We start from the raw sequence: 63941 nt of genomic DNA on the forward strand, positions 1-63941 counted from the left end.
CCAGAAGCAAAATGAGCAACAACATCCCAGGCAGATACACCTTCGGGGCTAGCCCGGAGCAGGCAGGAGAGGTCAAGGCCATGACCAGCTCACCCTTGAGGGCTCTGCCCCCGGGAGCCCTGAGCTGCGGAGCTCGGGGTCCAGGCCTTGCACTGGGCATCCAGACCAGCCAGGGAGCAAAGACCTACTGTGATCAGAGGGAGCCGTGATGGCACTTTAAAAATGATCTATACTGCTTTCTACTGCCTCAGTAACATGAGCGCATTTAACAAACAGAAAACTTAGAAAACCTAAAAAAGACACACACAAAAGAAAAAAATTATTAAGCTCACTTGTGACCCCCCCCATCCCTGGGACAACTGCTGGAAACACGGCAGTGTTTACCCTGTTGTTTTTCCCATGTCCACTTTTTTTTTTTTTAACAGAAATTGGATTACATTGTTAATACTATAACGTTTTAATTTACTAATGTAGCATGAACTCTTTCCATGGCAAAATATATAGATCCACCTTGTTAATTCTAAGGCTGCCAGAGTGGACCACTTCATTAATGGAATCTTAGGTTGGCTGCACCAGAAATAATAATAATAGCAAACAATAATAGCCATGTACTGAACATCCACCATGTGTGTGTCATGCTGGTCACTAGACAGCCACGTGAGGTGCATACGGTTACCCCTAGTTTACAAATGAGAGAAGAGAGGGTGACAGCGGTGCAATGACTTGCCTGAGGCCACATGGCTCTCGAGGCCTGATTCAAAGCCGGGTCTCCATAGGGCTCTTAACCATGGCATTTGGCCAGCTGGTGGGTCCCCTGTTTGTCCCCCCATGTTTGTTTCCACTCAGAAATTCTGATGAACCGAAGCCCTGTGTATGCAGTTTACCGTTTCCACTTGGAGCGAAGCTTTATGCTGGGGCCGGCAGGGTGGGGTGGGGCCATCGTCACCGTCCCTCCTCCCATTCCCTGAAGTCTCCCTGGATGTGTGATTGAACCTCTTCCCTCAGCAGCTATGGAGACAATGCTGGCCAGAGACGGGTAGGGACTTGCCCAAGGCCACACTGTGTAGATGCTGTACCAGGGGCCTGGCTTCCGATTCCCCACCCAGGGCGTGGACAGAGCATGCAGGATGCACAGGACATAGGAGTTGGAGACCCAAGCTCCAAAGGATGGAGGATGTGCCGGTCTTGGTCACTGCGGCATCTGTCCCCAACCGCAGCACAGGGTCTGCCGTGCAGGAGGTTCGCATGGATGGGCCAGCAGAGGGAGAGGTCTCTGTGGAAGCTTCCAGGAGGGGCCTGGGACGGGCTGAGGAGGGTGAGTGGGGTTTGGACCAGCAGAGAGAGAGGAGACAGCGGGCGGGACTGTGAGGGCAGATGTGTGGAGGCAGGAAGGAGAAAAGCTATGTTGGAGGGCAGGAATGGACAATGAGAAGACCGACAAGACAAAGGGTGTGGGAGTCTGGGTGTCCAGACTAGACCCACAGAGGCTCCTGGCCCAGCCTTTGGGCAGTCCCCCAACCACCACAGGCCCTCCCTGGGTAATTCCTGAACAGGAACAGAAGGAGGAAGTTGTATAAGTGACACTGAGCCTGTGAGTGGGCGGCAGGGCCTGGTTTCATTTCCAGGCGAGTCCTGGAGCTGTTCTGCTCCGGCGCCTGCCCCCACCCTTGCCCATCCCTGCCGTCTCGGCCCTTGGGTCAGGCAAGGGTGAACCCCGAAGCCTGGGGAGGCCAGGAGGGAGGCATCAAGGCCAGGAGATGGGGAAGTCCCATCACGTGTGGATGCCCTGGGAGAGGGGCCTGACGCATCTCCTTCTCTACCAGGCTAGATCGTGAATTCTGGAGGCTGGGGCTGCAGCTTCCACATCCTACCTGCCTGGCAAACTCCTTCCCATCCTTCAAGACCCAATCTAAATGTTCCTCATCTGGGAAGCCAAGAAATCCCTACCAGGGCAAACTAACAAATCGCTCCCTCTCTGAGCTTCTCCAGACTCAGACCACACTTAAAAGTGAAAAAAGAGAATCTCTGTTCATTGGGTGCTCACAGGGCGCCCGCCACTCGGCAGGTGCCTCTGGCCTCAACACCTCAGTGGATCCTCTCAGCGTCACTGAGAGTTGTACTCTCACCAGCTCCATTTCAGCCGGCAGCACATCCAGGCTTAGCAAGGGCACATGGGGTGCAGACGGTGGAGCTGGGGCTTCTGGACCGGAAGCTCATGGCTCTCTGCCTCTCTTGCTCAGGGTGTTTCAGCATCTGTGTCCCCTCTGGCTTGAGAACCCCCAACAGGCAGGGTGTGTGTCCCTGGACACCTGACCCCGAGGAGGTGCTGACCCATGGACAAATCTTTAAACCTCTCCACCTGCCTTCACCGTGATGCAGACCTAAACTGGTGCCTTGTATACAGTAGGGATTTAATAAATGCCTGTGAAATGAAGAAACCTTGATCCCAGTCCAAGCTGTCATAAACCTGCAGTATGACCTTGCACAAGTCGCTTCTGTTCTCCGGTCCTCAGTTTCCCCAGCTTTAGAAGGAAATATTTAGAGATAGCTCTCTTGGCTGCCTGCCTGTCCCCAAATTCTGTCCTTTGCTCTAGAACATAACATGGCACATACCCAGCACCAGGTTCCCCTTTATTAACATCTTACATTCGTCCAGGACATTTGTTAGCACTAATGAACCAGTATTGACGTCTCATCATTAACTTCAGCCTGTACTTTATTCGGACTTTCGTTTTTTCCCTGAATGTCCCTTTTCACATCCAGGATCCCATCCCAGGCACTATATTATATTTTGTCCTCGTGTCTCCTTAGGCTCCTCTTGGGTGTGACAATTTCTCAGATTTTCCTTGTTTTTGGTGCCCTTTACATTTTTGAGGAGCACTGTCAGCTGTTCTGTAGAATGTCTATTGGAATTTGTCTGATGATTTCCTCATTGTTACACTGGGATCAGGGCTCTGGGGGGAAGACCACGAGGTGAGGTACCGTTCTCATTGCATCATACTAAGGGGACGTGTCGCCACCAGGACCTGTCCTTGTTGATGTCGACCTTGGTGGCCTGGCTGAGGCAGGGTTTGTCACGCGTCCCCCCCATGCTGTCCTCTTGGAAGGAAGTCACTCGGAGCGGCCCTCACCGAGGAGTGGGGAGTTCTGCTCCCTCCTTGAGGGCGGGTAGAGCATTAGCATTTTTCCTTCTCTAGGATCTACTTCACCAAGTCCTCCCACAAAGCGTGGCTACATTCCATCTTCCTGACAGGCCTGGGAAACGAGGCTGGGGAGGGGGTGGGGCTCAGGGCCTGGGGCGGGCTCTGCGGGTCTCGCCTGTCCCCCTCGGACGTGAAGTACGGGCCTCCACGGCTCCCAGGGGGTCAGGGCAGGACAGAACCACAGCTCCTGAGTTCCAGGCTCCGGAGGCCTGAATTCTGCCTCGGTTTGCATTCGAGGTCCTGCCCTCCTCCCGGTGTCCTGTTGCCTCGCCTCGCCTCAGTTTCCACATCTGTCCACTGGAGACAAATACCCCGACCTCGTGGTGCTGTGAAGAATGAACGAGACGCCACACACAGAGCCCCAAGGACGACGGGGTGCTGCCTGGAGCTCAGCCCGCGGTGCTGAGAGCTGCGGCTGCGACGCTTGTTTTCACAGTTATTCTTTGAAGGTCTCCCGTTGCAGACTGTCTCCTCTCTGCTCAGCGGGTTTGTAACCCCCTCTGATCTGGGGGTCACAGCTCTGGCTGCAGATTTCCGCCCTGCCCTTTGCCCTCCTGCCAGGCCAGGCAGATCAAGGGCCCTGGGCCCTTTTATCTTTTCTCATAAACATTCTGAGACATGGCGGAAGGAGGCCTGGGCTGGAGCAGGGCTGGCTCTGTCTGCCAGTGACTCTCTGTGTGACCTTGGGAGAGTGTCTTTCCCTCTCTGGCCTCTACTGTGGTCTGAGGGGAGTGCTGTGATGAATGACTGAGTTTCGTGGCACTCGACCTTCACACGAGGCTGGTGTGGCCAGGAGTCTCCCATTTTCACGCAAGCAGGTCTTTTCTGCCTGTGACAGCCCCTGTTTTGTCTCTAGATTCTGAGCTGGGTGGAGAAGCACTGCAGCCTCGGCCTTCCCACCTGTGCACTGGCCGTTCAACCCCTGCAGGTGCGGCCTCGAGGATGTCGACCATGCAGGGCGGCGCTCGTGGTTAATGCCGTCATTGGGATGTTGGACTTGGGCTCCGCCCGCTCAGGTGCCCACTGTCTCTATCCCTTCCCCGGAGGGTGGGGGAATGCTGGAGGAACCAGCCTCGAGGGCAAACATGCTCCCCTGCTCCCAGCTCCTTCTGACTCATGGGGCCGGGGGACGCATCTCTAGTGCCCTGTGTCTTAGGCCTTCAGGCCAGCCTGGCCTCAGTCCCCGGAACACGCGTGCATGCGCACGCATGCACACCAGGCGGGCTAGGCTCTGTCTCAGCTGCTCCTTGGCCGCGGCTGCCGTCAGCGCAGAGGCCTCCAGACTGCTCCTTGCGGCCCCACATCTGTCTCCCACTCAGTGACAGCACCTCTCCCCAGGCCCTTCTCTGGTCACAGTGCTCCAGGGCTCCCCACTGCCTCCAGGACAGAGCCACGCCCAGCCCTCAAGGATGTTCAGGGCTCACCCCGGCCACCCTGCCCACCTCACTCCCCCACTCCAGCCCGCACACCATGTTGTGCTCCATTAGCACTGCCCTCCATCAGCGGGGCCGAGTTCCAGACCCAGCGGTGTTTTCCGCCTATGTCTTTGCTTATGCTATTCCCTCTGGCTGGAACACCCCCTCTGTCCCATCTCCGCAGGTGTCTACACTCTCCATGGACGACCTCCCTCCTTCACCAGCCCCCCTACTCCAACACACATCCTGGGTTAGGGGACCCTCCAGCTCCCAGTGCTGGCCCCATCTCTGTGCCTAGTGCACTGGTCACACTTCTCTTCTCCTCCAGGCTGTGAGCAACTCGAGGGCAGAGACCAGATTTGGTTTGCTCACTGCTGTATCCCCAGCACCTAGCACACAGTAGATGCTCAGTAAATATTGACTGACTGGAGGAAGGAAGAGCGAGGCTTAGCCAGGGGCTGGGGGTGGACAGCACTCCACGCAGAGGGACGAGCAAGTGCAGAGGCCTCTAGGCGGGAATGTGCTGCTGTGATGGAGGGACAGCAAGGAGGTAGGCCTGACAAGGAGGGAAGGGGACCAGGGCCTGCAAGCGAGGCCTGAGCAGTTGGCAAGAGCCTGATGCACTGATGCACTGGACATCTCTGTGTAAACCGTAGAGTGCAGTGCCATGGGAGGTGCCAAGCCCATTCCACAGTCTCAGGCTGGAGCCTGCCCACTCTCCCACCCTGTCCTGTAGCCCTGAGCCTGGTGGCTTTGAATAGACAACTCACAGCAAACCATCTGGGGAAGAGCAGGGCTGGTCTGGAACTTCCCACTGGGTGCCTGTGACGGGTCCAGCTCCCCACTTGCTGCTCCAGGGATGAGCTGGGCTCAGGGTGGGTGCGGCAAATAGGCCACCATTGAGCCAGAGTCACCAGGGCCCTGGATGAGGTGGGGGGCACCCTTGATCCCACTTCACGGGAAAGCTCTCACCCATGGGCCTGCTGCCAGTCTTGTGGGACCAGGCCTCTCCCCACGCTCTCCATCCTGCCCTCAGCTGTGGCTCTGACCCAGGGATGGGGAAGAAGGGAAGAGGAGGTTTCTGGAAATAGATGATTGAGTACAACCGGTGCTCACCATCTCGACACTGTTGACACCAATAACATCTGTCATCTGCCGGGTGCTTTGAGTTGGGAAATTGTCCTTCTTGATGTTCCAGACCTGGGCCAGGGCTGTGTATACCGTCGGTGGCCAATAAGTTGCTGCCCATTAACAATGATGGATGATTTGCAGGTATGAAGCAATGAGCTGCTATTTTACTAACAAATAATGTTTTAAGCAAAATAATGCACCGAGTCACTTACTTACCCACCAGGCCAGACCAGCAACTCTTACGTCGGCATAATCCTGGAGGTTGGTGGGGTTGTTACCCCACTTTATGGATAAGTAAATTGAGGCTCAGAGCGGGCAGGGTCACATAGTCAATGAATGGAAGAGTTGGAACTTGAGCCTTTGTATGTGGATCCCTAATCCGTGTGTTCTCTCCAGCCAACTGGGCAGTGTCTGCTTTGTGCTGGGCACGGGCCAGGCCACAGTCCCTGCCCTCAGGGTGAGGACAGACACACTCCAAATGGACTTGGGGTGTGCCCCCATCAGGGCTTTGTTAGGGAGCGTGTCCTGGAGGAGGTGGTGTTTACTCAGGACCTTGACGGACACGGAGGGTTGGGAAGCTAGAGATGTGGGGGGTTACAGTCTGAACAAAGGCCCAGAGGGCTGGTGGAAAATAACAAATGCTCCCAACCACTGGGCCGGCCTCGTCTTCCTCACGTGCCCACTGAAACCTCTGCCATCGAGCCAAGCCCTTGAAGCCAGTGGTGGCTCCAGGTGGAAGGCTGCCTCTGTCCTTGCAGAGCCAAAACTTGTCTCCATTGTCCCTGCTCTTCCAAGCAAGTATGTAGGGTGTGAGTAATGAGATCTCACACGCAGGGAGCTTACAGCTCCTCATGTCATCCTCACGGGAGGCTTCTGAGGGAAGCGTTCTCTTCAGCCCATTTTGCAGGTTGGCATACCGAGGCTCAGAGAAACGGCATGCTCAAGGTCACATATCCAGGAAGTGACAGAGATGGGACTTGAACCCCGGACTGTGGAGTCCAAAGTCTATGCTTTTAAGCCTTCTGTCATCCCAGCTCTAGGAGTAGCCCAGAACTTTCAGCTGAACTTCTGTGGATGAATCTAGTGATGTGCTGGCAAATATTTAAAAACCAGCTCTCTGGGAGGAAAAAAAGCCTTGATTTGTAGCCTTTGCTGATTTCCAAGGTGTAAATACTCCCACGGTGGCTCATATCAAGCCATCAAGCTACCAGCGTGACATCACGGACCGTGGCGTTGGGAGGAGATGGGCACAGTCCGCCCTTGCCAGTGGTGAGAGACACCTCCAGCACACCCTGGCCACGCAGCCCACCCCTGGCCCAGGGTGGCAGGCAAAGGCCTCCAGACCCGCCTGAGGAGTGAACGGCGACTGAGAAGCCTGCTCCTCCAGCCTGGGAAGCTGTGGTTAATCTTTAAGCCAGCCTTGCAAACAAGCACGGCCGTTTCCCCAGCCCAGGCTGGCTTCTGGCGCTGCCTCTGCTGCTGACTTGCTGTGGGGCTTCAAGCTGCCCCTTCTCCCTCTGGCCTCAGTTTACCAGCTGTAAGAGCTACCACTCATTGAGCATAACCTCAGCCACCCTCACACTCCTCAGTTTTAACTTTCCCGGGAGTCCTCTCTGGCCATGCTCACTGTTTCACGGGCGAGGGGCCTGGGCTGGGGAAATCAATGGACCGGTACAAGGCGCGGCCGTGGGCAGCCAGCCTAGATTTGAACCAGATCGGTCCTGCTCGAGGCCTCGCTCATTCCTGGACTCCTGGATGCTATTTTGTACCCCGAGGCCTTTGCCTCCCATGTCCTAGGGTTCCCATCCCAGCTCCTCTCAGGAGGAGAAGCCCGGCCTGGTGCCATTTGACCTGGCTGGGCCTCAGTTTCCCATCTGTGAAATGGGAAAACGTTCAGAGAAGGAAGCTGGATTCGGGCCCACCTTCCCCTGTGGGCTGTAACTACAGGAGGACAGGAGAAGAGCCAGGGGCAGGGGACGCATCCCGACAGGGCAGCCCTGGAGCCCGGGCCGGGAGGTGGTGTGGCGAGGTGCCCTCAGACAGGGGTGGGGGAGGCTGTGTGGCCCTAGAGCAGCATTTCCTCAGTGTCCCCTTTCTCTGCTGTATGCCCTGCCCCCTGCGTCCAGATTACTTTGCCTCTTTATTCACATTTGCATTTGCCACCAAACACTTCCTAGGCAGAAATGTCCAGAGCTCCACGACTTCTGATGGGCTGCCTTAGTTCCGCGTTTGTTTTTGTTTTATGCACATTAAAATGAACACATCCATTAAAATAAACGTTGCTTTTCTCCCCACTGCCCCTCCGGCCCCAGTCCCCTCTTTGGGAAACTCAGATCAAGGCCACAGTCCAAAGCTTGTTTCTTGTAGGTGACCTCCTTCTCTGTGCCTCAGTTTCCTAATCTGTAAAATGGAGACGACCATCCCACCAGCTCAGCTGCTTGTTGGGAATAGATCTTAAAGTCGACCTGAGCCACTTAGCATGGCGCCTGGCAAGGAGTGAGCGCCCTATTAGTGCTGCTGTTATTATTATTATTATTACTAATAATTGCAGGAGAGGTGGGTTTGGGGTAAACGGGGTGGGTGGGTTGGGGGTAATCTGGGAGGGCGTTTTGGTTTGAGGGAGGATGGGGGTCCCGCAGGGTGGGGCGCTCTCAGGGGGCGGGTGGGGGGCGGGGCTTCTGCGCCCCAAGCCTCCGCACCCCCGACGCGCGCCCCGCCTGGACCCCTGGCTCGAGTGTGGGGGGCCTGCGCCCCGGTCTCCCCCAGGTCACGGGCGGGGAATTCGTCCCCGCGCGCTTCCTCCTTCTTCCTCCTCCCGGCGGCCTGCGGGGCCCCTCCTCCCGGCTCGCGCGCTCCCTCCCATCTCTTCCCCTCCCCGGGCCGTCGCCTCCTCCTCCTCCTCCTCCCTTTCTCTCCCGATCTGTCTCTCCCGGCCCGGAATCCATTCCGGCCTGGGAGCCGGAGCGGCCAGGCCGCCGTCGCTGGACCCCCGGCCGTCCGGCGGGCCGCCCTCCCGTGCGTCTGGCTACCGGTGTGCCCGCCCGCCCGCCGGCCCAGGTGAGCGCCCTCCGCCCCTCCGCGGCCCCGAGTCCCTGCCGGCGGCGGGGAGCCCCCGCTCGGGACCACCCTGGCGTCGGATCGCCGGGCCGCGGGGCCCCGTGCACCCCTCCAACCCCTACCCCGGGGCCGAGCCGCGATCCCAGAGCGCAGGGCGGGCGCACGGGGACGTGCCGGCGCGGCCTTTTGTTGTGATGCCGCGGGAGGAGGGGGCTGGGCGGGGGGCGCAGGGGTCCTGCCCGCGCGGGGACCCCCTCCGGCTCACCCGCCCTCTACGAGCCCCCTGAGAAGCAGCGAGCCGGGCCCGAGCCCCCCGGCCAGGTCTAGGCCAAATCTGAAATCTGAGCCAGTCGGCGCCGCCTCTGGCCGCGGCTGCCCGGCCTGGCGCCCCCGGCCCGGGATGGGGGGTGGAGAGGGGGCGGCAGGGTGAGCCTGGGGGTCCCTGGCTGGAACTCGCGGCTAGGGCACCGGGACCGACCACTGTGTCCTCGTGGGGCTTCGAGTAGGGCCTGGTGCCGCTGGCCTGGAAAGGACTGGGCCACACTGTGCCTGGTCCCGGCTGCCCCTAGCCCCCAGCCTCGCTTCTGGGCAGGCCCAGCCGCCTGCCTGCTCAGAAGTTGGCAAAAGTTTTGGGCCTCGCCACCAGACCGGGTCCGTCTGCTTGCCTAGGCTGGGGTTGGGGGTGGGTTCGAATCTCAACAGGGCCACCACTTGCCCTGCTGTGTGTCCTCAGACAGCTGCCTGCTCTCTCTGAGCTGGAGGTCCTCATGGGGTGGGCCTGGCTGGGATCACCCGGCTGGTGGAAAGATGGGGGTGAACCGGAGGCGCTCACCTGTGGGGTATCACTTCAGTCTCTGGGGTTTTCAGGGGACTTGAGGGTGGACAGACCATGTGCGTGTGGGCCCGGGTGAGGCTTTCCAAGCTTCAGGGACTCTGCACAGTTGGGGCCGTGGTCCCTGCGTCTCCTGGGGTGAGTCCAGGCCCGGCCACAGTGCAGCTGAGGTCAGACTTGGTTTCAGTGGGCCAAGCTGGTCCTGTTGCTGACCATCTTCTTGGCCTCCTGGCTGGGGAGAGGGGACACCTCGGCTTCTCCTCTCCCTGGGCGGCCTGGACTGAAGGGCTGCCCCTCTGAGTCTGCGGGTGTGGAAAGGGGACCCGCAGGGGAGAATCCGTGTGTCTGCGTGCAGGCCTTTGGTATGTAGTGGGTGCTCAATAAGTGCGCGCTTCACTGGATGAATTGCCCACAACGGGTGGGGCTGAGCTTGCTGGCCTCGTGGGGTTCCTCTCCAGAAGAGGATGGGTCGGTGCCTGAAAAGCCACCACGTAACCCCTTGGGAGAGACAGGTGCCGTGTAGTCCTGCCGCCCCACCGCTGTGTGGCCTCAGGAACTCGCGGCTCCCTCTGGCCTTAGTTTTGTTGAGTATAGAACGGGCCAGTGAGAGTGACAGCTGCCGATGTCTCCTGAGCACCTCCTGTGAGGTAGGGACTCTTGTTTATCCTCCATTTGCTGATGGAGAAACTGAGGCACAGAGAGGTGAAGTGGCTTGACCGAGGCCACACAGTTTGAAGCTGGAATGAGAACCCAGACCTCAGAGAACCCCGTCCAGCTGCCCTTGAACCCTTCCAGGGGTGATGGAGGAGCAGGGGTTTCCCGGGACGGGACCAGAGGCACGGCAGTGTCGGAGGGGACTGTGCTGCTGCGTGGTCGCAGGGGCCACGAGGCCCGTTGGTGGTGGGGTGATGTGGTCTTTCCACCCAGGGATGTGATTTACAGTGTGTCACCTCTCTCAGCTGACTGCCTGCCAGGCCCTCCTGTGTGGCCCCTGGGCCTTGGCTCCCGAAGGTGTCCCTACGGGGAGGGCTCCCAAATAAGGAGCTGCTTATTTGCTCTTGCTTTTCAAGGTTTAGCTGAAGGCCCACCTCTTCCAGGAAGGCCCCCCAGCTCTCTCCTCCTCTCCCCTAGCCTCTTCCTGGAGCATGAATTATCCCCGGCTCACAGCCAGTTTCTGCTTGTGCTTCTTCCCTGATTGTGACCTGGGGGGCGGGGCTGTCTGGCTTCCCCAAGCCCCAGGATCCAGGGTGGAGAAGATCAGTGACCTGCCGACAGGCCCCCTGACCCCTCGGTCCTCAGTTGATCCCCTTTCCCCAAACCTGCTTAAATCCAAGCGTGTGTGACCCTGTCTTGAGCACCTGCTATGTCCTAGGGGCTGTGAACTCAGGCGAGTGGGGTGGGGGTGGGCGAGCAGTGGGAGCTGGAGGAGGCATCCGGAGGCTTCCAGGAGGTGGTGCTGAGCGGGCAGCAGCTCTTCCTTTCTGCTCACACGCTTCCCAGAGCCTCTGGGGTTGTGGGGAGCGGTCAGCCTGGGTGGGGCCTTGCTGGGGAGTTGTGAACAGGTCCCTGGCCTTCCAGAAATTTGAGTCTAGAGGGTGAGCCAAGTAGCAAACTAGTTGCCAAATAAATGAATCTGTAATTGCAGCTGTGATCAGGGCTCCGAGGGAGAGGCGTGGGGTGCAGCGGAATCCTGAAGGAAGCATGTAGGAGTTGGCCAGACATGGAGCTAGGGGCAGGGCTTACCAGGCAGCGGGAAGGGCATGTGCAAAGGCCCTGAGGTGAGGAGTGTGTGCTGTTGTGGAGGAACAATGGGAAAGCCTGTGAGTCTGGAGCACAGAGATTTAGGGGGAGTGGATGAGAGGTGAAGTGAGGGGTGTTTGCAGCAGGGCTGGACCATGTGGGGCCAGTTGGGCCTTGGGGAGGAGTTTGGCCTTTGTCTTCCCACTGGGCCGATTGGTGTCCCCTGTGTGAACAGCCCCATGCTGGAGGCCAGGGGTACAGAGCTGGCCAATGCACCTGGCAGAAATCGATCTATGGGCTGGACTCCAAGTATTCTGTGGGGGCCTAGATCAGGTGTCAAGAGGAAGGGCATTTAAGGCTGGGCTTTGAATGTGGAATAGGAGTTCACTGGCAGGAAGGCAGGAGAGAGTGAGAGCCAGGGGTTGGGGAAGTGCACTGCAGGGTGGCTGGAGGCTGGGAGCGAGTTAGGGAGCAGGGAGGGCTCAGCTGGAGACCAAAGTGTGGTCAGGGCTCACCAGTCAGACTGGTCTGGGTTCAAGTTCTGACCATCTCCACTTGTGTGTCTTTGGGTCATTCACTGTATCTTTCTGAGACTTAGTTTCCTTGTCTTGAGAATGGGGACGATATCTCCCTATCAGGTGAGGGTCGAAGGAGGGCTGTATGCCCAGTGCCTGGGGCCAGTAGGTCCTCCGGAAGTGGGACCTGCCTTGTGTGGTGCGACCCAGGCAGGTCGGTTTGTCCCCTGTGGCCAGCTGTGTGGCAAAGGCTGTGAGTGGGTGATCTCACTGAGTCTGAAGGGGCTGCTCTGGCCAGAACTAGCCTAGGAAAGGGTGTTGGCAGCAAAGCTGTCTATGTGCTGGGTGATCTGAGTCCTGCCCTGCCCTCTCTGTGCAAGGAGGCTGCCCTGGAGAGAGCCCTGTCAGTCTAGCTTAGGCCAGCTTTTGAAAGCCTGCCTTAGGTGAGCTTGGTCCATTTTCTGGATGTAAATACTAAGACCCAGAGGGGAGAAGCTGCTTGCCTAGGGTCTCCCAGATGCCAAGTGACAAGGTGAACTGAGGCTGGAGGACTCTGGAGGGCTCGTGTCCCTACCCGCCTTGGAGCCACTTCAAAGGGCCTCCCCTGCCCTGGGCCTGTTGACCAGAGCCTCATTTCCTGCCTTGGTCCAGCAAGTGGCCCCGCTCCTCTATCTTCCGTTGGGTTCCCACAGCCCTTTACTTCCCCTCCGCTGCTCCCTCCCCCTTATCTCCATGGTAAATAGCTCTGGTTTCCACTTGAGCCCCTGGGGGAGCACTTCCTCTGGGGTGCCTCAGTTTCCTCATCTGTGAAGGGGGACAAGATGAGTCATGACTCCCAGGATGTCCCAAGAGGACTGAAATAAAGTGTTTAGCCCACATTAACTCGATCAATAGGGGTCGGGAGGAGCCAGACGTGGACTCGAGTCCTTCCTTCTCTGGCAGCTGACACCCCCTTCCTGTGACTCAGTTTCTGAAGCTGTAAAATGGGCATAGGGCGTGCACCTAGTAGGGCCAAGGGGAGGACGGGGTGCGGCTGTACCGTAGGCCTCACATGCTGGCTGGCTCTGTGTCCCTGTTTCTGGGGAGGTGACCCGATAGATGCCTCCGCTGTGTTCAAGGCCCCGCTCCCAGCTGTGTGTCCAAAGGCAGGTCACTTAGCCCCTCTGGACTTCAGCCTCTGCACACCTCCCTGTGGGGATTAAATCAGCCAACGGCTTCCAGTGGCTTGATCTACTGGATGCTCAGTAAAAGTGATGTTTTTCTCCCTTCTCCTCCCTCATGAGGGCTCAGACATTACCCGGTCTTGGAATGGCCCAGGGCTCAAGCTCCCCAGACCTGGGTTGCTGTGCGGAGGAACGTTCTGAGGCCCAGTCTTGGCTTCATGGGAAAGAGTGCTGTGATAGACTAGTAATGTCTGCACAGAGGGTTAGAGGGCCTTGTACACGTGCCGGGAGTTCGTCATTCCTCATGTATTCTGACCTTCTCTTTTCACAGATGGGAAATTGAGGCCAGAAAGACCCAGGACGTATTATCCAAGCTGGCAGAAAAATGCACATCTCTTGTCTTTTGATCCAGGGCTGTCCCCAGCCAGCCAGCCTACCCCTTCCCCCAGTACAGCCTCCAGGGAGTGGAGTCAAGGGGTGGATGATCGGGGAAGATCCCCGAGCTGGGAGCCAGAACCCCCATTTCCCCACTCCTTGCTGTGGGATCTTGAGCAAGTGACGTCCCCCCACCTTGGACCCCAGTCCCTCGCCTCCCCTTGGAACTACCCGGAGAATTCTACAGTGAGAAGCCAGAGGGGAGGAGAAGCTACATGGTCTTGGCTGAGCGTCTTCCTTCTCTGATCCTCAGTTTCCTCCTCTGTATGGTGAGGGCTCCTCCCTCCTGGCGGCTGTGTGACCAGGATCCTCGCTGGGAAGATCTCTGGGGCCGGCCTGGCTGAGTCCTCTCTGATGCCCGTGTGGGGATGGAGAGGTCGGAGGGGCTGAGGAGCTGCTGAGAGACCGTGGGAATGGTTCCTTCCAACCCTCTGACTCGCGGAGCTGCGAGGCCCGAGCAGGCAGACTCCCAGTGCTGGGGGAGGGAAGTCGGAGTGGGGTGGGGAAACTTGGCCTCCTCCGTCAAGGTCTGATTATCGTCTCTTGGGCTGCTTGGTCCCAATCTGTGGCCTTGACTTTTACCCTGCCTGATGTTGATGTCCTCACATTGTGCCCTCCCCAGCCCGGTCATAGCAAGCTGACCCATTTCATCCCTTGCCCCATCACGGGGTGGGCAGACCTTTTGTTCCCATGACACAGAAGAGGAAACTGAAGCTCAGAGAGGTCAAGGGCTGGGGCCACAATCACACAGCCCAGTGAAGTGTGAGCCCAGCCTTCTGGCTGCTCTGTGATTTGTGGCAGCTGGTTACCACTGAGTGTGCCCCTGGCCTGGCTGAAGTCGTTCCCCAGCTTTGTGGTGGGTGGGGTGCTGGGGGACCTGACTCTGGGCTTCCAGCTCTGACTGATGGAGCTCCCCTGGGCTCTGGAGTACAGGCAGCCTCCAGGGAACCCCCAGCTCCTAGGACGGGCACGTCAGGGCTGCTCAGTGGATGGTCATGGCATACGGGGTGTGGAAACGGCAAGGCCTTTGGAGCCAATTGGTTCTGGGTTCAGATCCTGGCTCTGCCACTTGTTTACTGTGTGTGATTGTGGGAAAATGATTACTCTGAGCCTCAGTTTCCCCGTTAGTGAAATGGAGATGACAGTGCCAGTACCAGCTTTGACAAGGTCATGTGAGGCTCCGATGAACTACTGTGTGTCTGCTCTGGCGCGGGGCCTGCACACAGTAGGTGCTTAATATTTCTGAGTGCCTGCGATGAGGAAGGGACTTCCCTGATGAGGCGGGAATTCTGAGCCTCTGCAGCCCAGTTGGTCTGGGAATCCCTGGGGCTGCGACTGGACACCTGTGTCCGTGGCGGGCGTGTCCCGTGGGGCGGGGCTGAAGGCGAGGTTAACTAGAGACAGACGAGTTTGGTGGCCGGATCGATTGCAAGCCGCCAACTCTGTCCAGCCTCCCTGAGCCCAGCGCCCGCCTCAGCCTTGCCCACCGGACTTGTCCCGGCCTCCCGGGGCCCTAATCCCTGGCGTCCAAGGCCCCCTCGCTGAGTGCGTCCATCTCTCCAAGGGTGGCCACCGACCGAGCGCTGGGTTCTTGGCCTCTTTGCCCGCTTGGCCTGAGACGCGGGAGCTGTTACTGCCTTCGGGTTTTTGACAGGCAGCCGAGGCTCAGAGAGAGGCAGGGGTGGGCCCGGGCTCCGCAGCAGGGCTCCTGGAGGTGCTGTAGGTCGGGGCCAGAGCTCTTCCCTCTGCCCACCCTGGTCACCGCCCACATTTCCCTTCGCCTCAGGTGGTCCCTTGGCCTTCCTGAATCGTCGGCTGTCTTCCTGCTGTGCCGGGTGGTCCAGCCGCCGTGCCTTTGCCTCTGCAGGTCCCACTGCCTAGCAGGCCCTCCCTCTCAGTGCCCTTCGAGTGGCTGAGATGCCGGTGCCTCCAGAAAGCTTTTCCTGCCCACCCTCTCTGCTGCAGTCTGGGTCCATCCTTCCTCCTCTGCAGCCCCGTGGTTCTTTTTCTGCCCTCCCTCATGGCTCTGACACATTCTGCCTTGGATGGCAAGTCGTAGGATTCCTTTTGCCTCTAAGGGAGTACAGTGTTAATCATTACTCCCAAGGGCGCCGCACTTTACAGTTTACAAAGCACTTTCTTCGATCGCCTCTGAGCATCCCCAGGCAGGGCCGGGAGGGAGACAGACCGTCACATCTTCATGTGGTGGATAAGGAAACAGGCCTCAAGTCGGGGTCGTTCTGGACGCTCTCAGTGCCTGAGCAGGTGGAACTGAACCTCCCCCCATGAGCCCCCAGTCTCCCCAGGGAGGATCCTCTCTCTCAGAGGCCCATGAAAGCCTTGACTTATTGTCAAAAGGGAGATCTGGAGGTTCAGAGAGGTGAAGTGACTTGCCTGAGGCCACACAGCCGGGAAGGCTGGCAGAGCTGGGAGGGCTCCTTCTAGGAATCAGAGAGGAGGCAGTTCATGCCCACCTTCCTATCCTTTCTGAGTGGAGAATCAGAGACAACCAAGATCTGGAAGGAAGGATGAGCCACAGTGGACCAGCCTCGGAGCCCGTCAGTGGTCATCCGTTCCTCTAGCCCGTGCTTGAGTCCTTGCTCAGTGCCAGGTGAGCAGTTGTGTCCGATGTCACAGCCTCCCTGTGGGGTGGCACTTCTGGCTCCACTTCACCAAAGACGAAACCGAGGCTCAGAGAAGCAAAGGGACTTGCCCAAGGCCACCCAGTGCGTGGGTTTGGACCCAGAGCCTCCTGGACACCGTAGGCTGACCCGCCTCATCCAGGCTGGGCCCTTCTCTGCCTCCCGTCTGACCCCTGACCCTCATCCAGCCCCTCCCAGCATTCTTTTCAGGGCAGTGTGAGGCCCAGAGACTGCTCTGGGAAGCCGTCCCGGCCCCCGGGGTGCTTCTCCTCTGTCTCCAGCTGCTGTCGCCCCCCAGCTGTGTGACTTTGGTGAGTCAGTTTAACCTTTCTGTGCCTCAGTTTCCCCATCTGAAAAATGGGCCTAGTGGCAGTATCCACATCATGGGCTTGCTCCAAGGATCAGGTGGGGTGTTGTGCGCTACTCTGTCAGCAGTGCCAACACGCAGTAAGCACACGGTAAATGTTTGCTGTTATTTTATTATGATTTCTGTCAACCCAAAGAGGAAAGGGATGTTCTCCAGATAGGAAAACTGAGACTCAGAGAAAGGAAATGGCGTCCAGCAGGCCACAGGGGAGCTCACAGCCAGAGGTTCCTGGGGCACATCCCATTTTGCAGATGGGGAAGCTGTCCCCTTCAAGGACTCAGTTTTCTCATCTGTGCATATTGTGAGGGAGACAGTTCCATCGCATTGTACAATGCGGCTCCTCAGCCAGCAGCCACCCTAGGGTGGGGGCCGGGGGAGGCAGGGGCTCCTGTCCCGCCTGGGTGGGTGGGGCCATACCCTGTGTACTTTATCCTAGAGTAATGCCCCGTCCCCGAGGCTGGGCCTGGTTAGGACGCTGAACCAGGCCCCGCCAGGCTTCTGGGTGCCCTGTGGCTGCTGGCACCCAGAACCCACCACATCGCCTGGTCCCCTGCCTTCTTTGCTGTGTGCCCTGGGCAGATGGCTTCTCTATTTGAGCCTCAGTTTCCTCATCTGTGAGATGGGAGCAGGAGTCTTTTCCTCATAGGGCTGTTGGGAAGACTTGATAAACTCTCTCCCCACGAATGCCCACCCGTGCCAGGCTTGTGGAAGCGTCCAGCCACTGGTCACGGTTACAGGATGGGCAGGGTTCTGACCGACAGCAAGAGGGAAGAGCATTGCAGGCAGAGGACCCACGTGAGCAAAGGCTTGGAGCTGGGAGCACCCCACAGCTGGGTGGGGTAAGTGGAAGGGACTCTGCACCTCCAGGGTTGGGACGGACCCTCGGGAGGGGCAGGGTGTCAGCGCTGGGTGCCGTGCTGGTGACCGCTTTGCCCTCCAGACTTGAAGTTTCCTTTTGAAGCCTTGGGAGCAGCCACCTGCCCCCTGTACCCGCCTCCCTCCCCCCGGCAGGTGTTCCCGAAGGCCCTGGAACCAGATGAGCCGCAGTTCTATTTGGGGACGATTCCGCTGTTCCCGTTTCTCTCCTGTGCCCTAGTTTTAGAAACGACGTGGGTTTGGTTACCAGTTGGCCATTTCAGAGAGCACCCCCCACCCGTACCTTAGCTCTGTGGGCAGCACGGGCAGAGCAGGGCTCTGTGCTGCCGCTGGGAGGGCTCCTGGCCTCCGCCCCGGCCTCTCTGGGCCGGGAGTTGGCAGCTAGATGCTTGATTTCCTGCTGGCGATGTCTGGGCCTTGTGCTGGGAGCCGGGGACCCCAAAGATGCACTCTGGGAGCAGCCTGTACCCTGGGGGAGCCAGACACAGACCCTGGTCATTGCCCTGCCACAGGGTGGGTGCCATGTGGACTGTGGCAGCCCATTACAGTGCCAGAGAGCTTCCCAGAGGAGGGGCTAGCTGGCCTGAATCTTAAAGGGTGACAGGTGCTCACGAGGGAAGAAGGGCGAGGGCATGCCAGGAGGAAGGGACAGCAGAGCAAAGATCTGGAGGCAGGAAGTGGCCTGGTGAGTGTGGGCGTGGCCTGGGGAGGTGGGGGCTGCAGGCCATGTGCAAGGTAGTTGGGAATGGACTAGGTGGGTTAGGGGAGGCCTCAAATCCTCATCAGGGTGCTCAGCCTCTTACCTGGGGCTCGGGGGGCAGGGCAGGCCTGCTGAAGGTGTGACAAAGAGAAGGGTCAGACCTGGCTCAGGCGCTCAATTGCTCTTGCTGAGCGAAGGCAGCCCACAGAGGCTGGGGTTCCAGAGAGGGACCAAGGACAGAAGGGAGGAGCTGTTCTGGGGCCTTGGAGGGCGTGGGTGAGGGAACACTTCCTGGAGGAAGTGGTGTGTGTGACATACCTGGAAGGATGGAATAGTTCTCTTGGGGGCAGGTGGGCCTTGAGCAAGGGCCTGAAGATGCGTGTGAGCAGCTCCTCTTGTTGGAGCTCGGAGGGCGGTCGAATTTTGACCTGAAAGGTGGCTGGTGCCCCGAGTGGAGGACCCCCAGTGCCTGCTCAGGGAGTCTTCGTGCTGTCCTCGGGCAGTGAGGAGAGACCGCGGGGCGCCGACTGTGGGTAGCGCCCGGCTCAGGGTAGGTGCCCCCTGGCAGTGTGCCTTTGAGGAGATGGCCCTGGTGGCTGCACCGAGAGCAGATGGGCCTGGAGAGAAGGGGGGCGCCGGCCAGGCAAACGGCGGGGCTGGGATGGATGGGAATGGCCCCCTGGTCTGCCTGCCATCCATCCTTTCCCTGCAGATGCCGCCTGGCAGGAAGTGGTGGAGACGTGTTGGGGCCTGGCCGGCGGATCCCGAAGGCCCTGGGGCATGGGCTGGGCGTGGTCCCTGTTCAGGGCCAGCCTCCATCCCTTGTTGGGGAACCCTCGGGGAAGGACCAGGCGTGGTTGCCCACCCTGGCCTCCAGAAAGGCCCCTCCACCCTCCTGAACCCAGAGGGTCTGTTCTCCAGACAGGGTGAGTGCCGGCTGGGCCTGGGTTTCAATCCTCGCTTTGTTCCTTGCTGGCTGGGAGACCTTGGCTGAGTAACTTTGCCTTCTGAGCCTATTTCCCCATCTGCAAAAATGGGGTCACCCTAGAGCCCCCTCGCAGGACTCCCAGGGAGGATTAATGAGATTTTAGGGGGCCGTGCCCCACACTGCGCCAGCCCCGGGATCTGGCTTTGGAGCTGTTGGCCTGGCCTGACCGGGGGTGCTGGGACCTGCTGGGCGGCTGGGGGGCGGCTTCCGATCTGCCCCAGGCTCTCAGCGCTGAGGACAAAGCTCCTTTGTGGTGGGACAGATGGAGCCTGGGAGCCCCCCTGTTCCGGGACCAGAGGGTGGCCTGCCCACTCCCCCGTCCCCAGATCTCCCAGGGAAAGGAGCTTTCTTGGACTGAGGATGGGGACTGAAAGTCGGGTTGTGCAGGCAGAGAGGCTGGGCTGCCTGCAGCTGCTCAGGCCAGAGCCTGGCTGGTGAGCTCTGGCGGACCCTTCCCTTCTCTGGGCCACCTTCTCTGGGCTCCGGGCATCCCTGGCAAGTCCCAGGCCCACTGTGTGTGCCCTGATCACCCATCCATCCATCCATCCATCCATCCCTTTGTTAACTCATTCAGTAGTTACCAGGTCCCCACTCCAGGCTCGGCCCTGTGCTGTTGGCCAGTGTCCATTCTGACCGGATGGATGCCCAAGCATGCCGTCTTTTAACTGTTTTGAATGTGACACTCTCTGCAGAGCATTCAGCTGAGAGTGAGACAGAAGCGGCCCCTGTCTTCATCAGACATGTACTCACACAGTGAGCTATGTCATCAGAGCTGTGGTCGATGCTCAGAGAAGTTGAAGGTCCTCACCTGGGCCGGGGGAGATCAGAGAGGCCCTCTGTGAGCAGGGGGCTTTTGAGATGAGACTCAGACAGAGAGCAGAGTTGGCTGGGTGTGTTGCCATTTGAACAAGTGGACGGGAAAGGCCTCTCTGAACAGGTGACATTGGAGTAAAGCCCCTGAAGGAAGGGAGCGAGTGAGGCTACAGATGTCTAGAGGAAGTACGCTCTGGGTGGAGGGAACAGCAAGGGCAAAGGCCCTGAGGCAGGGCTGTACTGGGTTCTCAGGGAAAGGAGAGGTGGCCAGTGTGGGCAGAGCAGAATGAGTGAAGGGGGTGGGGCTGTAGAGTCCATCATAGGCACTTGGAGGCCCTGTGAGGACTTGGTCCTTTGGCTTGAAGTGTAGCGGCTGTGAGAGCTGTTGACCAGGGGTGATGGGTTCAGAAAGGTTCTCTGCCCTAGTCGGCCAGCCTGGAGGAGGTGGCTGGGCCTGCAGGAGGGGGTGGCCATGGTGGGAGGGAAGAAAGTGGATTCAGGCTGTGTCTGGAGAGGGGACTGAGAGGGCTCGGAACTGGAGTAGGTGGGGCCGGAAGGAGTCATCCTTCCTCCGTCGGGCGGCTGGGGATGCGGGGCTGAGTGCCCCCCAGAAACCGCTGTGGGCTTCCGGTTCCTGCTCCCTTCCCATCCCCAGTCCATCTGGAGGTATACCGGCCCCCGGCTTCTTCGCCTTGTCCTGAGGGCCAGACCAAGTCCTCTGTTCCTGCGGCCTTCAACGATGGCACACCTCAGGCCAGACTGGCAGGATGCCACCCATTTCACAGAGGAGGAAACTGAGGCTCAGAGCAGGACACCCGCTGCCCGGGTTGCACGATGGGGCAGGGGTGGGGCTTGGCCTCTCAGGACTCGGGGGTTATGGATTTAGGGAATATGGACCCCGCCCCCAAATTCCAGCTAAGGATCCCAGGGTGTAGCTGAGGTTGCTTCCTGCCCTGAACGGAGGCTGCCCAGTGTGACCTCAGCGGTGGGACCGGGGGCTAGGACTCCAACTTGTCCCCAGAGCTGGGCTTTGGGACAGGGCCGCATTCTGAGTGGCCTCTTCTCGATCGCTCAGCACCTTGGATTGAAGCATGCCCAGTGCCACTTTCCACCTGGGGAAACTGAGTCCAGAAGGGCACAGGACTGGCGCACGGCTGAGCAGCAGCTTGGGACAGGGCAGGTTTACACCAGGTCACCCGCTGGCTTGCCCTGCTCCAGCGCCACCCACCTGGTGGCCTTGCCCGTCCCTCTGGGCTTCCAGGCTGTGGACATGTCCTGGTGGGAAGGGGTCCTGCCCCCACAGTGCAGGTTGGGGCCTGGGGTCTGGAAAGGGGTCCCCTTCCTGCCCAGGAAGAAACCCGAGAGCCGCAGGGGCTGGGATTGGTGGGGGCGCCGTGGTCCATTTGCGTAGCCTTTGCCCCTCTCCCGCCCGGGCTGCAGGTCCTGTCCCCACCTCTCTGCCGGTGCCAGCCTGAGCCTGCAGCGCCCGCCCCGCCCCGGCCACACTGGCAGAGCTGGTTTGAGGCCTGCCAGCCCCGAGCCTCTTCGCACCATGAACACGGGACCAGACATGTCCTGGCTGCCCTGGCCCCCGGATGGCCCCTGGCTCACTCTTCGCTCACTCCTTGCTCACTCAGCAAGCATCCCTGGCACCTGGTCCGTGCCTGAGCCCGCGCCGGGTGGGGCTCGGGTCCTTGAGTTGTCTCAGACTCACATGCTGCCCTGTGTCAGTCAGGGTGGAACGTGCCAGGTGGTGGTAGGAGAGCACAGTGGTTGGGGCATGGGCTATGGGGCTGGACAGACCCAGGACTGAGGCCCGTACCTCTTCTTCTTGTGGGGCCCCGGGTGGGACCCATTCATCTGTCCCTCTGTTCCTCCCTCTGTCCATCCTTCCCTTCCTCCCCCTTCTCTCCCTCTGCCCACCCCTCCGCCCCTCCCTCCACAAATATTTACTGAGCACTGCTGCATGCCAAGCAATGTTCTAGAGGCTGGAGATACGGCAGAGCACCGGCCAGACGGAGTCCCTGCTCCTCCAGGGCTGACGTTCTAGGAGGGAGACACAAACACCACAAACAGGGAAGCCACGCATGGGTCTGCGAGAATGTGATGAGGGCCCGGCTCAGATGTCAAGGGGAGGGGTTGGGTGCTGGCTGGGCCCTGGAGGGTGGGCTGCCGTTAGAGAGGGTGGCCCGGGAAGGCCTCCCCCAGAAGCTTGCCTCCAAGGACGGGAGGAGTCTCGTTGCTCCTCTGGGGAAGGGAATCCAGGTGGAGGGAACGGCCAGCGCAAAGACCCTAACGTAAGGGCAGGTTGGCATGTTGGAGGAACAGCACGGAGGCCAGGGGAACAGAGTGAGCGAGGGGGAGAGTGGAGGGAGAGAAGGGCAGAAGGACTGAGGGGCAGAACAGGGAGGGCCTGGACCATTCCAATGTCACCTTTGACCTCCGCATGAGGTGGGGGCCGGCAGAGGGTTCCGTGCATGTGGCTGCTGTGGGGAGAACAGACCGAGGGGGTGAGGGTGGAGGCAGAGGACCAGCAAGGGGAGGGAGCCGTAATGGTTTGCCCAGGCTGGGGGTCGTTGGTGGGAGGGGGAAGGGGTCACACATTAATTTTGCATTATTTCACTTAATCTTCCTTTTTAAACTCTTCGTTATGGAGGCCTGTGGGTATAGTGACCCCCACGAACCCATGACTGAGCCCAAAGCACCGCCAACACGCGGCCTGTCCTGCCCGCTCCCCACCTGTCCGTGTCACCCCCATCCCGGCCATGTGAGAGCACATCCTGCACGTCCTACTTTATGTGTAAATCTTTCAGGGTGCATCTCCGAAAGATAAGGACTCGTGTTGGGAAAGCAGCCACAGAAACACGATCCACCAATAATTCCTCAATATCAGCAGTCCCCTCCTCCCTCAGGTATATTTTGGGGTGGAGCTGATGTCTGGGCCTCCCTCTCTTTGCCGTAAAGGGAGGCTCACAATGGCCCCTCCTCCCAGGCTGTTGTGAGATGACCCAGGTAAGACGCTGAGCCTGGGGCCTGGCACACAGTAGGTGCTCAACAAATAACAGCTGCTACTCTTACTGATTGATGGCCAGCACATCTGGCACATTTGCTATGGTCTGGGCTCTGTTCTAAGCATTGCACACATGTGATTCATTTGATCCTCACAACAATCCTTGGAGGTAGGTTATTATTTTTATCCCTATTTTATAGGTAAGGAAACAGAGGCACAGAGAAGTGGAGTAACTTTCCCGAGGCCACACAGCCAGGAAGGGTCAGAGCTGGGTTTTGAACCCAGGCAGTCCAGCTCTTGATCCGAATGTGATGGGAGCTATGTGGACCCAGATAAAGAGGGGTACCTCTCACAGCTGGGGACAGGCAAGGTCAGGTACTGCCTGTGGTCAGGCCCAAAGGGCACGCTGGAGTTCACGGGGGCGCAGGGGCAGGGGACGCGGGTGGCAAAGCTTCAGGGGAGGGAACAGCACATGCAAGGGACCGGAGGCTAGGGGCTAATTCCAAGTTGAAGGGAGGGTCAAGGGGTGGGGAGAGGGCAGCGTGCGGCAGGCCCCCCTCCACCCTGGGCCTTGATTCTGTGAACAGTGGCAGGGGCGGCCATCTTGCTGACCGCTGTCCCCACCCTCGGGCCCCGATGCCCTCTCCTGTTTCGTGGAGGAGGAAAGGCAGGGCTGGGCCTTCCCGAGGCCACGCATCCAGGGGAGGTGCCCTGTGGGCTTCGAGAGTGGGGTGCAGGGGTCAAGCTCAGGGCTGACTTTCTGGGGGGTCCAGGCCACTGGGCACAGCTGCCCACTGTGTCCCGGGAGGGAGTCACCTCACGGGCGTGGGCGGGAGGAGGTGGCACTGTGTGTTCCCGGAGCAGAGCGGCAGCTGGAGCTGCTGGCAGGAAGCAGCGGGCGCCGTGGGCAGGGGCCGGCTGGCGGCTGTCCCCCCAAGGCCCACCAGCCATCAGCTGCGGGGGGGCGCAGCCAGGGGCCCAGGAGAGAGGACCTTGGAGAGGCTGGAGGGAGCAGAGTGTGTCACCTCAGTGTCCCCGTGGCCACCCCCTGGTACTGGGGGTCTGCTGAGGAGTCCTTGGCATGCCAGGACTGTGCAGGTGCAGACACCGAGGCCGAGAGGGGGTGTGACTTGCCTGAGGTCACACAGGGCCTGCCACTCAGCCCCGGGGTGGCCAGCCCTCAGCAGGCAGGGCCAGGTGGAACCTGGCGGGGTCCCTGAGGCCTGCCTGGTCTGTAGGTCATTTGGGGCCAGCATCCGCTCTTCTGCCTCCTCCGCGGCCCAGTGTTCTTGGGCCGGGTGTCCCGGGAATCTCATCCTCGATCCCAGCACCCACACCCTCATTCGGGGGCCGCCCTTCGCCTTGGTGTGTGACCTGGGGTGGGGCAGCCCCTCTCTGAGCCTCAGCTTCCTCGCCTGTGAAGAGGGATGGCTCACAAGGCTCCCTGGGATGGGGCTGTGGCCTCCTGGCCTGTGAGCCGCCTGGCCTGGCCTCTGGGTGGAAGCCAGAGCGGGGTCGGGGGTCAGTGAAGACTGCCAGCCCTGCCGACCTCCCTGGCCCGAGGTGCTCCCATGGGCAGGAGGACCCAGCAGCCCCCTTCCAGTGACTCCCTCTTGGGCTCGGGCCTTGGTGGAGGGCGATGGTGGGAGGTGGGCGTGGGGAAGACCAGGCCGCCCACTGTGTGCCTGTCTTCTCCCCATTTGCTGCTGGGGAAACTGAGGCTGCAGGACTTAAACTGACCTGGCTCCCTGGCCTTTCTCTGATCTACCTCTGGGCCTTTGCCCCAGCTGTCCCTTCTTTCTGGATCACACTTCCCTTCCCTCTTCTCAAACTGCCCAGACTTTGGACCTCAGCTGAGATGTCTCCTCCTCTGGGAAGCCCACCATGGTTTTGTGTCCCCTTTGGGTTCCAGCCCTCTGGAACTGGCCATCACTGTGCTCTGAAAGGATGGCTGTGGGATGAAGGCTCAGTAACCTGACACCACCCCGCCCAGCACGCTCACGGGCCTAGGGAAACCTTCATGGCCCTCCCTGTCAGTTTTTCAGGCCTTTCTGACCTAAATTGTTGGACAGATCCCTCTCAGGGCCTCTGTCTAACCTCCTCACATCTGGGCCAAAGGCCAGCAGTGACCCAGTTAAGCTGGAACCCACGCAGTCCAGACCTCTCATTCGATAACCCCCTGCACATCTGACTTTCCTGCCTCAGGGCCTTTGCACGTGCTGGGTCCACCTCCTGGGCTGCCCTCCCCATGCTTCCTTGCAGGTGCAGTGGGGAGAGGACGGGCTTTGTTATCTCTTGGATCTGGGTTGGCATCCCGGCTCTCAACTTCCCGGCTGGAGGAGTTTCCTGGAGCCCCCATGTCCTCATGTGTGAAATGAGTGTGGCACAGCTCACTGCAGGGCTTGTTGGGAGCATTGAAAGGGTAGCGTGAACCTCAGGTAGGGGGACGTGGGGGGAAGTGTGGGGCTCCACAGCCCATCAGCATGCTCCCATTCCACCCCCCGGCCTGCACTGGAGCAGCTGGCGCAGTTGAGTTCTGAGGAGGGGCTGAGTTGGCTCTGGACACTGCCAGGGACAGCCCAGCCACAACCTCCTTCCTTGGGCCTTCCTGGCGGCCCCGGGGGGCAGCCCCCCTTTAGGGAGAAGCTCAGAGGGAGAGGGACTTGCCACTCAGCTAAGAGATCTTAGTCCCATCATTTAACCTGTTCAGGCCTCAGTTTCCTCATCTGTGAAATGGGCTAATGAGAATGGCACATAGTAGGTGCTAAGTAAACCTTGGCTGTCGCTGCTGTCCTCATGCATGTCACCGTCTTTGTTCCTGTCCCGACTCTGCAGCATGAGTCCCTTCTCTGTTCCGAAACCACTCGTGGAAAAGCACCCAGGTGCCCAACTGATTCTTTGGAGTCTGAAGGCAAAAGGGGAGTCGGGCAGCCCCCTGCCGCCCGCCCGTGGGGAGCTGCCTTCTCGTGGGAGGCGGAGGGGAAGCGGGGAGGGTGCGGCCCGTCTGTGACGTGGCCGTGGGGGGCCGGCCCCTCCGCGCTCCCAGCCTCAGCTTCGCCCTCTGGGAACGGCGTGCTGGTGTTGGTGCTGCCCGCAGGGCTGCTGTGGGGATGAGGCGTCAGCTGGGGACCCAGCCTGGAGGTTCATGGGGTCACCTGATCCTTTTTCGGCTGCGGGGCCTCGGGCCGGCCGCTTGCCCTGCCCTGGCCTCCGTCCCCTTATGGACCCGGGCCTGGCCGGGGTGGCGGAGTCCCTGGTGGAAGGACGCCCTCCAGAGTGCAGCTGGGCCCGGGGCTGCGGGGAGAGGGGCTGGCCGTGGCCCGGGGTCGGGAGAGCCAGGACCCCCAGGACCCCCAGCCTCTCTCTTGGGTGGGGGCCTGGGCACCTGACTTGGCTTCTCCGAGCCTCTCCCGTCCCCTCCCCTGAGAGACGGCCGATGGTCGCCGTGTCGCAGGTCCCGGTGAGAACAGAGGTGCACAGTGACAGCAGAGAGAGGAGCGTCAGCAGCCATCGTGAAGGCCCGCGTGCTTGCCTCTGCGCCTGCCTGGGCTGACTGGCGTCTCCACGCGCCCCAAGGACACTTTGGTCACTTGCCCGGAGTCTCCCATGGGCTGCAGCGGGGCGTCCGGCCACGGCGCTCTGCCTGCCTGCTGGAGCAGGGGCCTGCCGGGGTGGCTGGCTGCCACTGGGCCCGTCCCTCCTGCTGCCACCTCCCTCCTCCGCCCCACACAACCTCCACCGCCCGCTCTGTCCGTCCCCAGTTGGGCCGCTGTTATCAGGAGACATTCCTGGACTGGCTGAGAACAGCTCCCACCTTGGGCCCTTCTGAGAGGGGGTGTGTTTGCTGATATAGCCGGTGACTCCCTTGGGGGATGGGCCCTGGGGCCTGGGGCTGCAGAGCCCAGACCCTCCGAGTCTGCCTCTGATGTTGTCTCTTATGAGCTGTGTGACCTCAGGCAAGCATCTTGACATCTCTGTGCCTCACTGTTCTCATCTATGGGGCTGACCACATAGGGCTGCAGTGGGTTCGCCTGGGCTCACGCATATAGTGTACTTTTTAGCGTGATGCCTGGCACACCGGAGTCTCTCTCCCTGTCAAGTAGCTGTTGTTATCATCTGAGAACCAACTGTCCCTCCTCTTTGTGGGGCCCCCAGTTTAGATGGCATCTCTGTCCACCTTCTGATGAGCACACATCAGGAGGGCCCCTGTGGGACCAGGAGAGGGTGGAGCCGAGAGAGGCTGTTTTCAGAAGTTGAGACCCTGCTGTGTGACCTTAGGCACCCCCTCTCCCTCTCTGAGCCTCTTTTTCCTGGTCTGCTCTGTGAGCACTTGGACCTGGGTGAGGCTCTGCCCCAGTCTCTCGTTGTCTCCATCACTACCCTTTCTGTAATTCCTGCCTTGGCTGGTCAGCCCCTTGGCTTCTGTCTCTTTCTCCCTCTCAGTGCCTGGCGCGCAATGGGTGCTCAGTGACGCTTTGTTGAAGGGGCCGAATGCACGGCAATCAAGGGAATGCCCAGGGCTGCCCTACTGCCAGGCCTTCACTGGCACGGCTCCCTTGGCCTGGAGTGCTGGCCCCGGTCATCCCTACTTGTGGAACTCCTTCTCGTCCTTGAAGCCCTTCTCTGGTGCCGCTTCTCCCAGGAAGCCTCCCCAGCCTCTCGCAGTGGGAGGGGACTGCTGGTGCGTGGACCACTGGGTCCAAGGCTCTCTGGCGGCACCTGTTCCATCTGCCTTGGTGTACAGAGTGACACATTAATACCCGACAAGGACCGTGCACTTACCAGGAGCCAGGCACAGGGGGAGCCTGGGTGTGTGCTGTCTTATTTAATCCTCTGCAACAACCTTGCGAGGTAGATTTTATTTTCCTTCCCTTTGCAGAACACGGACGCTCAGAGAAGGGAAGCGACTTGCCCAGCTATGAGAGAGCGAGCCAGGAGGTGAAACCAGGTAAGCTGGCTGTTTTTCTTAAAAGAGAAAGAAAACCATTAACACACACGCAGAGTGAAAAGTAATTCAAACGGTGCAAAAGAGGACAGGGAGAAGTCAGTCTCTCTTGCGTCCAGGTCCCCTTGCCAGAGGCAGCCCCTGGGAGAAGTTTCGGTGTGCCCTCCCAGGGAGATCCAGGCGTATATAAGCGTGTATGTTGACACATTTTTTTAAAAAGTGAATGGTAGCATGTAGTACATCCTGGTCTACACCTGGCTGCTTTCTCTTGACAGAGTCCCTTGGAGACCCTTTTATGCTGCTCCTTTCTTTTTCACGGGTGCGTAGTATTCCACTGTGTGGACAAAGACCAAGCTTTATTTAATTAGCAAAGAATACTTTGGTTGTTTCCAGTCTTTCTCTTATAATAGACAGTTCTATGATGAATAGCCTCATTCATATGCTGACTGTTCACGTGTGAGGATACCTCTAGGATCAGCCCCAAATTGCAGGGTCAGAGGGCACATGCAGGTGTAATTTTGGTTGTAAGGTGGAGGCTGGGCTGATGTACCCGCATGCCACACCCTCTGGTTCCCCCCACTCTCACCAGCACAGGTTGCTGTAGAATTTTGAGATCTTTGCTAATCTGAGAGATGGACAGTGGCCTCTGGTGTAGTTTTCTTTTTTAATATCACAGCTTTACTGAGATATAAAATTTATTTATCTATATAATTTGAAAAAATTTATCTATACGATTCATCTACCATATAATTCACCCACTTAAAATGTACAGTTGAATGGTTTTTAGTGTTTAGTGTATTCCCAGACTTGTGCAACCATCCCCACAGTCGATTTTAGAGCATTTGCGTTACCCGAAAAGAAACCGCGTGCCCATTAGTCACTCCCATTTACCCTTGGGCCTCCCTCCCGCAGCCCCAGGCAACAACTAACCTACTTTCTGTCTCTACAGATTTGCCTATTCTGGACCTTTCCTATAAATGGACTCACACAGTATGTGGTCTTTTGCATCTGGCTTCTTTCACTTAATGTAATGTCTTCAAGCTTCATCCATGTTGTGACATGTGTCAGTCCTTCACTCCTTTTTCTTGCCAAATAATATTCCATTATATGGCTGTACCACATTTTATTTATCCATTCATTAATTGGTGGATGTGTGGTTGTTTCCACTTTTTGGCTATTATGAATAATGCTGCTATAAACATTCATGTATAACTTTTTTGGGGTTTTTTTAAAGATTGGCACCTGAGCTAAGAACTGTTGCCAATCTTCTTTTTTTTTCTGCTTTTTCTCCCCAAATCCCCCCAGTATATAGTTGTATTGTTTTTTCGTTGTGTGTCCTTCTAGTTGTGGCATGTGGGATGCCGCCTCAGCGTGGCCTGATGAGCGGTGCCATGTCGGCGCCCAGGATCTGAACCAGTGAAACCCTGGGCCGCCGAAGCAGAGCGCGCGAACTTAACCACTCGGCCACGGGGCGGGCTCCTCATGTATAAGTCTTTGTGTGGACATACTTCTTATCTCTTGGGTAGATACCTAGGAGCAGAACTGGATCAGATGGTAACTCTATGTTTAACCTTCTGAGGAAGTGTCCAATCCTTTTCCAGACCAGCTATACCATTTTACATTCCCACTGGCAATGTATGAAGTTTGCAGTTTCTCTACATCCTTGCCAGCAACTTGTTGTTATCTGTCTTTTTAATTACAGCCCTCCTAATGGGCGTGAAGTGGTTTCTCATTGTGGTTTTGATTTGCATTTCCCTGATGGCTAATGATGTTGAGCATCTTTTCATGCAGTTATTGGCCGTTTCTGTATCTTCTTTGGAGAAATATCTATTCAAACCCTTTGCCCATCTTTTAATTGGGTTGATTGTCTTTTTGTTGTTGGGTTGTAAGAGTTCATTATCTGTTCCAGATAGAAGTCCCTTATCAGATATATGGTTTGCAAATATTTTCTCCCATTCTGTGGATTCTTTTTACTGTCTTGATGGTGTCTTTTGGAGCACAAAAGTTTTTCATTTTGATGAAGTTCAGTTTATCCATTTTCTCTTTTGTTGCTTGTGCTCTAGGTGTCATATCTAAGAAACGTTGTGATCCAAGCTTGCAAAATTTGTGCCTAGATTTTCTTAAAAGAATTTCTTGGTTTTCCTTGTATATTTAGGTTTGTGATCCATTTTGAGTTAATTTTTGTGTGGGGTTAGGAAGGCTTCTAGTTTCCTTCTTTTGCATGTCTGTATCCAGTTGTCCCCGCACTGTTTGTTGAAAAGGCTGTTCTTTCTCCGTTGAATTGTATTGGCACCCTTGTCAAAAATCAGTTGTTCATAAAGGTGTGGGTTTATTTATGGACTCTCAGTTCTGTCCCACTGATTTACAAGTCTGTCCTCATACCAGGACCACACTGTCTTGATTACCAGAGCGTTGCAGCAAGTTTTGAAATTGAGAAGTGTGCACCTTCAAACTTTGTTTTCTTTTTCAAGATGGTTTTGGCTACTCTGGGCCCCTTGACTTTTCATATGAATTTTAGGGTCAGTTTGTCAGTTTTTGCAAAGAAGCTAGCTTGGATTTTGATAGGGATTGTGTTAAATCTGTAGATCAATTTGGGGAGTATTGCCATCTTAGCAGTTTTCAGTCTTCCGGTCCATGAACATGGGATGTCTTTCCATTTATTTAAATCTTTTATTTCTTTCAACAACTTTTGTGGTTTTCAGAGTGTAATTTTTGCATTTCTTTTGTTAATCATATTCTTTTTTTTTTTATGAGGATGATTAGCCCTGAGCTAACTGCTGCCAATCCTCCTCTTTTTGCTGAGGAAGACTGGCCCTGAGCTAACATCCATGCCCATCTTCCTCTACTTTATACGTGGGACGCCTACCACAGCATGGCTTTTGCCAAGGATCATGTCATCTGCAAATAGAGAGTTTTACTCCTTCATTTCCAATCTGGATGCCATTTGTTTTATCTTCTTCCTGTATTTCCCAGGCTGGAACCTCCAGTACAATGTTGATTAGAAGGGGTGAGTGTTGCATCTTTGGCTTGTTCCTGTTCTTAGGAGGAAAGTGTTCAGTCTTGCACCATTAAATATGATGTTACTATGGGTTTTTCATAGATGCCCTTTATGAGGCTGAGGAAATTCCCTTCTATTCCTGTTTTGTTGAGTGTTTTCTTTTTTATCATGAAAGGGTGTTGGATTTTGTCAAATACTTCTTCTGCATCTATTGAGATTATTACGTGGTTTTTGTCCTTTGCTCTCTTGGTATGGTGTATTACATTAGTTGACTTTCGGAGGTTAAGCCAACCTTGTATTCTTGGCATAAATCTCACTTGGTCATGATGTGAAATTCTTTTTATATGTTGCTGGATCCAGTTGGCTAGCATTCTGTTGAAGATTTTTACATCTTATGTTCATAACAGATAGCGGTGTGTAGTTTTCTTAAGGTGTCGTTGGTTCTGGTGTTAGGGTAATATTGGCTTCATAGAACGAGTTGCGAAGAGTTTCCCAATGAAGAATTGTTCTTGATTCTTCTTTAAATGTTCAGTAGAATTCACCAGCGAAGCCATCTAGACCTGGGTTTTTCTTTGTGAGAAGTTTTAAAATTACTACTTCAATCTCTTTACTTGTTTCAGCTTTATTCAGATTTTCTATTTCTTCCTAGTTTCAGTAGTTTGTGTTTGTTTTGGAATTTGTCCGTTTCATCCAAATTATCTAATTTGTTGGCCTCGCACTGTTCACAGCATCCCTTATAATCTTCTCTGTTTCTGTAAGGTTTGTAGTATTGTTTTCTTTTTAATTCCTGATTTTAGTAATTTGAGTCTTCTCGCTTTTTTCTTGTTCAGCCTAGCTAAAGGTTTGTCAATTTTGTTGATCTTTTCAAGGAACCAGCTTTTGGTTTTGTTGACTTTTCTCTATTGTTTTTTTATTTTCTATTTCCTTAATTTCTGCTCTAATCTTGATTCCTTTCCTTTTATGTGCTTTAGAGTTCGTTTTCTCTTCTCTTGCTAATGTCTTAAGGTGCAAGGCTAGGCTGTTGACATCTTCTTTTTAAATCTAGGCACTTTCCCCTTCAAGTTCTACTTCACTGTGTCCCATACATTTTGGTACGTTGTCTCCTCGTTTTCATTCATCTCAAAGTATTGTCTACATTTTTTTGGTGATTTCTTCCTTGACTCCTTGGTTTTAGAGGAGTTATTAATTTTCGCATATTTGTGATTTCCTAAATTTCTTTCTGTTATTGATTTCTGAATTCATTCCTTTTTGGTCAGAAACATACTTCGTATAATTTCACTCCTTTTACATTTATTGAGGCTTGTTTTGTGGCTTAGCATACGGTCTGTTCTGGAAGATGCTCCATGTGCACTTGTGAAGACCGTGTGTTCTGCTGTGGTTGGTAGCGTGTGTAGTTTTAATCTGCATTCATCTTACAAGCGAGGCTGAGCATCTTGTCATGCGTTCAAGAGCCATTTGGTTTGCTGTAAACTATCTGGGGTTATTTTTCTTTTGTGAGAGCTCATTCTATATATTAAGGGAAAAAAAAACCCTTGTCTATCATATGCGTTACAAATATTTTTCATAGTTTGTTTGCCCTTTGAATTTGTTTGTCATGTTTGTTGAGCCATGCGGACACTTCAGATTTTTATGTAGGTTGATTTATCATTTTAAGAATGATTTTTAGGTTCTGTGCCATGTTTAGAAATACTTTTCTCACTCTGTGATTAGAGAATTTATTCTCCCCTCCCCTTTTTAGATCTTGATTGTTTTATTTTTGTGTGGTTTACATCTGATTGATCTGGAATTTATCGGAATATGGATTGACTTTGAGATCCAACTTTGTTTCCTGATGGCGGAGCATTCATCCCAACTCGATCTTATAAATAGTCTACCTTTTCTTCACTCATCTGAAACGCCATTTTCATTATATAGAAAATTCCCATACATTTGGGGACAATTTTTGAACCCTCTATTCTGTACCATTGATTTGTCTATTTTTGTGCTGGTACCACACAGATTTTTTTTTTTTTTTTTGAGGAAGATTAGCCCTGAGCTAACTGCTGCCAATCCTCCTCTTTTTGCTGAGGAAGACTGGCCCTGAGCTAACATCCATGTCCATCTTCCTCTACTTTATACGTGGGACGCCTGCCACAGCATGGCGTTTGCCAAGTGGTGCCCTGTCTGCACCCGGGATCTGAACCAGCAAACCCCGGGTCACCAAGAAGCAGAACGTGTGAACTTAACCGCTGTGCCACCAGGCCGGCCCCAGTACAACACAGTTTTAAGTGCTGTGACTTTCTAGTAATTCTTACTATCTAGTTGAGCTATTTCCCCTCATTATTCTTCTTTGTAGAATTTTCCTGGCTACTTGTGTAAATTTACTTTTACTTATAAACTTTAAATGTGACTTGCCCATTTAAAAAAAAAAACTCGTGTTTTTGTTTGTTTTTTAAAAATATTTTTTAATTGAAATATATAACCCTAGATATAAAACAGGATTAAAATAAATCTTTTATAAATGGATGATGTAAAATTTAGGGCAGAATTAAAGACATAAATTTAGACACCTTGTTTATTTATCAATCTAACAGTTATCAGTTACAATAAATGTAACATTGTTTGCGCTACTGTATCAGGAGAGAAATACCTTATTGTTAGTTTTGTTGTTAATAGAGCTCCAGTGGCTCAGGGAGGGGGCACAGTCCTGCTCGGAACAGGTTTCAGCTGGTCTGGAAAGGCCTCTAGCCTCTCCCCCCCAGCCTTTGATCTTCTCTCTGGCAGCGGCTCTGTGTTAAAACTTATCTAAAGGCTCCGTTTACTTTCAGATTCCTCCCCTTCGTGTCCTACTTCCTCTCAGGTTTTCCGCTGTGATGCTGACGTCACACCTGTTGGGCTTTTTATGAGGATCCCAGTCAATTATTAGATTAATTTAGGAAGAATTGGTATTTTTCTAACGTTAAGCTTTCTTTGATTTTATTTTCTGATTCCTGTTGCTATCTAGATACATCGTTGATTTTTGGATTTTAACTGTTAATTCCTTTCCACTTTACTTAATTTGCTTTCTGTTTAATAGTTTTGCAGCAGATTCTCTTAGATTTCCCAGATCTGCACTGATCACATCTGCAAGTAATGATGCCCGTCTTCTCTTGTCTAATTCCGTTTTATCCCTTCTGCTTCTTTTTCTTAGCTCATTGCATTGGCGAGTATCTCAGAGCAAGGGTAACTAGTGGATGCGCTCTGCCCTTTCTGGCCTCTTTCCTGTGAGGTGGCGTTTATGGGGCTGGGTTCTCATCAGCTCCACCAGGCGTCCCTCCAGGCCTCCCTGTGTGCCAGGCACGTTATAGGTGTCACCTCCTGTTTCCCGCACGAGCCCAGCTACACAAGGAGTTGCACTGCTTCCCGTTTTTGACAGGGATAGACTGAGGTCCCCTGAGGTGCTGTGGCTCGGAAGTGGCAAGCAGGCATCTGAACCCAGCCTTCTGGCCCCAGGCCTATATTTTGGTGCCTCTGTGATGCTGTTTCTTCCCTGGAGGGTCCAGAGATATGGATGGTGATTTTATTAGTTGGCCTCTGACCCCTGTGTGGCCTCTGTGTCCGGGAGGCGGAGATGGTGGAGATGGTAGAGGCACCTGGGGCGGGGTGGGGGTGTCAGCACAGCGGGTGGGGTGCCAGAGGTGCATTCTGACGGCCCTCTTCTGAACTGTGAGCTTCTGACTCTGCTGCACTCCTTGCTGTGTGGCCTCAGGCAAGGTTCTGGCTTCTCTGAACTTTGGTCCCATCTGTAAAGTGAGTGCAGTTATAGTCCCCACTTCACTGTGCTGTCTGGACCATTGAGTGTCAACCGTATGCAAAGTGCTCAGCTCTGTGCTCGGCATTCAAGGCCCTGCCACCTTGTTCCTCTCATCCCCTGTAATGATAACAACAACAGCAAACCGACCTGATGTGCTGTTTATCGAGCACTTTTTCTGTGCCTGGCACATGGACTCTCTCATTTAATTCTCAGATGTTAGGCTCATTATTAGACCCATTTTAAAGATACGGGGACTGAGAGGTGAAGGGGCTTGCCCCAGGAGATTTAGCTGGCAGGCGGTAGAGCCGGGATTTGAACCAGGCCCGAGTGGAGTCCTCACTCTCAGCTCCCGAGCTCCCGTCCTGCCCTCCACCCTCAGGAGAGGTGGAGGTGCTGTTCCTCAGAGCAGGGAAGGAAGGAGCTGTGACTGAACAACAGGCTCTTCTGGATGCTGTGAGCATCCGAGTCCCCGCGAGGGCGCTGCCTCTGCACAGGCCGGGAGGCCAGAGGGTCTGGTGGCCTCAGTATGGGGGCTGTGGGAGGGGGCGACACCCCAGCTCTGCAGCGCCCCGCGGACCCCACGTGGGCTTCCAGCCTCATCCAGAGGGCATGCTGGGAAACTCTTCCATGTTTCTTTTAAAAGTCTCATTAAAAAAAAATCATGACAAAGTAATTTCTAAATGTCAAGTGATACAGTATATAAAGTAAAAAAGGGCTTCCATTCCACACCTTTGGGATGAAACATTGTGAAGAATTTGGAATCTTTCCAGAACTTTCTCTAAACCTCTGCAGCACATGTGTGCACGCACACACACACTAGTTTACTTTACAGAAATAACTGTAGTTTGCGTGTGCTACGGGCCGGGCACCACACTCAGTCCCTCGCACACCCTGCCACGTTTAACCCTCCCACCAACCCCCTGACGTCGGTAGCATTATTGCCCCATTTTCCAGATGAGGAAACTGAGGCCCTGAGTGGCCCAGAGGATGTTCTGCGCTGCCGTCTTCCTCTTTTTATGTAACAGCGTGCCTCGAGCATCTTCTCAGGCTGCACGGAGTCCCCTTCTGTCCGCTGGACGAGCGGACGGCTGCTGATGGTGCAGCCTGTCTGATGAGCGCTGAGCTCGCCTCCGCTTGTCGGTAGGGTGTGTGCAGCAGAGGAGGCCCCAGTGTCTGCGGGGTTTACAGAGGTGCCTCTGCTGGAGGAGGGTGCATGGAGGGGCCACCCCTGCTGGGCCAGGATGACAGGGGCCTGCGGAGGGAATGGGGATGGGGGGAGGGATGCGTTTGGGGAAGATCGGGGCCAGGGGGGAACCAGTCCTGAGTGACACGAGGCCGGGCAGTTCAGGGGAGATGCCAGGTGGGTTTGGCACCTGCTGGGCATGCAGTGCGGGGCACAGGCGGGGAGGTGCAGGGGCGGCCGCAGCGCAGGCCTCTGTCTGGAGCCTGCGGTCGGGAGCCTGTGGTCGGGGCCCCCTTCCTCTGGGAAGCCAGGCAGCCCCAGGACGGAGCCCCCACCACTTCCCCTCGGACCCCGAGGGTCTATCTCTGCCTCAGAGTGTGCAAGTGGCGGAAAAGATGTGGGGGGTTGGCACTCCTCCAATGGGCGACTCATGGTGACTTGGCGTTCAGGCCCCGAGGCAGAGTCCCAGCTCCAGAAAGGGGACCCGGGTCTGGGAGGGCACCTCTCCCGAGGCCACACAGCACGCCTGCAGCCCTGCAGGGACTGGACTCCACCCTGAATGTGCCCGTCCTGCCTCCAGCACCCTCTGCTTTGTCGAAGCCTGAAGTCTTGGGCTTTCTCCAGGAGCGGGGCAGGCTGCCTTACCCACTCACGCCCCATCTGCCAAGGGCATCTGGCTGTTCCGTGTGAGAGAGAGGCTCCAAGGGCGGGAGGTGGGGCCCATGAGCTCCTCCCCTGGACCCCCTGAGCAGCCTCTGATTCCTGCCTGCCCAAGGTGGTTGCCGGTCCCCACTTGTTTTCATTCTCACCCTTGCTGTGTGACCTCAGACAAGGTCCTCAACCTCTCTGTGCCTCAGTTCCCTCATCAGTAAAATAGAAACACAATTAGTGTTCACTGCCTAGACTATCATGGGGATTCCATGAGTCAATATTTGCGAAGTGCTTAGAGCAGAGCCCAGTACAAGGTCCGGGCTCTAGGAATGTTTGAATAGGGCAGAACGATACTCGGTCTCTGCAGTGTGATATGGGAGGAAGAAAGCAGGGTGCGAACCACACGTCTGTGCTCACTGAGTCTTTCGTCTATTCTGCAAACATGTCCAGAGCAGCCGGTAAGTGCCAGGGCTGTCCTGTCCCGGGGGATATGCAGTGATCCGACCTGGTCCTGCCTGCAGGGAGCTCCTGGTCAGGGGCCCCAGGTGGCTCCCAGGTCACAGCCCTCTGTTCAGGGGACAGGGAAGGAGAGGCACCGCCTCGCCCAGGTGCTTGTCTTCCGGAGGCCGGACTGGTCCTGAGCACGTCCCGTGCTCTCCCCTCGCTGATCCTCCCAGAGCCCTACGACCTGGGTACTGTTATCCTCAGCTGACAGAGGAGGAAACTGAGGCACGGGGTCCCGTACTGAGGGATTCAAACACAGGTCATCCGCCCCAGTGCTCCAGCTCTTCCACCCCCTGCCTCTCCACAGACACGTGTGCCTTGTAGAATCAGAATCAACCACAAGGACCAAAAAAGGGCAGCAACCCCCTAAATTCCACAGACCAGCCAACATTGCAGCCAGAGGCCCCGGGCCCCCGTAGCCTGGTCTTGAGGCTCTCATGCTTTTTCTGAGAGCCCCAGGGGGAGTGGTCTCCCTGCTAGCGTAAAAGTGTGGGGGCCAGGAGCTGTGCTTTTCCTCCCCCCGCCCCAGAGGGCGCATGCACTGTCTGGGTGCCAGAAGGGCCTGCAAGGTTCAGGCCAGGCCCTCCCTCTCCCTCCACGGCACGTCAGCCACGAACCTTTTCTCCTGTCCTTGATTACCTCCAGTGACAGGGGGCTTACTCTTCACTATTTAGTTCATTCTAAAGAAAGTTTGGGCTCCTAGAAAGTTCTTCATTTAAAACATGTATTTTTATCATTTTTATTTCCTTTCAAAGTTCCACAAACAATTCCCTGTCAGAGCATGTGCCCTCTGAGGCGGGACCTGGCCCGTTCATCTCTGTGTCCCCCGGTAGTGATGAGCAGAGGGCCTGTGGTGGGCTGGTGCCGTGAATGCTGAAGCAGGCAGCGAGTGGGAGGGCGGGGTTGGGGTGGGGCCTCTGTCAAGCCTGGGGCTGCAGGGAGCTGGGTCAGGAGGTCCCCCGGGACGCTGGCTGTGAGTGCTGATGGCACTGGGACCCCAGTGGATCAGGTTGCCGTAGAAACCGGCCTTCCCTGTCGCCAGGCCCGGTGGCCTGTCCCTCGGGATGCTCTGGTGACCCTTTGGGCTATTGAGCAGGTCTCCCCAGCCCCACATTCTTTGAGCTGGTTGGTCCCCAGGGAGCATGCAGGCCACGCCCCCATTGCGCAGCGGGGCAGCCCGGAGGGGACAGGGACTGGCTGAGGTTCACGGTTCATGTGGGAGGGGGGTCACAGAGCTGGGCTTGCTTAGGGCAAACAGTCTCGCCTGAGGCCCCAGCCAGTCAGGGGACTTTGCCCCATCCACGGATGCCCAGAGAAGGTTCTAGATGGATTCCAGGGTCTGCTGCCTCTCCTGGAGGGTAATCTGAGCCCACCCTGCCGGTGTGTCCAGAATCGCAATATCAGTAATGAGTGATGGGGCAGAGTGACCTGCTATGTTCCGGCACTCGACCTTGCCTCCAGCAGTTATCACAATGACGCCATCATTTCCAGATGGAGAAGTGGGGCACAGAGAGGTTAGGTCTCTTGCCTGAGGTCACACAGCTGATTAGGGGCAGGGCTGGAATCTGAGCCTGGGGAGTCTGGCTTCAGAGCCCACCCTTAACTGTGTGCCATTTCAGGCCTTGCTCTTGCTCACAAAGTGCTTTGGGAGGGTTGATATTTATTTCTTTATTTCAAGTCTGGGAAGCTCTTAGCATCGGGCTTGCCAGAGTCTGAGCCTTAGAAATTGTGACCTGAGAGTCATGGCCGCGGGGGTTTCTTTTTCTAAGAAAGTGGTGTCTTCACAACAGCCCTGAGAAGTCTGCTTTATCCCTGCTTTGCAGATGACGATGCTGAGGCCCAGAGAGGGGAAGTGACTTGCCTAGGGTCACACAGTGGGGCGAGGTGGAGCAGGGCCTCTAGACCAAGACCCCTGACTCCACACCTGGTGTCTGTGCGGAGACCGCAGGCTGCTTCCCAGGCCCTCTGGGACAGCCCTGCCTCCCACCAGGTGAGCTGCCGGCCCTCAGGGCTCGGAGAGGAGGGAGCTGGGTGGGCTGGCCATGATGCGTGGGGAGACCCTGGCCAGGCCCTGACCATGCGGAAGTCGGGGGCAGGCGGGGGGCGTGGCACGGGCACCGCTGGGGAGTTTCCAACTCAGTTTTCTCTGTTCCCTGATGTCTAGACCTCCCAGACTTCTGGCTCAGAAATCTCTTAATTCTTGAATAATCACCCATTCACTCACTCACTGATTCAGCTGTTTATTGAGTACCTACTGTGTGCCACGCCCTGCACGAGGTACTGGGAGCACAGCAGTGAGCTGGACAGACAAAAGCCCGTGATTATACAATAACTGCATAATCACACTCACAAAAATAACAACTGGGCCACGTGTTATCAAGGAGAGGCACAAATGTTGGGGGTGGGGGACAAACCAGTGAAAGGATTTGGGGAACTGAAAGAGGCATGAATTCCCCGGGGAGAAGTGGTCAGAGAAGAGCATTCAGGCAGCGGGAACAGCATGTGCAAAGGCCCTGTGGCTGGGGTGAGCTCCCAGTCATCTCTCCTTCTTCCAGCCTCCTGCTGTATCCCTGCCTTGGTTGCAGCTTTTTGCACCTTTCCTCGGCTGTTAGACAATTTCAGTCAGTCATGTGTCACTCAACAAATCCTCAGGGAACCCTCTCCTGTGTGCTGTGTGCCTGAGACAGACACATGACTCAGATACTGTCCCTGCCCGCGAGGGTCAGAAACAGTGACTCAGGGCAGTGGAGGAAGTTGGGGCTTCCGATGATGAGGCGTTTCTGCTGCGCCTCGCCCTGTACGAAGGCAGCCCTTTACGGGCGCCGTCATCATTCCCATTTTCCAGATGAAGAAACTGAGGCTCTGAAAGGCTAACTCACCCACAGAGGCTCATGCCCCTCTTTGGGCCTCAGTTTCCCCGTCTGTAGGACGGGTGGGGGTGGAGGCTGTCTAGGGCGCGCAGGGTGGCGCCCTCAGCCCGGGGTCCTCTCGTCCGCAGCCGGGACCATGGGCAGCAACAAGAGCAAGCCCAAGGACGCCAGCCAGCGGCGCCGCAGCCTGGAGCCGGCCGAGAGCGCGCACGGGCCCGGCGCCTTCCCCGCCGCGCAGACCCCCAGCAAGCCGGCCTCGGCGGACGGCCACCGCGGCGCCCCCGCGCCCTTCGCCCCCGCGGCCGCCGAGCCCAAGCTCTTCGGGGGCTTCAACTCCTCGGACACGGTCACGTCCCCGCAGCGGGCCGGGCCGCTGGCCGGTCAGTGTGCGCGCGCGGGGCGCTGTGTGTCCCGGGGCGGCGGCCGCCCTCTCTGGGCTGCTGTTGCTCTCTCCGTCTAACGGGAAGCGTCTCTGGGCTCCCCGGCCTTGGGGACGGCGGGGAGCGCCCCGGGGGCTGTGGGCGGGGCGGGGCTTTAGTCCTAACTGGAAGGGGTGGCGCGCGCTCCATTCATTGCCTTTGGGGTGAGTGAGGTGCGCAGTATAGAGGGGTCTAGAGATGTGGGACTGTAGGGGGAAACTGAGGCCCAGAGAGCCCGGGGCTGCTCGGGGCTGCGCGGAGCGGGGTTGGCCCGGCGGGCGGGCGGCCCGGGCCGAGGTGCGCCCCTGCGCCCTCTGCTGGCGCCTCGGGGTACGGCGGCCCCAGGCGAGGGATGCTGAGATGCAGATGCGGTCCCGCAGACGCCGGCCTCAGGCCCTCACACACGCACACGCACACGCACGCGCGCTCACACGGGGCCACACACACAGTCAGCACCTCATTCAGAGGCACGCACACAGGACACGTGCTGTGCTGGAGACACCATCACAGACGCTCAGAGACACCTCGCACATAGACACACTCAGGGACACGTGGTTGCACACCCCTAGGCACAGACACACACACACATGCGCAGATAACCTCACCCTCCCAGGTGAAGACGCACACATGTAGCCCTTCACAGACACACCCAGGACACAGCCCATGCTCATGAGAGATGCCAGCACAGACACCCACAGACTCACAGACGCACAGATGCACATACGTGCAGTGAGAACACACGGACACACAGAGACACGCTGACACGCACCCAAGCGAGACAGACAGAGCCGCAAACACCCCCACTCGTTTGTTCAGGAATATTTATGGTGCCCCTCCTGTGTGCCAGGCCTCTTCTGGTGCTGGGGACACAGCAGTGTGTAAAGAGACAGGAGCCCCGTGGGGAGAGACACAAGGCAAGGTGTGTCAACCATGAGGGTGTTAGAGGAAGGAGCCAAGGGCAGGGAGGGGATCTTGGGGGATGTGTGGGTGGACCAACCGCCCCTCCGCCCATGGTACTGGGCCCCCGTCCACCCGTCCTTGGCCATGGCTGTCTGACACGCCCCGCCCCTCTCTGCAGGCGGAGTGACCACCTTTGTGGCTCTCTATGACTATGAGTCACGCACAGAGACTGACCTCTCCTTCAAGAAGGGGGAGCGGCTCCAGATTGTCAACAACACGTGAGTGCCCCTTCCCCCTCGCCCCTGGGGACCCTGTGCCCTGGGCCCGGAGCCACTTCTGAGCGTCCCAGAGCCAGGGGGCAGCGCGACGGGCAGCAGGCGGAGCTGAGCGGCGAGGACGGCCGAGGGCCAGGGGACTGTCCTGGGGCCTGTGGGAGGATGTGGCGGGGGGGCTCGTGGGCAGGGGTCTGGGTTCAGTGACAGGTCAACAGAGCACAGCGCCCCAGACCCCGGAGAAGGGCACGTGGTCAGGGCAGGACTGGGCCCAGGACCCAGGGCTCCCAAAAGCAGGGCCTGAAGCTGGAGGCCCTGCCCAGAGAGGTGCCCTCCTTAGTGACCTGGGGCAGTCAGTTCAGCCAGAGTCTCCAGCTGTAGGGAGAGGAGCCCACCCTGGGGTGGGGGACCCACATTGGGCACCGTGCGTGACAGGGGGCAGGATGGGGTGTGGGGACGAGAGGGCGGGAGAGGGTGTGGAGGGCAGGGCGCCCTGTTGGACGTCTGGTTCACCTCCAGGGACTCCAGCCTTGCAGTGGGGCATCCTAGAGGGAAGCTGGCCTGGGGTGGGGGGCCTGCCAGGCTCTGGGCCCCTGTGGACAGAGGAGCAGGGGGAATGAGGCTGTGAGGGTGGGTGGGGCTCCAGCCGTGGAGTGGGGTCCTTACCCCCCTCTCCCCTCCTCTTCTCTCCCTGCCAGGGGTGCAGCGGGGTTGGGGTACACTGCCTGTCCTGGGCGTGTGCTGGGGTTCGTTCTGGCAGGAGCTCTGACAGGGCGGGGCAGGGCTCTGCTTCTGCGTGTTCCTCCTTGGGCGGCAGTTGCTGTCCCCCGACCCTGGCCTCAGGGACCCTCTCCCCCAGTCCTGGCCCTGCTTGCTCCCTCCAGCCCTCTCAGCTTCTCCCTCTCTCTGCTTCTCTCTCGCTGGCCCTTAGGAGGAAGGTGGATGTCAGGTGTGTACACACTTCATGGGCGGCGGGCTGGGGGGGCACTTGGCTGGTGGGGGTGGGCTGCTGTCTGCATGTGCTCTCACGGCCGCATCCCTGTCTGTGCTCTCTGGCTCCCTCGGCTGCACCCCTCCAGCTTCCCCAGCTTGTGTCCCCCACCCTAGTCCCGACATAACCCCAGGCCGAGAATGGGGAGGGTCCTCCCATTGCCCCTTTCACTCTCCGTCACCGCCTCCCCACCCCTCCCCTCCCCGTCCTGACCCCTCAGACCACACTGAGTGCCAGCTGCATGCACGGTCCGGGGCTGGGCCTGCCGAGGCCTGGGGGGAGGTGACCTTGTCCCTGCCCTCCTGGAGCCGAGTGGGGCCAGGGTCAGCTCAGGCGTGGCCTCTGCTGTGTGCCTCCCTCCGGTGGTGACCACAGGGACCAGAAGGTTCCAGCAGGTCCCTGAAGGAGGAACAGTAAAGTCACATGCAGGTGGAGGTGGGGGAAGGCAATCTCTCACAGCCGGGCGGCTTGGAAGGGCAGGAAGATTCTAGAGGGGAGAGTAGACTTGATCCCTGAGTGTCCTTGGAGGCCTGGCTGGGGAGGTGGGACATCTCCACCGTCTCTGAGGGTGTCTTGCTTGCTCATGCCGCCCTGCCCTCATGCATGCTGTTCCCTCTGCCTGAAACGCCCTTTCTCCCATCTCTGCCTGGCAGACTCCTATTCATCCCTCAAGATCCGGCTCAGGACTGCCTTCTTTGTGAGGCAAAAGGAAAAAGAGTTTCCTTGTATTTACTGAGCTGCAATCCGGCCAGGGCTGTGGTAATGGGGGAGGAGCTATCTCCATTTTGCAAATGAAGAAACTGAGGCTCAGAGATGTGAAGGCCCTTGCCCAAGGTCACACAGCTACCAAGTAGCAACGCCAGCATTGGAGCTTGGGCAGCGGCTCTCTCCCTCCCTTAAGCTGCTCTCCCTGAGGGAGGGGCTTTCCCAACTTTCCGCCCCGTGTGTCCAGTCCCAGTGCCCCTCTGGTTCTCTTAAGGTTCCAGCTGTTGGCATCTGCCTCCCCCAAAGTGGGAGCCCCCTGAGGGCACCGCTCGGGTCTGCCGCGTTTCTGGGTGCCCATATCCCCTGTTGCTCAGCACGGCGGGGGGTGGGTGAGGGATGCCCAGCTGGCGCTGGTGCACGAGGTGCGTGAACAGTAATGACAGCCACCGTTTGCGGTGCTCTGTGTGCGCCCGGTCTGTGCTGAGAGCTGCGAGGGGCATCCCCACAGCCTCGGGAAATGCAAACGCTCACTTGCTCCATTTTACAGGTGAGGAAACTGAGGCCCAGAGAGGTGAAATGACTTCCTCGAGGTCACACAGCTAGGGGTGGCAGAGCTGGGAAGAGCAGGCAGGCCCAGACCCAGGGCCCTTGTGGGAGGGGTTCAGCGGAGTGCACAGGAGCCAGGAGGAGGGGAGGGTGCAGGGGGCTGGAGGCTGGAGGTGTGGGGAATGTCCACCAGCCACGGTGGGAAGGGCGTCTCTGGCTGGGGTTCCAGCTGGAGCAAAGGCCTGGCGGGAGGAAACATCGATTCTGCCCCGTTTACCCAGTCGGAGGGCAGCCCTCATTCCCTCTCGTGTCCGGCTCCTTCCCTTCCTTCTTCCCGCCTTCCAGGCTGGGCAGGGCGTGTCTGGCCAGGCCTGGGGCTGCCCGAGGGCTGCAGGGGATGGAGTCCCGTTCTGGAAACCCTTGGGTGGCAGGAGGCCCCTGAGTGGAGGGGGTGGATGGGAGCCCTCCCCACATCGCAACCTCAGCTGCTCCTTTGCCTGAGGCGTCAGTGGTGGTGGGGTTGGGGGCTGGCCTTAGAGGAGGGACAGAGAGATGGGGACGCTTACTGGCAGGGAGGCCCCCTAAATTTGAGATACTCAGGTCTCACACCTTGCCCAGGGCCCACCTGCATTGCTCAGGGCCCGTTGTTGTTTACCCCCCATAGGAGGGAGGGACTTTCTGAGTCTAGCCTGGGGCTGGGCCGGGGGTCCGGGGAGCTGAGGAGTTTAAGGATGAGCCCGTCTCTCGTCGGGGTTCCGCTGGGTTGGGGCCCTCACAGTGGCTGCCCTGGAGACCCTGCTCCCCGGAGCTTCATGCCAGATGGCCGTGGGTCCTAGAATCCTGGGGACTGCGAGGTCCTGGGTCCGAGGAAGCCACTGGGCTGGGACGTCCGACTGCCCTGAGCCGCCTGCCCTGGTGCTGGAGTCTCCAGGAGCCGGAAACCTCTGGGTCTGACTCTGGGCTGCTTCCTGAACTGCCCCGCCCTCCCGCCCGGATTCCAGTAGCTTCTCTGGGGAAGCTCTCCAGAGGCAGGGCTGATCTCCGCCCCCTTGCCCTGGGGGCTCCAGTCCCACTCCCCGCCCTCCTCACCTGGCCCGCCCTGGCCTCCCTCCGCCTGCCTTCCCCCCACCGCCATGTGCCTAGGCCTCAGGGCTCAGACTGACCGCCTGGGCTGTGCCCGCTGTCCCCCCGCCTGCCATCCCCAGCATGCTCCTCTGACTCGTCCCAGCAGCCCCAGTGAGTGAAATCTTCCCCCACCTGGCCTGGCTTGCCAGGTGCTGAAGCTGCCACACCGCCATCCACATCCCAGCTTGGCTGGCGCAAGGATTAGGCTCTGAAAAGAGGCTCGTGGGGCTCAGAGAGGTGCAGTCAGTAGCCTAAGGTCGCACAGCTGGTGAAAGGAGCTGGGATGGAAACTCGTAGCTCGGGGACTCCTGGTCCAGTGCTTTCTCCTCTGGCCGCACGGGGGAAGGCCGGGGTCGGGCAGGAATGTGTGTGATTCCCTTCCTGCCCTTCTTCCTGCCCAACTGATGGGGACCAGGCCTGAGGGAAGGTGCCAGATGCAGTAAATCTGCTGAACCAGGTAGCTTAACGTGTCTGTTCCTTCCGACACTGGGCTCGGGCTGGTGTCCCTGCCGCACTGGACTGATCTGGGAAGCTGTGGGGTGCCTCATGAGGGTGAAGTCCCTGTCCTTGGCAGAGCCAGCTCGGCCATCCGAGGCAGGTGTGAGCCTCCCAGACCACTGACATGGGAAAATGGGGCCTGATGGCTCCATTTCACAGGTGGGCAAACTGAGGCTCAGATGCTAATCACAGTAATTAGCTTACCCGATGCCAGCTTGATGCTGACTGGTTTAAACACTTTGCCTGCAAGGGAGAGTCTGTGAATGTTATCTCCTTCTTATAGATGAGGAAACTAAGACTCAGAGAGGGTAGGGTCCTTGCCCAAGGTCACACAGCAAATCCTTATTGGAGACTGAGCTGCTTTGGCTTTTATGAACATTTTGGAGAGTGGGGAGGGGCACCCTAGAGATACAGATTTAATTGTTTTTCTTTTTTTAGCCAAATCAAGATACTAACAGCTCATGCACATGAGCACCTACTGTGCGCCAGGCCCTGTGCTGGTGTTTCACATCCTCCGAGGGAGGCATGAGTCTCCCCATCCTACAAATGAGGAAACTGAGGCAGCGCCCCGGTCATGCACCTGCACGTGGTGAGCTGGGATGGCGCCCAGGGCGGTCTGACTCTGGCGCTCAGGCTCTCAGGGTCTCTGGAGCTGGGGCCAGGCGAGGCTGGGCCAGGCTGGGCCTCGGACCCTTTAGTGAGATGGTGGCACCCCTCCTCCCTGTGAAGTCGAACCCCCAGACCAGACTCACATGGGCTGCTGGCGGAGCTGGCGCCCCTGCTGGCCTATGTCGGGTGGTGTCGCAGAGCCCAGCCCCCTTGCCTCGGGGGCGCTGTGTGGCTGGCCTCCAGCCCTGCTCCTGCTGGCCCTGGGCTCTGGCTCGGAGCGTGCGCGTGCGGCTGGGGGCTTCCCAGCGGCCGGCCAGCCTGCAGACTCTGGCTTTGTCATTCTGCCTCATTTGCTAGCCTCTGACTTAGACCTCAATCCAGCCCCCGACCCCAGCTCTCCTGCCTCCTCCTCCATCTTCCCCGAGGGTCTCTGGGCCTCTCAGTGTCCTGGGCAGGCTGCGGGGGTGCAGGAGGCCTGCTGCATCTGGCTGTGGGCACTCAGAGGCCCTGTTTTCACTCTTGCTCTGCCATTGATTCTCTGTGTGGCTTTGGGCAAATCACTGCCCTTCTCTGTGCCTTATTTTCCTCACTGGTGAAATGAAAGCTTTGGACTGGAAGATCTCAGTTGGCCCTGTGACCTGAGTCATTGCTTTGTAGCTTGGGCAAGTCTGCCTCTCTCTGTGCCTCAGTTTCCCCAACTCTACAGAGAAAGTGCTGGGTTACCCCAGCCTGGGTGCCGTGTGTCCTTGGGCTGGTCCCTAGACATCTCTGAGCCACAGTTTCTTCATCTAGGGGCTGAGGCCTGCCTGTGTTCTTTGCGAGGTGGCCTTGAGGGTCAAATGGGACAGATAAGTGTGGACATCTCCAGCTGGATGCACAACAGCAAGGCAGATGGAGGCCCTGGGCAACCCAGGGCTTCTTTCCTTGCGGTGGGCCTTGCCCCCTTACTCCAGGGCCCTCCCTCTCCCGCAGAGCCCCCGTGTGAACTGGGTCAGCTGGGCCCCTGTCCCAGCGTGCGTGCAGCCATCGCAAGGCCCAGTCAGCCACACGGCCCATCTTGCTCCCTTCGCCTCACTCCATCCGGAAGGGCCCCGGGCTCACCCGGCTGAGTCCCCGGGTCTGGGTGCTCACCTGTACTCTGACCGGTCCTTGGAGAGCTCCCCCAGCCCCACTCTCTCCTGGCCTCAACTTTTCCATCTTCAAAGTGGGCTGAAGAATATGGGTGAGGGGCCACTCAGAAGGACAGGAGCCCGGGATCTGGGTTCCAGCGCAGGCTGTGTGACCGTGGACAAGGGCCTTTCTCTCCCTGAGCCCTGGTGACCGGGAGGCTGGGAGCCCACCCTGCTTCTCTGGGGGCCGGGAGCCTGGGCCTGGCCGTGTGACCTTGAACGAGCCTCTGTCTTCCCATCTGCACAGTGGGGTGGGAGGGGCTGGACCGATTTCCCAGGCAGTCCTTCCGTGGGCCTCCCTCCCTCCTTCCCAGGGTCCCTCTCCCCATCCCCTATGGTTGCTTTGGATGTGAGGCCCCTGTGGCTGCCCTGCCTGGTCCCCGGCCCCAGCACGGCCTGGCTCTCCCCGCCTCGCTCTCTCTGCCTCTCTCTCTCACCACCCCCCTCTCTGCCTCTTCTTTCCTGTCGGGCTCTCGCTCTCTCCTCCCTCCTCTGTGTCTCTGGACCCCCGCTCCAGCCAGACCTGGTTCACATTCAGATGGCTGCAAAGGTACTTGCCCCTCCCCACGCCCACCCAGGCCCAGGGGACCCGACCGTGTGGGGGGCTCCTCCTGCCCCTGTCCCATCTCCTCCTCTTCCTCCTCCTCCTCTCGGGGCAGTAGGTGTTGAAGTGCCCTGGGCATGGGGGCTCCGCCCCCTCAGCCACCCTCTGACATGACTCTGTGTGACTCTGGGCAAGTCCCAGCCCCCTCTGGCCTCAGTTTCCCCTGTAGATGGGTAGGCTGCAGGAGGAGGCCTGAATTTTCAGCCAAGGAGCCCTTTAGGTGTGACCTGTGATTTGTGACAAAGGCGGGCATTGCCCTGGTTTGCAAGGTCGGCGCCTGGATTATCACCAAGCTCCAAAGGGGCCACCCCCGCCTCCACCCAGGTCTTGCCAGTGCCCAGGGCCAGGCTTCCAAATCTCAGGGCTTGGGGAGGCTTTGAAGGTCTGATTTGACATCCAAATCAGGCAGGAATCTTCTCTCCTTTTACAACTTGCTTGCTCCCAGAGACAGGGAGCTTCCTCCCTCACTCTCAAGGCAGCTGTTGGCATCTTGAGATGGCGTGGTCTATCTGAAGGGTCGCGGGTCACTTCCTGTCCCAGGACTCTGCCCCTGTGGGTTCGGGCCTTAGGCTGACCCAGGTCAGTCCTGGACAAAGCCTGTCTGAGTCAGCTTTGGCCAAGAGGCTTCTGGGGGCCGGGGAGAGGAAGCTCGGCCTGGCAGGCTGCGAGAACTCAAGCTGGTCCCACTGCTCCCTGCGCCTCCCTTGGCCTCGAGGGCCCCCAGCACAACACCGTGAAGATGGCAGGCACCAGGCACCACTGACGGCTCCCTTCTCCTTTGCTCCCTTCCTCTCCCCCTGCTCAGAGAGGGAGACTGGTGGCTCGCCCACTCGCTCAGCACAGGACAGACGGGCTACATACCCAGCAACTATGTGGCGCCCTCCGACTCCATCCAGGCCGAGGAGTGAGTATTGACTGGCGTCTGCCTGCTCGCTGCCCCTGCCGGTTCAGATCATCCCGCCTGGGCTGGAGTGGGTGGTCTGGCTGCCCGGGGCCCCAGCCACATCCCAGGGAGAGGTGCTGTGGGTGGGCGGGACCCTGGGCCGCCAACACCGCCCTCCGCCCTCCTGCCCCAGGTGGTACTTTGGCAAGATCACCAGACGGGAGTCAGAGCGGTTACTGCTCAACGTGGAGAACCCGAGAGGGACCTTCCTAGTGCGAGAAAGCGAGACCACAAAAGGTATGAATGCTCCTGCTGGCCAGTGGGAACTGGGTCTTTTGTGGGTGGTTGGAGCTGGGTGTTGTAGAACTCGTAGGAGTTTGGTATATGGAGTGAGGTGGGAAGAGCCTTCCAGGTGGAGAAAACGGCAGGATCAAAGGCAAGGAGGTGCATTTGAGGAACACTGAGTTATCTGGGGTGGCCAGAGGTGCAGCCAAAGATGACGCTTAGCCACTGTGGCCTCAGGTTCCTCAGGTGAGGAATGGGGTTCACCCGTGGTCCTGGCCCTTGTCCCTTTCCTCGGCCGGGGAACGCAGACCGCCCCCTGTCTCTCCAGTCCCTCTGCAAGTGGGTTGCAGGTGCCCCATCACCATGGCAACAAAGCTGGGCTGCTGCCCGTGGGCCTGGGGCTCAGCGGGAGATGGGAAAGCAGAGCATCCATGTCATGCATGTGCGTTGATGAGTGGCCGTGTGGCCGTGCGCCGCGTGTGGGTCCAGCACATGTGCACGTAGGGGTGGGATGGTCTGTGTGTTGCTGCGTGGGAGTGAATTACTACAGGTTTGTCTTCGCACCTGGGGGCCTGTATGAGCGCATGCCTGCATGTGTGCACACGTGGTCAGCTTGGCTCTGGCTCAGGCCTGTGGCTTCTACATGCTTATGGCCTGGGCCATTGGCAGCAAGTCCTGGTTGCCCACTGGGAGACCCAGGTGTGGGTTCAAGTCCAGCGCTGTGCCTGACTTGCTGAATGACCTGAGGCTATGTGCTTTCCCTCTCTGGGCCTCATTAATTGAGCACCTACTGTGTGCCAGGCCCTCTTATATGTGGTCTCATTGAATCTTCCCAGCAGCCCTGAGAGTAGCCCCATTGTGCAGAGGAGGAAACTGAGGCCCAGAGAGGGCAAGCAACTTGTCTAGGTCACACAGTTGGGATACACACTCAGGCGTCGGTGCTCTTGCTGGGGCCAAGGGTCCACGGCGAGGCTTTCTATCAGGTGTCCCTTTGCTCGCTTGGCCCTGCCCCAGTGGCTGCCTCGAGCCGGGTGCTCAGAGACAGGATGGGCCAGACCTGGCTGTGGGGGCCCGCGGCCTGGCCTCCCTCCCTGCTGAGTCGGGCGGGCACAGAACTACGTGGCGGGGGCGGGGGTGAGGGGCATGGTGGTCACGCTTCTCTCTGGCTGCCCTGCAGGCGCCTACTGCCTCTCCGTGTCCGACTTCGACAACGCCAAGGGCCTCAACGTGAAGCATTACAAGATCCGCAAGCTGGACAGCGGCGGCTTCTACATCACCTCCCGCACCCAGTTCAACAGCCTGCAGCAGCTAGTAGCCTACTATTCCAGTGAGCGCGGCGGGCGGCGGGCCGAGGCCAGGGCACTGCTGGCTGCAGGGCAGAGCGGGCTGCCGTGGGCCTGGGGCTGGGCCCTCTGAGGGGGCGTGAGAGGCTCACCTTCAGCTGCAGACCTTGGGGAGGCGGCTTCAGGGCCAACAGGGGCTGGGGCTTCTGTTATCCTGACGACATGCTGCTCCTGCTCCCCCCCACTTTTTCCTCTCCTTTCCTCCCTCCTCTCTCCTCCTCTGCAGCTGGCTGGCCAGGAGGGGGCTGCCTGGAGGAGCGAGCAGGGAAGGGAGGGGGCATAGGCTGATGTTGTCTGTCTCTGCAGCCCTAGGACCGGTCTGAACCGGTTCCTGGGAGAAGAGGAGGGGGCGGCTAGATCCATTGCAGCGCAGAGCTCAGAGCAGGGAGAGGGAGCAGCAGGCAGAGGGAGTAGGGGCTCGGGGCTCGTGCCGCAGGGCAGGGCGCGCACACGTGTGCGATCGTGTGGCAATCTGTCCGGATGTCCGGGGCTGCCCAGTGGACCGAAGTGTCACGGGCCGTGTGTCCGCATGCTCCTCCCCACCCATTCCTCCTCCTCCTCTGTCAGCGGGGCCTCCCAACTCCCTCTAGGATCTGGCACCCTCTCTGTCCCCTTGGCGACCACTGTAGGGTCCGTTCTGAGCCCTGTTCCCCCAGATCAAAACCCTCCAGGGAGACCTTGGAATCTTAGGATAAAGACCCCAATGTGGCCTCCAAGGCCTTGGGTGTCTAATTCTTCTGGCCTCCCTGCCTTACCTGGGCCCCCTTCTCCCATTCACTCTTCCGTAGCCCCCCTGGCCTCCTTTGAGTTCCTCCACCCCTGTGGCTTGTTCCTCTCTCAGGGCCTTTGCACATGCATGAGGCTGTGTGCCCCTCCCTGGAGGGCTGTTCCATAGTCAGCCAGATCCAAGCCTGGGTACCACTTCCTGTGGGAAGCCTTCCAGGACTCCATGCCTCCCACCTGCTATTGTATGCACAGCCCTCCTCCGTCACACTGTGGTCCTGGGAGGTGATTAAGGGAGGCTGGGCTCCCCACCAGCTGTGAGTTTCCTGAGGGCAGGGTTCCACTGAACTTGTCCCCCACTGGGTCCCTGGCACCTGTCTGGGTGGCCAGCCCTTCAAGGGTGATGAATGAATGACTCAGGGAGCAGATGCATGAGGCAGTGTGGGCCTGTGTGGAGGTGAGGGTGTGCACACAGAGGTGTGAACGCCTGGCCTCGAGGGCATCCTGTTTGTCTCCTAAGGCTGTGTGCATACAATGTGTGGGTCTACACACCCACCCACCCCCACACACACGTACCCCCGTGGGATAGGGAGGCCCCAGGGCGGATGCCCTGCTTGACCTCCACCCCCCGTCTCTGTCTTCAGAACACGCTGACGGCCTGTGTCACCGCCTCACCACCGTGTGCCCCACGTCCAAGCCACAGACTCAGGGCCTGGCCAAGGACGCCTGGGAGATCCCCCGGGAGTCGCTGCGGCTGGAGGTCAAGCTGGGCCAGGGCTGCTTCGGAGAGGTGTGGATGGGTAAGGCCTTGCTCCCGCCCCCTCAGAGGAGACCACGGTCCCTCTGGCGGGACTTTGGTGACCCCACCTGAGAACCAGGCTGATGTCCATCCCATGTGGCAGCTCAAACCCCCATCGGTCCCCTGCTCGTCACCTCTGCTGAACAGTGGGAGCTGTTTTAAATGCGGAGCTCCCCAGGGGTGGCTGGCACCAGGCTGAGGTGTGGCCCCCCATGCCCTGCAGAGCATGGTACCTGTTTACCAAGAGCTCCCTGGGACTGGGCATCGCCGCTCCCCACCAACTGGCCGTGTGGTCTGGGCGGGGGGCTTCACTCTGAGCCTCGATCTTCCCAAATATAAAATGGGGCTGATGATAATAGGGCCCCCATGGAGTTGAGAGAGAATACTGACCCAGGTGTGTGTACAGGTTGGCTCCTGGCCACGGCAGGAGAAGCCTGAGCTCTCAGGGGGAGTGTAGGAGGCACCGGGTCTGGCGGGTCCAGGCCTGTTAACCCTGGAGAAATGGACAGCAGGCAGCCCCGACAAGCCCAGGCACCGTCTGCTGACGGGCTTCTGCTGCCACAGAGGAATCAGGGAGGTGGGGTGACAGCCGTCAGCCTGTGGCTTCAGCGGGCGATGGGGGTGCTTTTTCAAGGCCTCTTCACTCGTTTCACCGAGTGAAGGCAGTCTTCATGTGGCCTCACTGTTTCTACTTTCCTTCCATCGGGAGGAGACGACGGAGGAGAGTGGAGAGGGTTCCTGGGTGGAGGGCACTGCAGGGGCAGAGGCCTGGAGGCCGGAGGTCAGGCCACGTCAGGAAAGGGACGTGCTGGCTTGGGGCTGGGGAGAGGGATGAGAAGCCAGCTCCCAGGCACAGACACACCATGAGAACGTGAGCAAAACCTGGGTAAATCCACGGCATCGACCGCTCTGGTGGCTGCAAAACTCACTCCTGGCTCGGGTGTGTGGGCGTGTCCATGGGGGAGGTCCTCACTCCCTCCTGGGTGCTCCGGGTGGACTCCCAGGTGCCAGGTGCTAGGAGGGCCAGAGACAGCCTGCGCCTCAGCCCCCAGCTGAGGCCCAGGGACTGGGAGGGGGATGGGCCGAGGCCACTTGTCACAGGAGCTTCAGGCCCAGCTGGGACAAGAACTCGGAGTAAACTCACGGGGCTGGAACACGGCTCCCCCCAAGGCCTCACGATGAAAACCCAGATGATGATAAAATGACAGCGGCAGCTTTTATTCGCTGAGCCCTCACAGCAGGCTGGGCCCGGTGGCTAAAATCTCCTTTAACCCCCAAACAGCCCTCCAGGTAGACACTACAGCATCTCTGTTTTCCAGCTGAGAGAACTGGGGCTCAGAGTGGGGAGCTGACCCACCCACGGCCTCTGCGGGTGGAGGCCGAGGCGGAGGCGAGCCGCACCCGCGGTCTGACCCCCGCGCCCTCCTGTTAGCGTGAGGCCTGACTTTGGGGAGTGCGGCTCGGCTGGCCTCTTGTTCTCATGGCCTCATTCTGCCTCGTCCGGACCCCGTTCATCTGCTAACCCTGTGCACCTTTGACGAGCTGCCCAGAAGGGACATGATCGCCCAGGAGGGAGCGGCTGAGTTAGAAGCATGGTCTCCCACCTCAGGCGAACATGCTGCTGTTTGGGACATTGCTAATGATCACAGTCGTAAGGACAGCCACTGTTTCCTGAGCATGTGTCCGAGACTCATTGAGTCCTGGGAACAGCCCTGTGAGGAGCGTCCTGTCATTGTGCCCATTTTACAGATGGGGATGCTGAGGCTCAGAAAGGGCCTTGGCCTTGGCTGGGCTTGTCACACGACCGGGGAGGCCAGAGCTGGAAGTGGTGGCCGGGCGGGCAGATCCCGGGTCCCTGTGGGATGGGCATGGGGGGGCCTCCCCTGAGGCAGCCTGTGCCCCTCCCCACACAGGGACCTGGAACGGCACCACCAGGGTGGCCATCAAAACCCTCAAGCCGGGCACGATGTCCCCAGAGGCCTTCCTGCAGGAGGCCCAGGTCATGAAGAAGCTGCGGCACGAGAAGCTGGTGCAGCTGTACGCGGTGGTGTCGGAGGAGCCCATCTATATCGTCACGGAGTACATGAGCAAGGGTGAGGCCGGGCCGCGCCACGGACGCTCCGGGTCAGGCGCTCGTGGCAGGGCGGGGGGCGGCTTCCCTTCCCGCCAGATCTAGAATATCCGTCTCTGAAATGGAATAGAATGGAGCCAGCTTCTCATGTCCCTGGGAAGTTAGACCCAAGGGTGCCTTTCTCGTTTCATTTTGCTTTCAACGGTTTCCCACAAGGCGTCTTGTCTCCCCCAATTTGCTGGGCCGTTGGCCACTCTGGGGCTGGGAGGAGAACTCCCCCAACCCTCTGAGCTCAGCCACATCTGGGTCAAGTCCCTGGCTTGACCTTTACTTAATTTTTAAATTAATTATTTTTCTAAATTCCACTTTTGGGATGTGTAATTTACCTCTGATAAAATACACCCATTTTAAGTATCCAGTTCAGTGAGTTTTTACAAGTGGGTACTCTGTGTATCTCTTACCACAATTAAGAGCTAGGAGATCTCCAATACCCCCGAAAGCTCCCTCGTTCCACTTTGCAGACAGTGCCCTCCAGTCCCCAACCCCTGCAGCTGCTGAGGTGCTGCCTGTCACCGTGATTTGTTTGTTCTAGAACTTTGTGTATGTAACCCTTACCTCCGAGGTTCTCCTTGGTGTTGCTGTATCGGTAGCTCATTCCTTTTTCACTGCTGAGTAGTATTCCCCTGTGTGGATGGATCACAGTTTGTTCACCTGGAGGTGGGCGTCTGGTTCTTTCCCATCCCGCTCGCCTTTGGAATGACAAATGCTCAGCGACTTTATTCCAAGATGCGTTTATGTGAAATCTGCTGTGCCTGTTAAAGCCGGGCCAGCCCAGGCGGACAGGATCTGGGAGTCATGGCGTCCTGGCGTGGGGAGGCCAGGGCCGGGGCCACAGCTGCTTTCTCTCTGCCCAGGGAGTTTGCTGGACTTTCTCAAGGGGGAGACGGGCAAGTACCTGCGGCTGCCTCAGCTGGTGGACATGGCTGCTCAGGTGAGTCAGCCCCTCCCGCCTCCCACCCTTGGCCCTTGAGCACCCAGACCCACTTGGCTCAGCCAGTTCTGGCCTCGAGTGCCCCCTCCAGGAAGCTAGCCTTGATTGCCCCCACACTCGCTGATCTCGCCACATGTATTACTGAGACCACTGACAGGTGCTGTGACTGGTAGTTCTGGGCAGAGGAGAGAGCCCTTACCTGGGCATCAGGAATCACTGACTGACTGTGGGCCCGACCTCAGGCCTCAGTTTTCTTCTCTGTGAAGGTCATTCAGTCATTCAGCAAACATGTATCAGTGCTTGCTTGCTGTAGGTGATGCTCAAAAACCATTTTTTAATTTAATCCTTATCACAATCAGGGAAGGTAGGGATGGCCATTATTCCCATTTGAGGGACTAGAAAACTGAGGCTCAGAGAGGGGACTCAGGACAGCAGGCAGGACCTGGCACTCCTCTGTCTGTGGGGCATCTGGGGCCTCTTTTTCCTGGTCACCCCACTTCCCTGGCTGCATCTTGTCTTGTGCCTCCCCTTTGCCCTGCATCCGCCTCCTGCTGGGCGCTGGCCCTGCTTTTTATGCCAGCAGCGTTTATTGTAAACTGATGTCACTTGCCTGATGAAATGGGGAGGGCAGGGCGTTTGGTTGGGCCTCCACCCCTGGGGATGCCTCCATCCCTGGGCACGTGCCCTGTGACCTGGGAAGGGCATGAGGTGGCCCCTGAGCCAGGCTCCTGGGATTCTGCCCGTAGATCGCCTCCGGCATGGCGTACGTGGAGCGAATGAACTACGTGCACCGGGACCTCCGTGCTGCCAACATCCTGGTCGGAGAGAACCTCGTGTGCAAGGTGGCCGACTTCGGGTTGGCTCGGCTCATCGAGGACAATGAGTACACGGCCCGGCAAGGTGGGCAGGGCCCAGGCGAGGTGGTATGGCCTGTCGAGGAAGTCACACCCCTTCCCTGAGCCTCAGTTTCCTCATCTGTCAGGTGGGGGAGAGAATGGTGCAGTTGTGACATGCTGCTGAGGCTTCCCTGACCTTCGTCACTCCTGCAGGTGCCAAATTCCCCATCAAGTGGACGGCTCCAGAAGCTGCCCTCTACGGCCGCTTCACCATCAAGTCGGATGTGTGGTCCTTTGGGATCCTGCTGACAGAGCTCACGACAAAGGGACGGGTGCCCTACCCTGGTGAGAGGGCTTCCTGCAGCCTATCTTTGGTCTTGGAACCCCTCCGCCCTGGTCACCTTGGGAAAACCACACCCCCTCCTGGGCCTCAGTTTCCCCAGCATCTGATCTTATGCTCTCTCTCTGGTCGGGGCTCCCAGTCTTGGGGAGGGGACTTACCCAAGGTCATACCCACTGTGTCCTAGGCAGGAAACCCTTTGTGGTCCCCATCAACTTCCTCCCCGCCGCTGCGCTCCCCGGAGCCCGCCTCCTCATCCTCCCTCTGCCCGCAGGGATGGTCAACCGAGAGGTCCTGGACCAAGTGGAGCGGGGCTACCGCATGCCCTGCCCACCCGAGTGTCCCGAGTCCCTGCACGACCTCATGTGCCAGTGCTGGCGGAAGGAGCCGGAGGAGCGGCCCACCTTCGAGTACCTGCAGGCCTTCTTGGAGGACTACTTCACATCCACTGAGCCCCAGTACCAGCCCGGGGAGAACCTATAGGGAGCCGGCTGCAGGGCCAGACTGCTCTGGGCCAGGATCCTGGGCCGGGCGGCCCCTGGCTGGGGTCTTGCCTCACTCTGCCTGCCCACCGTTGCTCCTCTCTGAGGGGCTGAGTTGCCAGGGACGAGGCCCCTCCCCCCTGTGTGGCGTGGAAGGGCCTGGGCCTGGGGCGGTCCCAAGGGCTGTGTTGGAGGCTGGCACAGTGACTTCGTGCCGGCTGCCGCTCCACCCACAGGCTCCTCCCTGTGCCCTCCTGGAGCCCCGTGCGTCTCGGCAGGAGAAATTAGGACAAAGGGCTGGGCTAGGGCGCCCTTTTTCCAGCCTCACCCTACTCTGCGCATCGGCTCCTTCCCTCTTCCACCCCAGGGCTGTCTCCAGAGCTGGCCGAAGAGCCTTTCCAAAGAGGAGTGATGGGCCCCTGGCCTGCTGGCCATCCTGCCCCTTGCCGTCCGTTTCTGAAACACCTTTTGGTGGAGGCTGCTGGGTCCAGACCCCTCTGCCGTGGCTCCCGGGCTGGGTAGCCTGAGGCCAGGCTTCACTTGATGATGGTGGGTGGGGTGGGCACCCCCGTCAAACCCTGCCCTTCTTAGATCTGAGGGACCCTTAGAGATCATCAATTCCTTGTCCCCCTATGACCTACGGGGAAACTGAGTCCAGAGAGGGGCTGTGACTTGCTCAAGGCCACAGAGCAGTTCAGGGTTGAAGTGAGATTGGAACCCGGTGCTCCCTCTGTCTTCCTCAGGAACCAACAAGATTGTCCTTGGAGGCATCGTGGACAGACTAGGGCAGCCCAAGGGACAAGGGGCCTGAGGGTGGATCAGAGACAGCAGACGGCGTCATGTGGCTACTGCCCACTAGGCGGGGCTGTCGTCAGGGGAGAGTGGAGGCGCGTGTGGGCTGAGCCAGGATGAGGGGTGAAGGTGCAGGGGTCAGGAGGCAGGCTGCAGTCAGGACGCGTGTGGTTTTTGACCTTTAGAGCTAGCCAGCCATGAAAGGGAGTGAGCTCCCAGGCTCTGGAGGCAATCAAGCAAAAGTAGAAGATCCAAGTGGTTGGAGACCCTAGCTCTGGCCTCAGGAAGGAACCCAGGTCCCCCTTCCCCCAGTTTGTCTTGTGTCCTTTCAGCGCCTGGCCCCTGCTCCTTCCCCAAGTTGGCACCCTTTAACTCATGAGTAGGGCAAGGAGTGCCTAGGCTAGGGTGACAGAGGGTGAGCGTGTCCACTGCCGTGCACCAGGACTGGCTGTGTGACCTCGGGTGGCCCCTGCTTCCTCTCTGGGCTGCAGTATCTGCCTCCATTTGAGGCCATGGCCTCTGCAGCGACTCCGCTCCTGTCCAGACCCTGTGGCCTGCCATCGCGTGCTGAGCCCAGCCCTGGGCGTCGGGAGACTGTGTTCCGGCCCTGGTTCTGCTGTTCAGCCTTTGGGTATGTGGTGGCTTCTCCCTGGGCCTCAGTGTGCCCGTCTTAAAAGGAGCGGCTGACAGTTTATGGGCATCTTGCCAAGGGCCCCTGTGTGTGTGTGTGTGCACGTGTGTGTTCCTCCATGTGTGTCCATATTTAACATGTAAAAATGCCCCCTGCTCTGTCCCCCAGACACGTTGTACATTTCACCACAGTCCCCCATCATAGCAATAACATCCCCGCTGCCAGGGGTTCTCGAGCCAGCCAGGCCCTGCCAGCGGGGAAGGAGGCCACGCGGTGCCTGCCCATGACATTTCCACTTTTCCTTTCATGCGTGTTTATGACCCAAGTCTTAGTCCGTCCCAGTCGAATCTGGGCTCGCTCACCCCAGCGTGCTCTCATATCCCCTTCCAGCTGCCCAAGGCCCTTTGTATAAGGTGTCCTGATACTGTCCTTTTTTTTAAAACAGTGTTTTGTAGATTTCAGATGATTATGCAGAGGCCTCGGGGACCCCCGGCTCTGGGCAGGGCCTGGGGGTCCCACATTCCATGGCCCAGGCTCGGGAGGGAGGGGGGATCCAGAATTGGTTGTAAATACTTTGCATATTGTCTGATTAAACACAAGCAGACCTCGGAGCTTGGCCACTGGTTTATTGAGTCTCTGCCGTGTGCCTGAGAGCACGAAGGGGTGGGGTGAGAAGACAGGCTCTGGTCAGAGGGGCCTGTGGGGCAGCACTGGTGACCGGAGGGCTTCGGGCCAGGAGGTGACATGATCGGATTGGAGACGGGCTCTCTGGAATGTGGCTGTGTGTGCACATCTACACCTGTGTTCACTGGGTGAGCTTGTCCGGCAGAAACCTTGCTTGTGTCTGAGATGCACCAGGACTCCCCGGGGGGTGAGCGGCTCAGGACGCAGATGCCCTGGGTGGACATCTGGTGGCCGTGGACACTCCGGGGGCGGGGTGGGGCTGGCAGGCCTGTGTGGAGTTGTGGATGTGCTCACGGTGGATTGTGGCTGCGTGCCTGCTATCTGTGTGTCTCCCAGGGGTGCTGGGCAGGGGGGTTGGCGGGGGGGTGGAGCTGGGTCAACCAAAGTCCTGGGCGTTCTGGAGAAAAATCCAAAGACCCTTCCTCTCCTCCCTTCTCTGCCACCGAGGGACATGACCTGGGAAGTTCATTTGCAACAGTCTACATGAAGACATTTATTTTACGTCAGATCACACACCTAGGCCAGTCACCTCTGGCTGTAATAAAGTGTTTAATTAAAAACGAATGTCAAAATCGGGACATTTCGCTATTCAGTATTATTTTCACATGCCGAATCCCATGGTGCCCAGGTCAGAGTGGACTCCTGGAGAGCCGGTGGGTGTGCATGTGTCTTGGGAGCAGTGATAGGCATATGGGTGTGAGTTCGTGCACACCTTCTGTGTGCTTGTGGAAGCGTGTGCCTAGGATGTGTGTGCCTTTGTGGTCATGTGGGTGTGTGGGACCTGTTTGCTCATGCGTGTCTCTGTTGGTGTGCGGACACATGTCCTGGTGGTCCGTGAGTCTAGGCTCCTGGGGTTGTGTGCCCAGATGTGTGAACCTGTGTTCACGTGGGGTGTGAGTGGAAGGCTGGGCATGTGTTCACCCCGGCTGTGTCCGTATACACGTGTGTCCAGGTAATGTACTAGCCTGTGGGCTCAGGATGTGTGTGTGTGTGAGGGGTGTACGTGTTGGGGTCTGAAGCAAGCGAGTGGGTCTTTTTTTCTGGCCATGTGTGCATGGATTTGTGTGCGTTGCGTGGACACAAATCCAGGTAGTTTGTGCCTGAAGCTGCAGGCTCCGGGGCGTGGGCACACGGCTGTGTGTAGCTGTGTTCTGTGAATGTGTGTGGGGCAGTGTATGTCTGTGTCGGCTCGGAGGGCACACACAGCACTGGCCACTCCCGGCAGGCCCCACGTGTGCCCGGGGCGCAGGGATACCAGCGAGCGGGCTGGGACGCACCCCAGCCCTGGTGGGGACAAGGCGCTGGCCCGCGTGGCTCTGGGCCCCCTTTCTCTACACCTCTCAGCCCATCTCTTCGTGTGTCTCTCCGTCTCTGTCTCTCTTTCTCTGTCTGACTGTGGTTTTCTCTCTTGTCTGTTCCTCTCCAGCTTTCTCTGCTGTCTGGCCCCTGGCTCTGTCTGGACAATTTTCTGTTTCTTTTTGTTCCCTTCCTTAACCCCTCCACCCCCCTTCCTACCACTTCTTGGTCTTTCTCTGTGTGCTTCTCATTTTCTGTCTCTGTTTCTCAGTATTGCTAGTTTCTCTTTTTCTCTGTGCCTCGCTGCCGTCTCTCTTTTTTTCTCTAGTCTCTGTGTGTGTGTGTCTGTCCCTCAGGTTTTCTTCCTTATCAATCCCTCCATGCTTGTCTCTTCCCCAGGCCCTCTCTCACCTCCGTGCCTTTGCCCAGGCTGTTTCCACAGCTGGGAGTGCCCTTTCTTCCTTCTCTGCAACCTGGCAAACTCCTGTTCATCCTTCAAAACACATCTCAGAGGCCACAGTCCGCCTCTGGGAGATTTCCCTGACCCCCTGGAACTTGTCGTAGGGGTTCACGCAGCTCATCCACTGGAACAAGAGCTTGAGGGGCTGGGGAAGTTCTCACTGCTGTGCCCCGATCTGTCCCACGTGGGCGATGTTTGGTCAGACAAGGGAGGCGGGAAAGCTTGCTCTGTCTCTCGCACCTCTTATCTCCAGCTCCTTCTCTGCTTTTGATCCTTCACTCTGGGCCTCTGTTCAGTTGCTTCTGCTTGACTCCTCACGAGATAGACAGAGTGGAGAGGGAGAGACGGCCCCTCTGCCAGGACCACCATCCCCGGCCCCTCTGCCTGTTCCTTCTGCAGCCCTGTCCAGTTGCCAGCCCATTTCGGGGACTGGAGACCCTAGGACTCCCATGTCCCTTCCACCTTCCCTTCCTGGTTTCAGTGGTTTTCCTCTTATTCTACACACCTGTTTTTTGAGAAAAATAAGATGTTTTCTTATTTTTTATATCTATAAATATAAATAAATAAATATTCCTTACAGAAGAGTTGGAAAGATACAGCAAACCTCAAAAAACTCCCCATAATTTGTGCCACCCACCCTGTTCCTCCTGCCTAGAGAGGGTGGGGCATGTGTGTCCGTCGGGGCCTGTCACCTGTTCTCTGCCCATCGGCCTCGGTGTCTCCTTTCTCTCTCTGAGAGTGTCTCTCTGTGTGTCTCTCCATGCCCTGGCCCACGTTTCTTGGCTCTCTGGGCTGCGGGCCTTTCATTCGTTCATACAGTCGTATGTAGAACTCATTGGAGATTCACCCTGGGCCCAGCCCTGCCCTGGGGTCGCGTGGCTGTGTGAGTTCACCCGCTCGTGTGTGCCTCTGTGTCAGGCCGTCTGTGCCTGGTCTCTCTATCTTTCTCAGCCCCCTTCCTGCCTCCCTTTCTCCACAGCTTCATTGACTTCCCTTCCGCTGTTGCAGCCCAGTGTGCGTAGCGTGTGCACATGTGTCGTGTGTGGGGAGCGTGCGTGCCCCTGCCCCAGGCTGCAGCCTTGCGCTGCCGCGTCCGCACCCACCCGCTGCTCCTCTCCCTCCCTCCTTCATTCAATTCTGACCAGAACTTGTGCTGGACACACACACACACACACACACACACACACAGAGTCTGTCGTCTGCATTTTTTCTCATCTCTATCTTCTTTTTCCATTTTTCCCTTGGGGTCTCCAAATAGCTGTAGTCTGCAGAGAGAAAAAAAAGAGACCGACAGAGACACAGAGACAGAGATGGAACAGCCAGGGAAAGGGGCAGAATGGGGGGGTTGGGAGGTGGGAGGAAGGGGCCGGGGGACGGAGCTCTGTCCGTCTGTCCATCCCGCTCTCGCTCTCCCGTCTCCAGGGTGGGGTGGGGTATCTGTGTCCATGGCTGGATCTCTGTGCCGGTGGGTCTGTCTGTCTTTCTCGACCTCCCTCCGCCCCCCCCTGCAGTTTCATTAAATATCCTCCTTCTTTCCCTTTTCTTCCCTTTCTTGCCGCCCTCTCGGTGTGCCGGCATCCGCGGACGCGTGTGTCTGCGCAGGAGCCTCTCGCCGCGCCCCCTCCCCTTGCCCGGGGTTCTGAGCCTGGCCTATGGGGTGGTTTTCTCCGCCCCATCCTGCCCCCAGCCCCAGCCTCGTGCTCTCTCAGCCTCTGCCTCAAGGCCTCCCTCCTGGGTGGTCTCCCTGGCGACTGTCCCCTGGACACCTCACCCTTACCCCCAAACTCAGCTGGCCTGCTGTCCAGTGCCCCCTCTGCAGAGGCCCCACGCTCGGCCTCCGGCCCTGGCCCAGCGCCCTGGGAGGCTCAGCCATCGCTCTCCCACTCTGCCATGGCCGTTCATCCCCTCTTCCCACCTCTGGCCCTGCCAGAATCCTGCGTCTCTGGCAGAGGAAGCCCATCGCCCTCACCTGCCATTCCAGGCCTTTCCAGCCGCCATGGCACCCTGATTCCCTGACTGACTGCCCATACCGCTCCTTCTGCCTCATACGTCTTCCTTTCCTTCAGCCTGGAAATCCTGCCTCCTCTGGGAAGGCCTCCTGATTGCCCCCTCCCTCGGTTCCCCTGGCTCTGGTACTTTCTGCAGTAGGGTCTGTCCTAACCTTGGCTTCCCATCACCCAGTCCGAGTCTGGACACCCAATCAGGGCCCCATTGTGACGTTTGTGATCCCTAGTCAGCTTTGCCTTCATGGGCCCCTTCCTCCATAAAAAATATTAAAAATTCTGTTTTCTGACAACATTGATATGAAGTCGAATATATTAATATTACATATTAAAACATTTTTTGAGCCAAAAGTCCGTTTTTCTTCTGATCTTGTAAGATCAGAAATTAAAACATTATTTTGGGCCCTCCCAAGTACTGTGGGCTGTAGACTTACTGAGCGCCTCCTCTGTGCCGGGCCTGGCGAATGCTGTCCCTGGCACGCTGTGTGTCCTCTGCACCTTCTACCCTCTCTGTGTCTTTCTTCTCCTCCGTTCTGCCCTGTGGTTTCCCCCTGACTTCTGCGTGAGTGCAGCAAAGCGAGAAGACATGTGCTTCCCCAGCCCTGCCCGAGTCTGTGTCTCTCTTTGTCTCTCTGTCCATCTCTCTCCCCCTAGCAGATCTGTCCCTTTCTCTGGGGCCCACCGTTCATTCATTCATTTCCCCAACAAACACGCGTGGCCCTGGTGTCTGTGTGTCCGCCAGGGAGCAGGGGTCTGGCTTGCCGTCCCCTGGTCCTCCTGCCTCCAAATCCGCAGGCTCACTGAGTTTCCAGCGTGGGCTCCACCCCCTGCAGTCCCACTTGCCATGGGCTGGGGGGTTGCCTGTCGCTCCCTCGGCCCTTCATAAAACGCTCACTGTCGTGGGGCCCCCATGTGTGTGTGTATGTGCACGCACGTGTGTGCTTCACTCACCCACTGCCTGCTGTGCCTCCATCGGGAGTCCTCCCGGTGTCCCTGTCCCCCTCCAGGTCTCTCCCTGCTCCCAACCCCCCGTCCCTTTTTGCGCTCTGCTTTCCTTCCATACTCATCCTGCTGCTCTCTGACGCTGTTCTCACTCAGGCGTGTGAGCATTCATTCACTCATCACTCGCTGGTTCATTCATTCGCTTCTTCGACAGGTTTTCACTGAGCACTACTGTATGCCCCACCCTGGTTGGGTGCTGGGTGCAGGGGTGGGGACGTCTGCGGGGAGCGGCCCTGGGTGCGGCACGTGCTGTCTGGAAGGACAGCTGAGCAGAACTGGTGCAGGGAGGCCCGGGGCTCAGGGGCGGAGGTGGGCCTGAATGGAGGGTTGGGGTCCCTAGGCCCTTGAGGGGGGAGGGAGGAACGAGGTGGGGTGCCCTCCAGGCCGAGGTCCATTGGGCCGAGGCCAGGAGGCGGGGGCTGGGCAGAGCCGGGGGCTGTCATGGGGTCCCCACATGCTCTGGGGGCTGTGACTGCGTGAGAGCAAGAGGGAGACAGACAGACACACGGACCAGCGACCGGAGAGGGTGGGGAGGGGAGGAGAGGGCGGCCATGCTGCTGCCCTTCTCTCCGAGCTCAGCCTAGCTGTCTGTGTGTGAGCGCACGCAGGTACAAGTGTGGTGTGCATGTGGCATGTGTGGTGTAGTGTGGGGGCATGTGTGTTGTGTGTGAT

The 63941-nt window shown here is 58.1% G+C and overlaps 1 protein-coding gene across 2 annotated transcripts; it reads left to right on the forward strand.

The window, feature by feature from the left end:
• Positions 1 to 8596: 8596 nt before the first annotated feature.
• SRC (SRC proto-oncogene, non-receptor tyrosine kinase) lies at positions 8597 to 58435 on the forward strand. Of its 2 annotated transcripts, none has more exons than XM_046679206.1 (14): positions 8597 to 8806; positions 27767 to 27835; positions 38764 to 38930; positions 39939 to 40190; positions 41308 to 41407; positions 48454 to 48552; positions 48725 to 48828; positions 49994 to 50143; positions 51527 to 51682; positions 53595 to 53774; positions 54667 to 54743; positions 55490 to 55643; positions 55793 to 55924; positions 56194 to 58435. In XM_046679206.1, the coding sequence occupies exons 4-14, from the start codon at positions 39947 to 39949 to the stop codon at positions 56400 to 56402; spliced, it is 1605 nt and encodes a 534-aa protein (XP_046535162.1). In that variant the 5' UTR covers positions 8597 to 8806; positions 27767 to 27835; positions 38764 to 38930; positions 39939 to 39946; the 3' UTR covers positions 56403 to 58435. The 2 variants fall into 2 exon arrangements, with proteins under 2 accessions (XP_046535162.1, XP_046535163.1); XM_046679207.1 differs by lacking the exon at positions 8597 to 8806 and adding an exon at positions 18824 to 19002.
• The last annotated feature ends 5506 nt before the right edge of the window (positions 58436 to 63941 follow it).

The sequence above is a fragment of the Equus quagga genome, chromosome 12 (genome assembly GCF_021613505.1).
Source record: "Equus quagga isolate Etosha38 chromosome 12, UCLA_HA_Equagga_1.0, whole genome shotgun sequence".
NCBI classification, from domain to species: Eukaryota; Metazoa; Chordata; class Mammalia; order Perissodactyla; family Equidae; genus Equus; species Equus quagga.

Excerpts from the sequence above, each read along its gene's own strand:
- SRC (XM_046679206.1), top strand. The coding sequence starts at position 39,947 with ATGGGCAGCAACAAGAGCAAGCCCAAGGACGCCAGCCAGCGGCGCCGC. Across the intron at positions 48,553-48,724 it reads GACTCCATCCAGGCCGAGGA|GTGGTACTTTGGCAAGATCA; the intron begins GTGAGTATTGAC and ends CTCCTGCCCCAG. Across the intron at positions 53,775-54,666 it reads CACGGAGTACATGAGCAAGG|GGAGTTTGCTGGACTTTCTC; the intron begins GTGAGGCCGGGC and ends CTCTCTGCCCAG.